Raw genomic sequence first — 72,089 nt, 5'->3', positions numbered from 1 at the left:
CATTTGCATTTGCATTTGCATGAGCATTTGATCACACACACTTAGTGGCCGACTCATTCGAAATAACCCTTTATTTTTACAAAACATGGCGGAAGAACCCATCCAAGAAAATGAAGATGAAATTCAATCTCAACATGATCATGATAGACGAAGAACACTTAGAGATCACATGAACCCTACACGTACTAGTGCACCTTCATGTCTAGTTTTTCCCCCGGATGCATCTCATTTCAATTTTAAGCCTGGTATTATCCAACTTTTACCCAATTTTAATGGCTTAGATTCTGAAAATCCATACATGCATTTACGAGAGTTTGAAGAAGTGTGTAACACATATAATGATCTAAATTGTAGCATGAACACCATTCGACTTAAGCTTTTTTCCTTTTTTTTTTAAAGATAAAGCTAAAACTTGGCTACAAAATCTTAGATCGGGATCCATTCGAACTTGGGATGAATTTGGAGATTTGTTTCTCAATTTTATGAAGGCTTAACACCTAAAGATAGGCAAATGGTTGAATTTATGTGTAATGGAACATTTGAAGATAAAGATCCAAACGAGGCAATTGAGTATCTCGATTCATTAGCTGAAAATGCTCAAAATTGGGACACTATAGGTACAATCGAATCATCAAACAAGATTCAATCTCCCACATCTGGTGGCGAAATCATCCAAATTTTAGTTGGAGGAATGATAATGCTGCACAATTTTCACAACCACATTTAAAAAATCAACAAAATTTTCAAAATTATGCACCTTATGTTCCTCCACCTAAAAGAACTTGGAAGATATATTGAATTCTTTCATTGCAAAGCAAAAGTCTATCAATACTCAAACTGCTCAAACCATGACAGATTTGAAAGCTACTCTTGCTAAATTTGCATCTACACTTAATGTTAATGAAAAAGGTAAATTTCCTTCACAACCACAGCCTAATCTCAAGAATCATCATTCACAAACTGGAACTTCTGGAACTCAACCGATGGATCAGGTAAAATCTGTTATTACCCTTCGAAGTGGTAAGGTTGTGGAAAAATCCATTCCTAAACCTTGTGAAGATGATGATAAATCAACTCCAAGGGTAAGGAAGTGGAACCCATAACTTGCGAAAAGGAGGTTCAACAGACAGTGTCACCACCATTCCCTCATGCATTGAAAAATACAAAAAAATCAAATTTGAATTCTGATATATATGCTATTTTTAAACAAGTAAAAATTAATATTCCTTTTTTAGATGCGATAAAACAGGTACCATCATATGCCAAATTTTCGAAAGACTTGTGCACTGTGAAAAGAAAATTAAATGTGAAAAAGAAAGCATTTTTAGCCGAACAAGTAAGTGCAATCATTCAAAATAATAATACTTTGAAATACAAAGACCCTGGTTGTCCTACTATTTCATGTATTATTGGAGAACGAAAGATTAAGAAAGCCTTGCTTGATCTTGGAGCTAGTGTGAATTTACTTCCATATTCAGTTTATAAAGAACTCGATCTAGGCGAGTTGAAATCTACTTCGGTAACACTTTTACTTGCCGATAGATCTGTTAAAGTGCCAAGAGGTATGGTAGAAGATGTGTTGGTCCAAGTTGATAACTTTGTATATCCTGTCGATTTCATAGTTTTAGATACACAACATATCGAAGCTTGTAATGCAATTCCTGTAATTCTGGGTCGTCCATTTTTAGCAACTTCTAATGCTCTTATAAATTGCAGGAATGGAATAATGAAGTTGTCATTTGGTAACATGACATTGGAGCTTAATGTTTTTAATCTTTGTAAGCAACCACATGACAAAAGAGATGAAAGTGAAGATGAAAATCTTATTGAAACTCTTGTGGAAGAAAACATTCAAGAAGGGAGTACTCGTGATCAATTAGATATTTGTTCAATTGAAACTGTTAAAGAAAATATTGAAATTGATCTTGATGATTTTATCAGGTATCACTCGTTACTAGGATCAGAGAAAGAATTTGATGCAAAATATGAGAACAAAGACGAACCACCCATATTGGAGTTAAAACCCTTGCCAGAAGAATTGAAGTATGCATTTCTTGGAGAAGATGAAACATATCCGGTGGTAATTTCTTCCAAACTAGCAAGTGATCAAGAAGGTAAATTAGTTGATAAACTTAAAAGACATAAAAATGCAATTGGTTGGACACTAAAAGATCTCAAGGGCATTAATCCACTAATTTGCACTCACAAAATTCACTTAGAAGAAAATGCAAAAACATCTCAACAACCACAAAGGAGATTAAATCCACACATGAAAGATGTTGTGAAAACTGAAGTTCTCAAACTACTTGATGTTGGGATTATCTACCCTATTTCTGATAATAAGTGGGTAAGCCCAACACAAGTAGTTCCAAAAAAATCTGGCATCACAATGATAAAAAATGAAAAAGGTGAATTGTTAACAAGTCGAGTCCCATCTAGTTAGCGGATGTGTATTGATTATAGAAAATTAAATTACGCCACTAGAAAAGATCATTTTCCATTACCATTTTTGGATCAAATTTTAGAAAGAGTAGCAGGTCATCCATACTACTGTTTTCTTGATGGATATTCAGGTTATTATCAAATTCCTATTGCACTCGAAGATCAAGATAAAACTACATTCACATGTCTTTTTGGAACATTTGCATTTAGAAGGATGTCATTTGGATTATGCAATGCCTCAGCAACATTTCAAAGATGTATGCTAAGCATTTTTAGCGACATGGTTGAAAATTTTTTGGAGATTTTCATACATGATTTAACTGTTTTTGGGAAAATACATTTGATAATATTCTTGAAAAGTTGGAAAAAGTTTTAAAAAGATGCGAGGAAAAAGGTCTTATTTTAAATTGGAAAAAATGTCATTAAATGATTACATCTGGATTGTTTTGGGACATGTCGTGTCATCTCATGGAATTTAAGTTGATAAAGCCAAAGTTGATGTCATTGCCAATTTAACCCCTCCAAAAACCATTAAAGAAATTCGCTCATTTTTGGGACATGCTGGATTTTATAGGAGGTTTATAGAGGACTTTAGTTCAATCTGTAAACCCATTTGTAACCTCTTAACAAAAGACACTGCATTTGAGTGGACTCAAGAATGTCAAAATGTTTTTGATAAAATCGTTCGACATTTAACATCAGCTCCTATCATGCAACCTCCTGATTGGTCTTTACCATTTGAAATCATGTGTGATGCGAGTGATTATGCAGTCGGTGCAGCACTGGGTCAAAGAAAAAACGGTAAGCCTTACGTGATATATTATGCAAGTAGAACTTTAAACAATGCTTAAATGAATTACTACACAACTGAAAAAGAACTACTTGCTGTAATATTTGCATTAGATAAATTTCGTTCTTATTTGATTGGATCAACGACTATTGTGTTTACTGATCATTCTGCTATTAGATATTTGTTGACCAAACAGGATGCAAAGCCACGGCTGATACGATGGATTTTGTTGCTCCAAGAATTTGACATTGTGATAAAAGATAAAAAAAGAACCGAGAATGTCGTAGCCGATCATTTATCGAGACTAGTAACAGGATCATCTTGTAAAATGACACCAATTAACGATAATTTTCCTGATGAACATCTATTTTCAGTTACTACTATACCTTGGTTTGCTAACATAGTAAATTTTCTTGTGACAGGAAAAATGCCACCGCAATGGAGTTCCCAAGATAAAAGAAAATTTTTGAATGAGGTAAAAAACTTTTATTAGGATGATCTGTATCTGTTCAAGTATTGTCCAGATCAAATTTTTCGACGTTGCATACCCGACAATGAGGTAAGTAGTGTCATTAAATTTTGTCATTCAGAAGCATGCGGAGGACATTTTTCTTCAAAGAAAACGGCTGCAAAAATCTTGCAGTGTGGATTTTATTGGCCCACTTTATTTAAAGACACCCACAAAATCTGCAAGATCTGTGAAAATTGTCAAAAATTGGGTGCGATTTCAAAAAAAAAAAACATGATGCCTTTGAATCCTATCATTGAAATTGAAATCTTTGACTGTTGGGGAATTGATTTTATGGGACATTTTTCCCCGTCGTTTGGATACTTGTATATTTTATTTGCAGTTTATTATGTTTCCAAATGGATAGAGACAATTCCATGTCGAACAAATGATCATAAAATCATCATCAAATTTTTGAAAGAAAATATTTTTAGTAGATTTGGAATTCCTTGAGCCATGATAAGTGATGGGGGAACTCACTTTGTTAATAAACCATTTGTTTCATTAATGAAAAAATATGGTATTACTCACAAAGTAACTGCTCCTTATCATCCTCAAACAAATGGACAAGTTGAATTAGCTAATAGGGAGATAAAGAAAATTTTGGAAAAAAACTGTTAACTCAAATAGAAAAGATTGGTCTCTGCGACTTAATGATGCACTGTGGGCATATCGAACAGCTTTTAAAACATCATTGAATATGTCTCCCTATAGGTTGGTTTATGGAAAACATTGTCATTTGCCTGTGGAATTGGAACATAAAGCTTATTAAGCAATCAAAACTTTTAATTCAAGCGTGGATGATTGCAATAAATTGCGCCAATTGCAACTTAATGAACTTGATGAACTCAGAAATGATGCGTATGAGAATTCAAGGATTTATAAAGCAAAAATCAAATCATTTCATGATAAAACAATTATTAGAAAATCTTTTGAGATTGGTAAAAAAGTTTTGCTTTATAATTCTCGACTTCACATATTCCCTACGATCAAGATGGACAGGCCCATATGTTGTAAAGCATGTGTATCCTTATGGAGCTGTATGAGAATTTAAGGATTTATAAAGCAAAAATCAAATCATTTCATGATAAAACAATTATTAGAAAATCTTTTGAGATTGGTAAAAAAGTTTTGCTTTATAATTCTCGACTTCACATATTCCCAGAAAAATTACGATCAAGATGGACAGGCCCATATGTTGTAAAGCATGTGTATCCTTATAGAGCTGTGGATATTGAAAATCCTAAAATTGGTGATGCTTTTAAAGTAAATGGACAAAGGCTTAAACCATTTTTAAAAAATGAAATCTTTCAAGAAGAGTTTATTTCCCTTTATGATCCTTAAATTTTTATGTTGCATTTAATTTTGTTTGTTTTTATTTCATGTTTCTTTAGTCTTTTTATTTTTCCGGTTAAATGGCGGATAACGGTACTCCGTGACTCTCATAGTCGGTTAAATCAGTTTCACACAATTACTGATAAAAAAATAAAAAAAAATCATTTCTTTTCTTTTCAAAATTGATGAAAATCTCTCAAAAATTTGTAAATATTTTCCCTCTGTTTCAGAAAATGTTCTAAGAAAAATTTATGAAGGTATGTGTGAAAGAATGAGATTTCTAAAGAAAAAAGGAATTCCAGAAGATATTCGTCTTGTAATAGAAGCTAAGGTTCGATTAGGAGGAGAAGTTCCACAATCATTGCTCATTCGGTATTTGATTGGATTAGGAAAAAGCATTTATACAAAAAAACGAAGGGCCAAAAGGTTACGGGTTTGTCATAAGTGTGCAAGATGGACTTGTGACAAACGATGCAGATCTTTGGGATGTGTTTCCAATAACAGAGAAGATAAAATTGGTTTCATTAAGAATGGGCTGAGTAAGGAGTCTTTAGATAACATCTTATTGACTCTTGAGACGCATTCTAGTGGACATGTGCATATTGAACTTCTCCGTTTATGGAAACAATTTCAAGATGAGCGTCATAGTCTTGGGAATCCGACTAAAAAAGACCATGTTTGCCAATTTATAAGAAAATTGGATGGGAAGCATATCATCGACTCGTAGAAGGCGTTGAAGCCGTTTCTGGACGTAAAACCAGAGGAAAATTGTGAGCCACAATCACACTACTGTTTATATGCATGTGTGTCATTAGTATTTTTACTGTTTATTAAGCTTAAAGCTATGACCCATAGTTTTGTCATGATAACATATTACCCCGATAAAATCTCTCATCTTTCTCTCTATTTTCGCAGACCAAAAAGAAAGTAAAAACATGGTTGGATCCTCTGCACAAACATTGAAAATTATTTGTGTATTTTGTGGGTCGAGTCCTGGAAAAAATGAAGTATTTGTAGAGGCAGCGAATAATCTTGGAAAGATATTGGCTGAGAGAAAAATTCACTTGGTATATGGGGGAGGTAATATTGGGTCAATGGGATCTGTTTCAACATCTGCTCATCTTGGAGGTAGTCAGGTTTTGGGTATTATTCCTACAGCTTTAGCTGAAGGAAATATTAGAGGTGTTACGATTGGGGAGGAATTAAAATTTTCATCTATGTATGAAAGAATCACTAAAATGATTGAAAATTCTGATGCTTTTATCGCACTACCAGGTGGTTTTGGTACATTAGAAGAAATTTTTCACAATGTTTCTTGGGCACAACTTAATATCCATAATAAACCTGTGGGCTTGTTGAATATCAATAATTATTATGACAGTTTGTTGAAATTTCTTGATAAAGCTGTGGAACAGAATTTCATTTCAGAAAATTCACGACGGATGCTCATCTGTGCCTCGACTGCCGACCAATTAATTGATGATTTGGAAGATTTTGTTCATAAGCCTGATCCGAAGATAACACATATCAATTGGTCGCAATCAAGCAGTAAGAAAAGAAAGTTGGATCATTCATTCAAAAATCGTGGATTGGTTTGCGTTTGTTTCAGTTTGTTATCTTCAATAAAATTACAGGTGATATCTCTTTCATTATGTACTCTTTATTAATAGTTATTTTGACATTAGGGACAATGTCATATTCTGATTAAGGGGGAGAACAAACTTAAAAATTTAAAAACAATTTTTAAAAAAATTATTTTAAAATAAAAACATGTTTATTGTTTGTATCTTAGTAATTTTTGCAAAAATATCATACATTACATGTTTAAAAGGTTTCGATTAGAAATTATAATAATCTATCTAAGGATGTTTAAATTTTTATTTGAAAAAAAAAAGTCAATTTTAATATTTTGATCACTATAAAAATATGATTTATGAAATCTTTTTGAATGATTAACCATTGTGATAAAATCAGTTATTAAAGTATATGGCTCAAGATATACCTGATAAGAGTGCCTAAAATTTTAAACTCACACATATTTTGTGAGTGAGTGGAGAAGATTGAGAAAACAGCTTGCGAGCCTTTATTGATCATCAGAGAGGCTATCTATTGTTTAGATATTTAGTTCTTATTTTGAAAAAAAAAATTGATATTTCCTGAAAAAAAATAAAGATGTTGAAGATCCATGTAATTTTTAAGTTATAAGCTGCAACCCATTTATATCTCAAAAAAATACAAATTAAAAAAAGAAAAAAAAAGAAAGAAAGAGATAAATACATTGTACAAATTAAATAAATATGTGGTCAAGAAGCATAAACTAAGTCTGATTCCATGATGTAAAAAAAAGATTTGAAAAAAAAAATATATAATAAGAACAACTGGATTTTGAATCAATGGATTTCCAATCTTTTGATTAGTTTGGCTCGTTTGTCTGTCTGCATTCTGTAAACCATTGTCCTGAGCATTTATCTGTATTCCAACTCCATGAGAGAAATTATTCCCATAATTTGAAACACTTATTAACCTGTGAGGATATGGAGTTGAGACTCTTACTAGGAATTTCTGAAGGCCATGTACATTTAACTACCTGAAAATAAGCTTTGAATTTATCAGTTCAGATTATTTCATAAATTATAATTATAATGATCTTGATATAACTTTGACAGTTTTCAAATTTAATTTAAAGACTTGGATAGTTCTGATTACATTTCTATTTAACATAATCAATATGTTTTGTGTTGCTATTAACGCTAAAATTGCTAGGGACTAGCAATAAGTTGGTTGGTGAGTGTGATAAAGATAAAAAATTGTATATTAATTAAAAGTTTTATAATATAAATTTATAGTTTTTGTTTTATTAAATGTTTAAATATTATATGTTTTATAATAAATTGTATAAAATATAAGTTGTTGTATAATTATAAGTTTTTACTATTTTTTATAGGTTCGATAAAACAAGAATAAACTTGGCGTTGCAAATGAGATTAAGATGAGTCTTGAACCTGTAGAAATTTGATGTTAATATCTACAATATTGGTGGCAAGCATGAGATAAAAATCTTCTCACAAGTGGGATCAAATTAAGCAATAATTAAAGTTACCAAAGAAGTGGCAGTTTTACCATGCTCATTTTGGCTTTTCTGTTGGTTGAGTTTAGTGTGTGGTTGTGAGCGTTTGATTATTGATTTGTTGGCACCGAAAAAAAAATCGAAAAAGGGTGCCTCTTCCTCTTCAAGCTTTGATTCTCACAGATTTTGGAATAAGGAGGCCCAATAAATATATGATAATTCTATGACAAGGCACATCATCCCGGAAAGGGGATTCAATTTATCGATTCCACATGGTCGTATTGTGGAGGAACTGGAACGCCGAAAATGGGTTGAATTTGCTCAACCCCCTTTGGATGCCGTTATCTAGGTTGTCCGAGAATTTTATGCCAATCTCCGTGTACGTCATGATGATTCTAAAGTGCTGGTAAAGGGTAAATTGGTGTCGTTTGACTCTCAAACGATCAATTTTATATATCAGATGCCCAGCGTTGAAAATGATGAGTACAGGGAATTTTTTGAAGAGGGGGTTGATTACACAAAAGTTATCCGGACCATATGTCAAGCAGGGGCCGCCTGGAAAATGAGCTCGAGCGGTCCAATTTCTCTAAAAAAATCCGACATGGGCCCTAATGCGAGTGTTTGGACATTTTTGTATTGGCTGATAAAGATAAAAAATTGTATATTAATTAAATGTTTTATAATATAAATATATAGTTTTTGTTTTATTAAATGTTTAAATATTATATGTTTTATAATAAATTGTATAAAATATAAGTTGTTGTGTAATTATAAGTTTTTACTATTTTTTACAGGTTCGATAAAATAAGAATAAACTTGGCGTTGCAAATGGGATTAAGATGATTCTTGGACCTGTAGAAAGTTGATGTTAATATCTACAATATTGGTGGCAAGCATGAGATAAAAATCTTCTCACAAGTAGGATCAAATTAAGCAACAATTAAAATTGCCAAAGAAGTGGTAGTTTTATCATGCTCTAGCATTTTGACCATATCTCTCAAATTACTTGGTCAAATGGTTAAAAAAAATACCACAATTCAAACAACTCAGATATCTACATGTTTTATTTTATGTGGAGAAGAAAATTCAGATGAGAAGATTTTCAAAAGTGGTGTGTATTAAAATATTAATTTCTTGGAACACCAATGAAGACTTATGTGTAAAAAATAATATTTTATTTGTAGTTGTCTCCCCAAATTTGGCTATAAATATGGGTGCATTGTAATGTATTGAGATATCCCTCATTTTATGAACAAACCTTTGAGTTCATAATATTTCTCTCTTTGTTTTTCCTTTATTTCTTCATTTAAATATAATTAGCATGTTAAATTCATATTAAAAGTTTTACACTTTGAGTAATGAGTAGCTAACTTCCCAAAGTTGAGATGAAAAGGTGAAACTCTTGGCATGATAATAAGGTTATTAAAAGGTAAGAATCTATGTTTTATATTATTTAATCATTATTTATTGTTTATGTTATTTTTATTTCTTTAAGTATTATTATACCCTAATTATAAATGGGAGTTTTGATTTATTGTTGTTATATGTTACACTAAATTCTTGGAACCATTTAAATGTTAGTTTGGTGTTACCAACCATTTAAAGTGGATGCCTTGATTTATTATATATGAATATATCATAATATTAATTTCTTGGTTTTATTTAAATGTTTGTTAGGTTTTACCAATCATTTAAAGTGGATGCCTTGATTTATTATATGATTATATCACAATATTAATTTCTTGGAACCATTTAAATGTTAGTTTGGTTTTACTAACCATTTAAAGTGGATGCCTTTATTTATTATATATATAATATCATTATATTAATTTCTTGGTACCATTTAAATGTTTATATGGTTTTACCAACCATTTAAAGTTGGAACCTTGATTTAGTGTTTACAAATATATATATAGCACAATAAATACTTGACAACATTTACAATTTTTGATATATATTATATATTTATAAGATAAGAATATATAACATAATAAAAATATGATTACTTAATATATATTGGAACCATTTTATTAAGTGGATTTCAATAATGTTCATTAATGTTAACTTTATTAAAATAACAAGAGTGGATCTTTTAATCTCAACTACTTAAATTAAAATTTGAACAATTAAAAATTACCAATTAAAGATTCAAACCATTAAAAGAAAAAAAAACAAAAACATAAACAAAAAGACATTGTAGTGGACTTGTAATTACCTTAGCTTCCCTATGGATACGATATTCGGACTCACCGAATTATACCACTTGTTGACAACCTGCTCTTGGGAGTGCAACAATCAAAGTCGAAACAAGTTTTTGGCGCCGTTGCCGGGGAAGTATAATTTAATTTCAAGTCTATTTAATTTTTTTTATAGTTTATTTTTCTTTATTTGAATTTTTATTGCTTTTGTGTGTTTTTATTCTTTTGCATTTGCATTTGCATGAGCATTTGGTCACGTACACTTAGTGGTAGACTCATTCGAAATAACCCTTTATTTTTACAAAACATGGCGGAAGAACTCATCCAAGAAAATGAAGATGAAATTCAATCTCAACATGATCATGATAGACGAAGAACACTTAGAGATCACATGAATCCTACACGTACTAGTGCACCTTCATGTCTATTTTTTCTCCATGATGCATCTCAGTGTTGGGATAGATACAAAGAATTTCTTAATCTTTGTCCACATCATGGTTTTGAAATTTGGAGAGTTGTTTCTCAATTTTATGAGTGCTTAACACCTAAAGATAGGCAAATGGTTGAATTTATGTGTAATGGAACATTTGAAGATAAAGATCCAAATTAGGCAATTGAGTATCTCGATTCATTAGCTGAAAATGCTCAAAATTGGGACACTATAGGTACAATCGAACCATCAAACAAGATTCAATCTCCCACATTTGGTGGAGGTATGTACACCCTCAAAGATGAACATGATCTCCAAGCTAGATTTACCTCTTTGGCAAGAAAAGTTGAGGCACTTGAATTGAAAAAAAATAGTCAATTAAAAGCTATTCAAAAATTACGTGTCACATCTGTGATACAAGTGATCATTCTACAAAAGATTGTCCCACTTTGCCCTCTTTTAAAGAATATCTCCATGAACAAGTCAATGTTTAGAACAATTTCAAAATGCCAAATTTTGAACAATTTTCTCGAAATTACAATCCAGGTTGGCGAAATCATCCAAATTTTAGTTGGAGAAATGATAATGATGCACAATTTCCGCAACCACATTTTCAAACACAACAAAATTTTCAAAATTATGCACCTAATGTTCCTCCACCTAAAAGAAATTTGGAATATTTAGTGAATTCTTTCATTGCAAAGCAAGAGTCTATCAATACTCAAATTGTTCAAACCATGACAGATTTGAAAGATACTCTTGCTAAATTTGCATCTACACTTAATGTTCATGAAAAAGGTAAATTTCCTTCACAACCACAGCCTAATCCCAAGGATCATCATTCACAAACTGGAACTTTTGAAACTCAACCGATGGATCAGGTAAAATCTGTTATTACCCTACGAAGTGGTAAGGTTGTGGAAAAATCCATTCCTGAACCTTGTGAAGATGATGATAAATCAACTCCAAAGGGTAAGGAAGTGGAACCCATAACTTGCAAAAAGGAGGTTCAACAGACAGTGTCACCACCATTCCCTCATGCATTGAAAAATACAAAAAAATCAAATTTGAATTCTGATATATATGCTATTTTTAAACAAGTAAAAATTAATATTCCTTTTTTAGATGCGATAAAACAGGTACCATCATATGCCAAATTTTCGAAAGACTTGTGCACTGTGAAAAGAAAATTAAATGTGAAAAAGAAAGCATTTTTAGCCGAACAAGTAAGTGCAATCATTCAAAATAATAATACTTTGAAATACAAAGACCCTGGTTGTCCTACTATTTCATGTATTATTGGAGAACGAAAGATTAAGAAAGCCTTGCTTGATCTTGTTGCTAGTGTGAATTTACTTCCATATTCAGTTTAATAAGAACTCAATCTAGGCGAGTTGAAATCTACTTCGGTAACACTTTTACTTGCCGATAGATCTGTTAAAGTGCCAAGAGGTATGGTAGAAGACGTGTTGGTCCAAGTTGATAACTTTGTATATCCTGTCGATTTCATAGTTTTAGATACACAACCTATCGAAGCTTGTAATGCAATTCCTGTAATTCTGGGTCGTCCATTTTTAGCAACTTCTAATGCTCTTATAAATTACAAGAATGGAATAATGAAGTTGTCATTTGATAACATGACCTTGGAGCTCAATGTTTTTAATCTTTGTAAGCAACCACATGACAAAAGAGATGAAAGTGAAGATGAAAATCTTATTGAAACTCTTGTGGAAGAAAACATTCAAGAAGGGAGTACTCGTGATCAATTAGATATTTGTTCAATTGAAATTGTTAAAGAAAATATTGAAATTGATCTTGATGATTTTATCAGGTATCACTCGTTACTAGGATCAGAGAAAGAATTTGATTCAAAATATGAGAACAAAGACGAACCACCCATATTGGAGTTAAAACCCTTGCCAGAAGAATTGAAGTATGCATTTCTTGGAGAAGATGAAACATATTCGGTGGTAATTTCTTCCAAACTAGCAAGTGATCAAGAAGGTAAATTAGTTGATATTCTTAAAAGACATAAAAATGCAATTGGTTAGAAACTAAAAGATCTCAAGGGCATTAATCCACTAATTTGCACTCAAAAAATTCACTTAAGAGAAAATGCAAAAACTTCTCAACAACCCTAAAGGAGATTAAATCCACACATGAAAGATGTTGTGAAAACTGAAGTTCTCAAACTACTTGATGTTGGGATTATCTACCCTATTTCTGATAGTAAGTGGGTAAGCCCAACACAAGTAGTTCCAAAAAAATCAGGCATCACAGTGATAAAAAATGAAAAAGGTAAATTGTTAACGAGTCGAGTCCCATCTAGTTGGCGGATGTGTATTGATTATAGAAAATTAAATGACGCCACTAGAAAAGATCATTTTCCATTACCATTTTTGGATCAAATTTTAGAAAGAGTAGCAGGTCATCCATACTACTGTTTTCTTGATGGATATTCAGGTTATTATCAAATTCCCATTGCACTCGAAGATCAAGATAAAACTACATTCACATGTTCTTTTGGAACATTTGCATTTAGAAGGATGTCATTTGGATTATGCAATGCCCCAGCAACATTTCAAAGATGTATGCTAAGCATTTTTAGCGACATGGTTGAAAATTGTTTGGAGATTTTCGTGGATGATTTAACTGTTTTTGGGAATACATTTGATAAATGTCTTGAAAATTTGGAAAAAATTTTAAAAAGATGCGAGGAAAAAGGTCTTATTTTAAATTGGGAAAAATGTCATTACATGATTACTTCTAGGATTGTTTTGGGACATGTCGTGTCATCTCATGGAATTGAAGTTGATAAAGCCAAAGTTGATGTCATTGCCACCCCCTCCAAAAACCATTAAAGAAATTCGCTCATTTTTGGGACATGCTGGATTTTATAGGAGGTTTATAAAGAACTTTAGATCAATCTCTAAACCCATTTGTAACCTCTTAACAAAAGACACTGCATTTGAGTGGACTCAAGACTGTCAAAATGCTTTTGATAAAATCATTCGACATTTAACATCAGCTCCTATCATGCAACCTCCTGATTGGTCTTTACCACTTGAAGTCATGTTCGATGCGAGTGATTATGCAGTAGGTGCAGTACTGGGTCAAAGAAGAAATGGTAAGCCTTACATGATATATTATGCAAGTAGAACTTTAAACAATGCTCAAATGAATTACTCTACAACTGAAAAAGAACTACTTGCTGCAATTTTTGCATTAGATAAATTTCGTTCTTATTTGATTGGATCAACGACTATTATGTTTACTGATCATTCTGCTATTAGATATTTGTTGACCAAACAGGATGCAAAGCCACGGCTGATACGATGGATTTTGTTGCTCCAAGAATTTGACATTGTGATAAAAGATAAAAAAAGAACCTAGAATGTCGTAGCCGATCATTTATCGAGACTAGTAACAGGATCATCTTGTAAAATGACACCAATTAACGATAATTTTCCTGATGAACATCTATTTTCAGTTACTACTACACCTTGATTTACTAACATAGTAAATTTTCTTGTGACAGGAAAAATGCCACCGCAATGGAATTCCCAAGATAAAAGAAAATTTTTGAATGAGGTAAAAAACTTTTATTGGGATGATCCGTATCTGTTCAAGTATTGTCCAGATCAAATTTTTCGACGTTGCATACCCGACAATGAGGTAACTAGTGTCATTAAATTTTATCATTCAGAAGCATGCGGAGGACATTTTTCTTCAAAGAAAACGGCTGCAAAAATCTTGCAGTGTGGATTTTATTGGCCCACTTTATTTAAAGACACCCACGAAATCTGCAAGATCTGTGAAAATTGTCAAAAATTGGGTGCGATTTCAAAAAAAAAAAAAACATGATGCCTTTGAATCCTATCATTGAAATTGAAATCTTTGACTGTTGGAGAATTGATTTTATGGGACATTTTTCCCCGTCGTTTGGATACTTGTATATTTTATTTGCAGTTGATTATGTTTCCAAATGGATAGAAACAATTCCATGTCGAACAAATGATCATAAAATCGTCATCAAATTTTTGAAAGAAAATATTTTTAGTAGATTTGGAATTCCTCGAGCCATGATAAGTGATGGGGAACTCACTTCGTTAATAAACCATTTGCTTCATTAATGAAAAAATATGGTATTACTCACAAAGTAACTACTCCTTATCATCCTCAAACAAATGGACAAGTTGAATTAGCTAATAGGGAGATAAAAAAAATTTTGGAAAAAACTGTTAACTCAAATAGAAAAGATTTGTCTCTGCGACTTAATGATGCACTTTGGGCATATCGAACAGCTTTTAAAACATCATTGAATATGTCTCCCTATAGGTTGGTTTACGGAAAACATTGTCATTTGCCTGTGGAATTGGAACAAAAAGCTTATTGGGCGATCAAAACTTTTAATTCAAGCATGGGTGATTGCAACAAATTGCGCAAATTGAAACTTAATGAACTTGATGAACTCGAAAATGATGCATATGAGAATTCAAGGATTTATAAAGCAAAAATCAAATCATTTCATGATAAAACAATTCTTAGAAAATCTTTTGAGATTGGTAAAAAAGTTTTTCTTTATAATTCTCGACTTTACATATTCCCAGGAAAATTACGATCAAGATGGACAGGCCCATATGTTGTAAAGCATGTGTATCCTTATGGAGCTGTGGATATTGAAAATCCTAAAACTGGTGATGTTTTTAAAGTGAATGGACAAAGGCTTAAACCATTTTTGGAAAATGAAATCTTTCAGGAAGAGTTTACTTCCCTTTCTGATCCTTAAATTTTTATGTTGCATTTAATTTTGTTTGTTTTTATTTCAGGATTCCTTAAATCTTTTTATTTTCCCGGTTAAATGGTGGATAACGGTACTCCGTGACTCTCATAGTCGGTTAAATCAGTTTCCCATAATTGCTGATACAAAAATAATAAAAAAATCATTTCTTTTCTTTTCAAAATGGATGAAAATCTCTCAAAAATTTGTAAATATTTTCCTTTTGTTTCTGAAAATGTTCTAAGAAAAATTTATGCAGGTAGGTGTGAAAGATTGAGATTGTTAATGGAAAAAGGAATTCTAGAAGATATTCGTCTTATAATAGAAGCTAAGGTCCGATTAGGAGGAGAAGTTCCACAATCATTGCTCATTCGGTATTTGTCTGGAATAGGAAAAAGCACTTATACGAAAAAACGAAGGGCCAAAAGGTTAGGGGTTTGTCATAAGTGTGCAAGATGAACTTGTGACAAACGATGCAGATCTTTGGGATGTGTTTCCGATAACAGAGAAGATAAAATTGGTTTCATTAAGAATGGGCTGAGTAAGGAGTCTTTAGATAACATCTTATTGACTCTTGAGACGCATTCTAGTGGACATGTGCAAATTGAACTTCTCCGTTTATGGAAACAATTTCAAGATGAGCGTCATAGTCTTGGGAATCCGACTAAAAAAGACCATGTTTGCCAATTTATAAGAAAATTGGATGGGAAGCATATCCTCGACTCGTAGAAGGCGTTGAAGCCGTTTCTGGACGTAAAACCAGAGGAAAATTGTGAGCCACAATCACACTACTGTTTATATGCATGTGTGTCATTAGTATTTTTACTGTTTATTAAGCTTAAAGCTATGACCCATAGTTTTGTCATGATAACATATTACCCCGATAAAATCTCTCATCTTTCTCTCTATTTTCGCAGACCAAAAAGAAAGTAAAAACATGGTTGGATCCTCTGCACAAACATTGAAAATTATTTGTGTATTTTGTGGGTCGAGTCCTGGAAAAAATGAAGTATTTGTAGAGGCAGCGAATAATCTTGGAAAGATATTGGCTGAGAGAAAAATTCACTTGGTATATGGGGGAGGTAATATTGGGTCAATGGGATCTGTTTCAACATCTGCTCATCTTGGAGGTAGTCAGGTTTTGGGTATTATTCCTACAGCTTTAGCTGAAGGAAATATTAGAGGTGTTACGATTGGGGAGGAATTAAAATTTTCATCTATGTATGAAAGAATCACTAAAATGATTGAAAATTCTGATGCTTTTATCGCACTACCAGGTGGTTTTGGTACATTAGAAGAAATTTTTCACACTGTTTCTTGGGCACAACTTAATATCCATAATAAATCTGCGGGTTTGTTGAATATCAATAATTATTATGACAGTTTGTTGACATTTCTTGATAAAGCTGTGGAACAGAATTTCATTTCAGAAAATTCACGACGGATGCTCATCTGTGCTTCGATTGCCGACCAATTAATTGATGATTTAAAAGCTTTTGTTCATAAGCCTGATCCGATGATAACAAATTTCAATTGGTCGCAATCAAGCAGTAAGAAAAGAAAGTTGGATCATTGATTCAAAAATCGTGGATTGGTTTGCATTTGTTTCAGTTTGTTATCTTCACTAAAATTCAAGGCGATATCTCTTTCATTATGTACTCTTTATTAATAGTTATTTTGACATTAGGGACAATGTCATATTCTGATTAGGGGGAGAACAACCTTAAAAAAAATAATAATTAAAAAAAATTATTTTAAAATAAAAACATGTAAAATTATTTTAAAATAAAAACATATTTATTGTTTGTATCTTAGTAATTTTTGCAAAAATATCATACATTACATGTTTGAAAGGTTTAGATTAGAAATTATAATAATCTATCTAAGGATGTTTAAATTTTTATTTGAAAAAAAAAATCAATTTTAATATTTTGATCACTATAAAAATATGATTTATGAAATCTTTTTGAATGATTAATCATTGTGATAAAATCAGTTATTAAAGTATATGTCCCAAGATATACCTGATAAGAGTGTCTAAAATTTTTAAACTCACACATATTTTGTGAGTGAGTGGAGAGGATTGAGGAAATAGCTTGCGAGCCTTTATTGATAATCGGAGAGGCTATCTATTGTTTAGATCTGTAGTTCTTATTTTGAAAAAAAAATTGATATTTCCCGAAAAAAAAAAAGAAAGATGTTGAAGATTTATGTAATTTCTAAGTTTTATGCTGCGACCCATTTATCTCTCATAAAAATACAAATAAAAAAAGGAAAAAAAGAAAGAAAGAAAGAGATAAATACATTGTACAAATTAAATAAATATGTGGTCAAGAAGCATAAACTTAGTCTGATTCCATGATGTAAAAAAAATCAGGAAAAAAATATATAATAAGAATAACTAAATTTTGAATTTATGGATTTCCTATCTTTTGATTAGTTTGGCTCGTTTGTCTGTCTGCATTCTGTAAACCATTTTCCTGAGCATTTATCTATATTCCAACTTCATGAGAAAAATCATTCCCATAAATTGAAACACTTATTAACCTGTGAGGATATGGAGTTGAGACTCTTAGTAGGAATTTCTGAAGGCCATGTACATTTAACTACCTGAAAATAAGCTTTGAATTGATCAGTTCATATTATTTCATAAATTATAATTATAATGATCTTGATATTACTTTGACAGTTTTCAAATTTAATTTAAACACTTGGATAGTTCTGATTACATTTCTATTTAAATTAATCAATATGTTTTGTGTTGCTATTAACACTTAAATTGCTAGGGACTAACAATAAGCTGGTTGGGGAGTGTGATAAAGATAAAAAATTGTATATTAATTAAATGTTTTATAATATAAATATATAGTTTTTGTTTTATTAAATGTTTAAATATTATATGTTTTATAATAAATTGTATAAATTGTTGTATTATTATAAGTTTTTACTATTTTTTACAGGTTCGATAAAACAAGAATAAACTTGGCGTTGCAAATGGGATTAAGATGATTCTTGGACCTGTAGAAAGTTGATGTTAATATCAACAATATTGGTGGCAAGCATGAGATAAAAATCTTCTCACAAGTGGGATCAAATTAAGCAACAATTAAAGTTACCAAAAAAGTGACAGTTTTACCATGCTCTAGTATTTGACCATATCTCTCAAATTACTTGGTCAAATGGTTAAAAAAAAATACCACAATTCAAACAACTCAGATATCTACATGTTTTATTTTATGTGGAGAAGAAAATTCAGATGGGAAGATTTTCAAAAGTAATGTGTGTTAAAATATTAATTTATTGGAACACCAATGAATACTTATGTGTAAAAAATAATATTTTATTTGTGGTTGTCTCCCCAAATTTGGCTATAAATAGGGGTGCATTGTAATGTATTGAGATATCCCTCATTTTATTAACAAACCTTTGAGTTCATAATATTTCTCTCTTTGTTTTTCCTTTATTTCTTCATTTAAATATAATTAGCATGTTAAATTCATATTCAAAGTTTTACACTTTGAATAATGAGTAGCTAACTTCCCAAAGTTGAGATGAAAAGGTGAAACTCTTGGCATGATAATAAGGTTATTAAAAGGTAAGAATCTATGTTTTATATTATTTAATCATTATTTATTGTTTATGTTATTTTTATTTCTTTAAGTATTATTATACCCTACTTATAAGTGGGAGTTTTGGTTTATTGTCGCTACATGTTACACTAAATTCTTGGAACCATTTAAATGTTAGTTTGGTATTACCAACCATTTATAGTGGATGCCTTGATTTATTATATATTAATATATCATAATATTAATTTCTTGGTACCATTTAAATGTTTATTTGGTTTTACCAACCATTTAAAGTGGTTGCCTTGATTTATTATATGATTATATCATAATATTAATTTCTTGGAACCATTTAAATGTTAGTTCGGTTTTACCAATCATTTAAAGTGGATGCCTTGATTTATTATATATTAATATCATAATATTAATTTCTTGGTACCATTTAAATGTTTGTTCGGTTTTACCAACCATTTAAAGTGGGAACCTTGATTTAGTATTTACAAATATATATATAGCACAATAAATACTTGACAACATTTACAAGTTTTGATATATATATATATTTATAAGATAATAATATATAACATAATAAAAATATGATTATTTAATATATATTGGAATCATTTTATTAAGTGAATTTCAATAATGTTTATTAATGTAAACTTTATTAAAATACCAAGAGTGGATCCTTTAAACTCAATTACTTAAATTAAAATTTGAACAATTAAAAATTACCAATTAAATATTCAAACCATTAAAAGAAAAAAAAACAAAAACAAAAAGAAAAAAAAGACATTGTAGTGGACTTGTAATTACCTTAGCTTCCCTATGGATACGATATTCGGACTCACCGAATTATACTACTTGTTGACAACCTGCTCTTGGGAGTGCAACAATCAAAGTCGCAACATTGGCCCAGATTCTCCCCTTCTCGCACTACCATGATGTGACCAAAGACAAAGTTGCACTTTTCTTTGCTATTTTGATGGAGAAATCTGTTGACTTGGGGAAAATCATTTATGGTTCGATTCTGAGAGCCGGTACAGGGTTAGCCACGGTCGCTCTTCCATGCCCTCACATTGTTACCGAGCTATGCCGACAGGCCGGCATGGCATGGACACCTGACGAGCCAGTTCTTAAGCCGAAGGCCCCCATCGTTGCCTTCGTCGGAGCTGCCTCTTAAGTAATTCATGAAAATCCGGACGTAGAGGAGATCCCACAGGCACAGCTTCCAATACCACCACCACCTGCAGCAGCCAGACAGTGCAGGGGAGACCGATTTCGTAGACTTGAGACTGAGATGCAGGATCAGAGGAGGTTACCAGTTGAGCAACGCCAAGTGCTGGTTCACTGCAGTTTCGCAACGACCATTTTATGGGATATATGATGGACTTCACCTCCGTTCTTGCTCATCGATTTCCACCTATAGGTCCAGAGGATCCGACGTTTCCCCAGCCACCGGTTTGGCCACCACAGTACCTTGGAGCCCCTTACCAGCCCCCACCCCAGAACATGGACGAGGATGACAACAAAGGGGACGGCGAGCACTGACGCTCGTCGTGGGAGGTATGATTGTTCCGTTCTTTCCTGTTTATACATTGAGGACAATGCATACTTTAATTTTGGGGGGGTTATTTAATTTTGATGTTTATATAAATAAAAAAAAATTAATTTAGTCTTTATGTCCATTTTTAGTGGTTAAATTGTTTTTTTTAGAGTTGTGGAATTCAGGTAATAACCAAACAATGATGAGAGTTGACCCGAAACACATGTTATTCCATGATTACGAATCTAAATGCATGCTATCTTTCCTTAACCGTTTACACACTAATTCATGATTGCTATGATTTTTGATACATCCGATGTCAAGAGAGTATTCATGTGATTTGTGATTTGTGATGTATGAATGGACTCCAAAACCTGCATGTTGATTACTTATTGTTGAGTTACGTGTTCACTAACACAAAAATGATCCTGGCAGACTTTGAATTATGTTGGTCCTGTTTTTCCTTGAATAATTTGTCAATTATTAACCCTTTGAGCCTAAATGAGAATGATATGTGGGATTTGTTCTGTTTGAATACCCGAAAACATGATCTATCTGTGTTTGTTGATTGGTAAATTTAAAGTAGTCTAGAACTTGGTTTGGCACTCTTCGAGGCAAGATACGGGTATTGTGTGACTTAGGGATGATTTAGGCAATTTTTGGAACGTTTGAGCCTTTCAAGCCTACCCATAACATTATATTATACCCTAGTATCCCATATTTGAGCTTAATAAAAATCGAATGGAGTGTGCCAAGGCATACAAAAGCCCCCATTCGTATCAATTCTAAATCCCTACGTCAACTACCAACTTTTGAGCATATACACTAGTACCTACAAAAAACTAAGAGAAAACGAATCTGTGTATCACTACAAAAGTTCTTCTCCCTTGTGCGCGTATAAGAATATCATCGAAAAGAAAACAAAAAAATTGTTGTGAAAAGGAAGAAGAAAAAGGTTGAATGAAGAATAAAAGAGTATGACGTATTGATGTGAGAAAGAGGACACAATGGTGAATATGTCGTGGCAAGGCAAGTGGAAGTGAAACAAGAGGAAGAAGGAAAAGCGCGTTGAAAAATAAATTGGTTTGTTTCTCTCACTTTGATTCCCTATCTTCATTTGTAGCCATTAGCCGTAGCCTAACGTTATAAGCTTAAAAGACCTATTAACCAAGTCACATGTACCCAATATACTAGTGGAGAAGAGTTTCCAAAGTTAAGCCTATGGACACTTGAAAAATGTCGTCGATAAACAGGGAGTCTGATTGTGTACACATGCACATCTCATGATATTAGATTTTGTTTGGTTAATTATATCCTTTTAATTGCCATCTTGTTTAGCCAAATGATACCCTATAAGTCCTGTTGATTTGTAAAGGTAAATTTGTACCTCAATGACTTTGTTAATTACATGTGTGTCAAAGAGTCAAGAATTTTATGAAATAAAAAGTTATGAACTTATTTTGGCATATGGAGTGGGTAAACGAGAATAGCAGAACACACACACACGTGAACTGTGAGTAATGTGGCATGTGTTTGATTCAATATGATGGGCACTGTAATCTCTGAGACTAGTGGTTATCCTTTTATTCCACAATTCTTGTTCGTTCAGTTACTTTTTTTAGGATGTGTTAAGTCTAGTCTAGCTAATGTTTTTTTTTACTATTTATTTTGCTCGGGACTAGCAAAAGTTCAAGTTTGGGGGGATTTGATAAGTGCATTTTTTGCATTTAAATTATCCTTATAACTCATATAGATTGTTAGTTTTCTTGGGTAAAATTATGCGATTTTGTTATTTTTGGTGTGCTATTAGGAATCTAGGTAAGGCGACTACATGAGTGTGAAAAGGAACGAAAATGGCGCTTAGGAGAAAAAGTGTGACAAGCCCCCAGCTTTTATGGCAGCAAGAGTCAAAGACGCGCATATGCGTGCAAGAATCAGACGAGACACCAAAGATGCTCGCGCATATGAGCTGGACAAGGCGCGCATATGCGCGCGCGAAGAGATTCCAACTGCCCAGAACAGAGGACTTCGCGCATATGCGCGGAGAAAGGGCGCGCATGTGCGCACATAAGAAAACCGCCCAACACACAGAAGGACCGGCGCATATGCGCGAGTCTTGGTTGCGCATATGCGCACGGTTCGATTTTCAGAATTAAATAGGTTTAATCGTGGGCTTTGACGGGATTCTGCAATTTGGAGAGCCGACCCACTCGAAAAAGAGGAGAGCAAAAGTCAGAGTACGTAAGACGGAACGCGTAGAACGGAGATAGAAGATGCTGAATCCAGACACGGAGATGCGCTTTCATCTTTCCTCAACACGTTTCTAATTCGGTTCTTTACTTTTACGTTTTTAATGATTACAAACAGGTTTTTGTATTGATTTAAATTCGAGTATGAACTAATATTATTTTCTAGAGATTGACGTAGTCTTGGTTGAACCTATGTTATTGACGTTTTGAATTTTCACTGAATTAATTCATCGTGTTTATTTCTGATTTTTTGTCGTTAATGCTTTTGAATTACAGGCCATAATTCGACTTATCAAATAATTAATATCTAACACTCGAGAGAGGGAATTGAAATTAGGACAGTGGAAATCACATCGTTAGACGTTTATAATGTGCAAAAGATGTATAACTCTGACGGATCTATAAGAGAACCTTGTTTGCATTTATTACGTATTACGTGATTTTGAATAGACATATTAAAATCAGTAATATGTAATAGAGTTCTATTTATCACTTGAAAAAGGGAATAAGAAATTGCGAGTTCTTGGTTAGTAAACATGACGCAATTTAATAATATGTGAGTCAATTTTAATTTAGCATAGGGAGACCAGACGAAATCATATCTCTAGATTGATCTACTCATTTAAATTCTATTGCGTGCTGAGAATTACAGGATTCATTATTTTCTTGAATTGATAATAAACCAACTCTTGATTTTGCTAAATAAAGTTGAGATATGTCAACTATGGTACTTAATATACAGTGTTAAATAATTACTCCTCGTGGGATCGATATCTGTACTCATACCTGTACTAAAACTTGACAACATACACTTGCGGTAGTGAAAATACGCAACATCAACCTACTCAGTTTTCAGCGCCTCTAGTCTCCTCACCAACAAACTGCTCACATGCACCAATCACACCTAGTGAGTCAAAAGACTCTTGTTTTACTGATATTACCTGGCCTTCCGAGGGAGTTAGCTCACAGATACCCTCCGTAGGACGGAGGAGACCCTCTGGGGGTAGCTACCCCGATATGCTCAATCAGTCGGGCTCCTCACCCGAGAAGCCCTCCCTCTCTTGTAGCTTTAGCTCTGTTGTGAAATTTTTAATGCTCCATTTCAGGTACCCAGGAGGTGAATCAGAGAGGAAGAAGGCTACCCTCGTGCCCTAGGGGGCCTCATGGTCTCGTACATACAAGGTATTCTATGCCATTAGATAGTAGTCCCTTAATCCATCTTAGAGCTCTATAGCCCTCCTTTTAAGCCTGAACCGTTATAACAAGCACATATACATATCATGCAACAGTGAAAAGTACCGTAAGCAAAATAACTTTCATTATCTTCAAAAACATGAACATAATGTAAACTTATTCATATCAAATCATGTCACAGAGTATCATCATATACGTATTCATTTTTTCTTTATTGAATTCAGATAATTAGTTGTGACTTTGTATCAGCCATAGGCCGATGGATCCATCTACGTATAATCGCGGTACCCGACGACGGGAATATCAACGACAGTTTTACCCATCCACTGAACCTTGGCCTTACATGTTCGTGTTCATGTTCATATTAGTCACAACCAACTCACCTCCTTCAAAAACATGTCATCGTATTCATCACTTGTAAAACTCATGCATATACATACATTTTATTAAAAGCAAGCATGCAACGTATTTATCAGCATTTTCATAAATATTTCATATTCATAATTAACATATACATTTTAAGCATGAATTCTCAGTTATCATGACACTTCCAGGAATGCTAATTCGACCCGCTCAAAGTTATAAAACTCTTTAAACATACTTCTAATCATTTCCTTAAACGTATACCAAACCCCTGCATTAACCTCTATATTTCGTTTCAGGGTTTAGACCGAAGTACTGTTTAACCCGAATTAACCCGAGACTTGATCAAATTTTAACCATAGTTCAATGACTCCTAACCAAACTCCGAATGACTCAAATTAAATAATTTATAACAATAGACATGTTGCATAACTTACTTGAAACCCCAAAAAGAGCAATATCCACAAAAATCTCGAAAATGCACGTACAGTACTAGCGCCTAGGTGCTGGCAGTGTAGTGTTGCGGCACTGGGTACGCACTTGGCGTCAATACCAGTGCCGCATGCTACAAGCGACGAAGTACTAGCGCTGTGATGCCACATGGGCAGCACCGCGGCGCCAACCATGTAGGCAAAATCTCATATCGACTTTCGAAGCAAAACTCTATACCACACCCAACCAGCCCAGACCACGCTCGAACCTACCTCTCCTAGACCACAACCAAACCTTCTTGCACTGCCCTAGCCATGACCTTCAACCCCATGCTCTCAAATACACGTGAACCACCCGTACGCCCCAAAACCGAGCCACAAACAAGAAATTTCGATCGGCCTCGTACCAACCCAATCCACCTCTGAAAATAGAGGTTAACATAATCAAATAGACGTGATTTGAGTCCTCTAACCCTCAATCCTGGCATCCCCTTGCAAGACATGGAAAAAACGATATATACATGAAAGCAAAAATCATATACATGAAGAAAACGTGTAAATACCTAGCCGAATCATTCGCACCAACATGTATCATGCATAATCACTCCAAAATAGGTATCATGGTGTGAAAGACGAGAAATTAATGGAATCGAGCATGCCTTAGTATTAAAACGCTCAAATAAATCTAACCAACGAGGTGAGGGACGAGCACCGGAGAGACGGGACATGCTTCTACTGATTTATTTCTTGCAAAAATGCACAAAGCTGCAATTGTGTATTCTTGAGGTGGGTGGCCGAGAGAGGGGAGGTTGGGGGTAGAGTTTTGAGGAGTGAAAATATTACATAATAGTTAATTAGGATAATGGGTCCAGGTTTAAAAATATTTAAGTGTAGAGATCTAGGCCGAAAAGCCCTATAACAAGCCCATTAGGCCCAATGACACGTACGTAAAATATTTCGTTTAGGTACGTTTTCAAAAATAATCCCCAAACCCTCAAAAAATCCTCTGTTTAGGTAAAAATCCTCTACTGGTTTAAAATATGGTTCAACGTGTAAAAATATCCCAAAAATGCTCGCTTTCTAAAATTACATAATAAATACATCATATATTAAATAATTAAAAATAATTATTTAATAAAACATTTTTCCTCAAACTGTCCCCGGTCTTCATTCCTCATTCAAGCGTCGATTGCTTCTAACAAGTCCTATTTCATGCATTCCAATAATATAATAAAATAAACATGAAATCGTGACTTAAACATGCATTTAATTTAATTCAAATAAATTAATTAAAAAACGTAAAAAAAAATTGATAATTTGCATGGATATAGTTCACATGTTCTTTCAAATTTTCGGGACGTTACCTTTTTACCAAAGTTTTCTTTGGAAATAAGAGAGTACCAAAATCACCTGAGAAGTAAAAAAAGAGGCCATAGTTGTGTAATTGCCATGGTTGAACGAGATTTTGGAATTGGATTAATCATCATTTCTCATGCCATGGTTTTGTTAACACCTAGGATTTCAACCGGTGTGCCATTTCTATTTTGCTTCTTACTTTGTTGAAATTGAACATCCCTATTTCTCGATTAAGTACACTATTGTCCCTAACTGTGAGTGATGGTGATTCGTCTTTAATAGAGAATTTCTCATTATTTTATTTATATGTTGGCAAATTCAAGTGTTATAAATGTATGATGTCAACAAAATTTCATCGTATAGATGCTGTGAACCTCTTGTTGTTGAAATTTGCTGAGTGTCCATGCTTGAGCCATAGTATTTCATTCATTTGCACATGTCATATGATATTTTTTAACACTGAACGAAACCCATCCTAGAGACATGCAGATATTCTTTGTAACTTTTCGAGTTGAGTTTTGATATTTTATACATTTCTTCATAAGATTTAAATGTGATATTTCTCGTTTATTATTATTAATGTGGTGAACAATTATGAAACCGTTGAGCATCCAATCTGGCAGTGTGAAAATTAACAAAACAGACAAGACACGACGAATATGGTCGGTTAAAGAAGAAGAAGCAATGATCGACGCATTGAAAGTTGTTAGAACTGAATAGAAATTAAAAAATGGGTTTCGTAGTGGTTACTTAAATATTCTTGAAAATGAAAAACGTAAATCATTTCCAGAAACATATAAATGGGTAATTCCTCATATCAACTCAAAAGTCCATTATGGAAAAAATAAATCATGGATCATTGGTTACCATGCTTACTCGAAGTGGGATAGTGTGGAATGATACTGACAAAATGATTTATGTAAAAGATGTTGATTGCTATGAATACATAAAAGTAAGTTTTTACATTATAAATATTATTTTTGTGTTATTTTAACATTTTTACATGTCATAATTGAACGTTTCTCTTCTTTTCTTTTTGTTAGCGATTTTATAGGCTGATGCAAATGCAAAGCTCGTGAGACACAAGTCTTGGCCATTTTATCGTGATCGGTGTGAAAATTTTGGAAATGATAGAGCTCCTGTGAGCATGCACGAGGATTTTCTGATCAGGTGAAAGATTTAAATGATAACGAAAAGCAAAATGAAAATTATATTGATATTGGTATTAAAAAATTACTACGTGATTTGTATGATGAAACAACATCGATGTATAGAAGTAGTGTGGTTCCTAACGAGAATGAGAAAAAGACAGGTTCTAATAAGTGTAATCTTTTGATGTCGATCTTGAAATTATTGTTGAGATGATGAGTAAGTTTACAGATAAGGCTGATACTAGATTAGATCAAATTGCACAACGGATTGGTTATGCACATGATGCATCAAATGCAAGAAAAATGATTTTTCATGCTTTGAAGAACATTCCAGGATTCACTTTGGAGGAAAGAGTTGATGTAGCAAAGCTGTTGGTGAACAATACGCATGAATTGGAGCTTTTTTTAGCTTGCATGATAAGGCACAAGTTGTACTTTTGAAAAAACCGTTGTGTTAATTTCATATTTTGAAAAAACTATTCTCACATATTTTTGGTTTTTAGTTCATTTTATTTCAGTTTTTAAATAAACCATTGAACTTTTCTCTAGTTTGCTTGATGAGGTACGATATTGTTCTTAATATTTAATTTTGGTGACATTTAGTTGGACAACAATATGTTTCTATTTTAGATATTTTATGTTGCAATTATGTTTTGTTATATTATTGTTTTCGGAGTTTGTCCAACTTTTTTTATGAATATAAGATGAAATATTGTCAAAATAATTGTGTGTAATATTAAAAATTAGTTATAATATCTTTTTAAAAAATAAGTAAATTTAGTAAAGATATAATAGTAAATTTAGTACAATCACATAACCTTTGATTAATAATATATCAATCTTGTTATCTATAACTTAATCAATCATTTATTTATCTGATCACTTGTACTAAACACATCATTAGAGTTCTTGAATAATAATAAATCCGTGTTTGGGAAAATTCTGACTCAGTCCCAATGAAATCGACTTTCCAATTAAACCTATTTTTTTAGTTTTCTTTTTCTTGATTCAGTGACATTAGATGTTCTTCCATTAGTTTAAACTCCAAAGTTGACGGAATTACTAAATTGAAAAAAAAAATTAAAAGGTTTGGTACTAAAATGACCCGACGAATTCATTTGGGAAAATACTCCAAACCAACGGTACTGAAACCCTGAATTTTTCCTGAGATCCCTATTATTTCCTACGGTTTTGGGACAAAAATATTTTGCCTTCTTTTCTATTACTTATAAAACTTTCAAATATTTTTTAAAAAAAAAACTTTTTCTTCCAATTTTTTTTCTTCTCTCCATTGTGAAGTTCCCCCATGAATTTGGTTCGGAAGTTGGAAGAGAAATAAAAAGAAGAGAAATAACAAACTATTATTCTTCATTCAAGTAATATAACAAACCTAAGTTTAATACCTCGTGGGTTTTGAGGAAAAATCAAGATCCGATCGAGTTTTTTGACAATTTTTTTTGCCACAGAACTAATCCCATTTCAATTTATCAGACTCGGATATTAACCAAACGTGATTGATTATCCAAAATATTCAAGTATCCAAATATGATCAGATCGGGCCGCGAAACAAATAATCCCATCCCTAAGCCCTCCTCCTAGTAATTGTAACAATTTTTGTTTTATTTTAAAATATTACAATTTTAAGCCAAAATTCAAAATATTAATATGAATTGCGTTTTTGTTTTATTTTCGGAGAAACCAAAGGAGAATTAAAGTATTGTTAAAGAACAAATCATGTTGGTTGGAAAATTTATTATAAAGATTTGAAATAAAATATTCTTTGTTATAATATAATATAATACAACTAAAGTAGTTCTGAAAAATAATGAAAAGTTCAAATAGTTAGTCATAGTGTTTTCCATTTATTGAATTTTATAGTAGAATTTGAAAAATTAGTAAAGTAAAATTTTAATGCCTAATGTTATCAATAATTTTTGAAATGTAAAAACAACCAAATAAGAAACCTACAAACAATTTTCGACCAATAATTCCAAGTCAAAAATCAACTTAAATTTTAACCGATGATGTTAACATCAAAGACAACAAAATCTTAGAATTTTCTCATGTGGAGAGAGCATATAAATGGCAGATGAAGGCCACCATATCCACAAATTAAATTATAACCAATGGAATTAACAAATATTTCAATATTAGTACAACTGTGACTTAAGAATGGTTTAGATAAAGGAGCATCAGAAAATGCAGAAGCTCCAAATAAAAGGCACTACTTTTTCATAAAATATGTTGAACTGCTTGTTTATAATTCTCTTCTCCAGTTAACTGACCCTCCAATTAAATGTATGAATTCCTACACCAATTAGCTCCAATTCCTAAACCTAGACTCTAAATTGCACAATTTCTGGTAAAGTTCCCTGTGTATCACCGGCCATTTCTCATTTGAATCCATGGTGGTGGCATTACCTTCGAATTTTTCCACTTTTGCTGCCGGAAGTACTTCCTTCCCATGCTATAAGAATTCCCTCCTTGCATGAAATCAGGTCGCCCATTTGCATAGGAAATGTTCATTTCTTGTGAGTCAATGTCGGGTGTCTTTGAATGTTTTTTATCAGAGTGAGGAGGGGCATACTTAAGGCTATATTGTTCTGTTTTTCCCTCGGATTCACTCAATGGGGCAGATACAGCAGTACATGATGGCGGGTGTAAATTGCTACGAGGGTATGGGGGTAATGGAGGAAACGGATGGAAAGGCACACCTGGAGCTATAGTCCAACCGTCTGAAGTTTCTACGCAAACCCCAAATTGATGCATGACAGAAGAGGGAATTCCATAGGAGGTCGACATGTATGCATTATATCTCTGCTGTGAATCACTTAATACCATGTCATACGGTTGCTTTATGGATGCTTCTCTTTCTTGGCGATTAATGAGAGTTGAAGATGGATCAGATGGAACCATAGGACCATTACAGGGAGAAGAAAATCCAGGAGGGATATCATCATCAGTATTAAGCTTTCCATCACATTCCAAGTTGGTCCTAAGACTTGGATTCGGTCGCCCATCTGCAGGAATGTCCCATCGGCTCTTGCGCTTGCGCGTTTTTGTCCGGTCGGTTACACTGCCAACTGAATCAGATATGGGTTCTGGGCCAGAGAGATCAATTGTACAGGATGCAGCAACAGGCTGCTCCATACGACAATTTTTTGCTTCTGACAGTTTCCCACCTTGATTGCTCCAAAGATCATGCGACGTAGAAAGCCTATCATTGCTTGAAAGCTGAGGATATTCCATCCTTGCATCGTCTCTTTCTGTGCAGCTATTTTTTCTGAGAGATCTCGGAATCCATTTATCCCTGAAACTTCGGGCACTTTGATGGACCTGAGAGCAGTAAAGATCAAACTTCAGCCAGAATCAAAAAATAAGCGCTTACTCTGAGTGCAATTTTCTAAACATCTACGGTTGGATAATATTTAAACACCCATCCAAACATCCAGATAATTAGAAGGGCATTCACTTGCTTGATGGATGCTTGGTAGTTCCTGGATGCAGACAGATGCAGCACACTGTAGTCCATAAATACCGTAGAAACCACAAAACATGAAATTAACAATTAAAAGACAACTAATATGCAAGTAGAGAAATAGCTTAGCTTTCTGATTTAAAAAAAAAAAGGAAATAGCTTAGCTTTTGCCGCCAATCACACATTGTACCATCATCAGCCAAGCATGGCCATAAAATCAAGTTAAGGATTAAGGGGGTGGTGGTCGATGCAACACATAAAGCTCTTTTTCATAGGGCATGGGATTATTTTCTTTATCTCAATCAACAACCAGAAAAGAAAAGAAAACACAAACACACAGAAACAAAGGATTAATTTTAAGGGAAAAAAAAAGGGACTAGATTTTCTGCATTATAATAAAATAAAATAAAAAGTCTCAGCCTTTAAACATCTACAGTAAACATAAATTTAATAATATGTCGACACATAACAATTATATAGGCAGAAGATAAAGGGTAGTAAATATTAATCGAGCAATTTTGTCAAGAATTTTCACAAGCAGAAACGCCGTCAAATCTAGATAACCGACAGAATTATCACAAAATCACAGGTGGGAGAAAAAGATTGAAACTAACAACAAAATATAATCTGTCACGGTTTCCCTTTTGCTAGTTGTCCTTGGGACATGGCAATATTTTCAACCAAGATGCACAAATGCAATAAAAACTAATCACCGTCTTTCTGTCAGTTGTTGGCAGCAACAATACAAGCAAGCACCAGACTTGTGTGGAAAAGATGACATCGACACGAGCAAGTAAATTGACAACAGAATGGAAAAAAATTTCATTCATTATACCTGTTTGTCTGCATGTTCTGTCAGTGTTAATATTGAATCTTTAAAACTGCAAATGCAGAACAAGGAACACGTTAGAGAACTACAACACAACCACATAAGGATTACACGCACACCAATTATTTTAGCGAAAACATCATTTTCTCTTCCCGCTGCAGAGCAAAAAATTCTACCCTTAATTGATTTTCCAAGATGAGAAGAATAAATTTGCAAAACTGTGTTCGTTCTCACTAAAGTTTTAACCATCACCAGCAGAAAACTACGTAATTTACCAAGAACAGCGAACGCTATATAACTAATGTAGGTCTAATTCTAAAATTGATGTATTAAAAGGGCTCCGCCAGTTTATTGAATGGGAGTGCCATTTATATTTATTTGATATTTGAATACAGGAACAAAAAATAGAACACAGGTAGAGACTTCAGTTCATTCTGTTTACATTCCACAAGCATCCTGAGTTTAAACCTCAGCAATTTAGTGTGAACACAATCAACAAAAAGAATAAGCTGTCACGAACTCAAATATAAAAGCCAAAACAAGTCCATGAGTCACAAGTTTTAGAAGTATCTAGAAAGTGGGGAGGATATAAAAATGTGAATGGAGATAGTAGATTAGGCATTCTGTAACTTTTGTTTTCGGAGTGTTGAGACTAGCTTTTGCTAGGGAAGGGAGTGATATCCCGTTTACAGAGGATTACCTCTACGAACATTATTTCCATTACATATCATCATATTTCAGCATATTTCCTTCTTCATTTTGTTCAATTTGTTGTTAAACAATGATAATTGTGGTGGTTACAACTGTTCCGACCTGATGGATCAACAAAGTCGAGGAGTATTGATGGAAACCGCACAGTTCGAAGATAGAGTGGAGGCATTAAAACTATGTAGCGCGGACACTAATAAAATTTGTTTTCTGAAGTATCGGACATGTGTACGACACGGATACGGATACGACACGGGGATACGTGTAATGATCCGAATCCTTATTTTGAATGAAGTACAAATTAAGAGATAATTAAAAAGTTGTTAATTAAGTATTATTAAGGAATTGATAATTCGGGATCAAGCTGTTGGGATCCACCGAATTTAAAAAAAAGGATAATCCGATCTACTTTATATTACATTATCCCGAGAAAGCCAACTAGAAAAATGAGATTCTGACACGTGGCAGATAAGATTGATTCAGTTTTTCTGAACCAGTCCGGATGCAGCCTATAAATGGATGTTGATTTTTTTTGTTTCTACACCGCATTCTTCAAAGAGAGTTCTAACCATATACCTTAGGTTTTCTAGCCAGTTTCTAGAGCACTTTGGTGTCAGGAAGTTTCGAAGCTAGTGTCGACTCGAGGACAGGTCGGTGAACTGAGATCGAGATATCATCAGCGGGTTGACGACTGACGCAGGTATAACCGTAAAGCCTTAAATAGTGATTTAACGATCATTAGTGAGAACCTTGCAGCATGTTTGATCTCGTGTGATAGTGATTTCATTATATTGGTATTGTCTAGGTTCAGAGCTCTCTGTAAGATTGTTTCAGTGAGGTACATGATGTACTAACTGAAATATCCAAGCGAAGTATACACACTTATATGCTGCATATTTATCTGTTGCATGTTTATTAGTCTGTTTAGTATTGGTTCGGTTAAGGGCGCTACAATATGCATGTTGGTTATGGCAAAATCGGTGTCGTTGACTTTTTGCATGTTTGACCAGCCGGATACACCATGGACACGGCTAGTATACGCCATGGACATGGCGGGGACACGTTTTTGGATACGTTTCGAAAAAAAAAAATTTTTTTTTTGCATTTTCTTTTTAATATTTATATATTTTTTTAATAATTGTTGTATCCTAGCCGTATCGTGTCTTATATTTTCAAAATTTTTCTATATCGACATACCAGTATCGTATTCGATACGATATCCGTACCCGTATCATGCAACATAGTATTAAAGGAAAGGTATCAGCTTTACAGCAGATCTTTGTATAAGCCAGCAAGTCAACATGGGAGTTAACAGCAAATCACAAAAGATTAGTTGGGCAACTGATCAATGGAAGAATGGGGAAAGCACAAGACTCGCTTAGTTGCAGGCAACAGTCAAGTCAGTGGCATTGAGGGAGTTAAGTTCTTGGAACTCACGATGAAGATCGAAATGATGAAGGACCGGGTTATAAGGCGAGAAGTCGGGGATGCAAATAACTGGGTATCGGGAAAACAATGAAGAGACAGCAGGCGAAGAAGAAAACCAATTGGATCAAAATTATGGACTTGAGGCAAGGTTCTAAAATTTGCTAGGCGCTAGTCGGACGCTAAAGTGCCTAGGCGGGGACTAGTCGGGTCCATAATAAAAAATAATAAATCTTTATTGATGATAAAAAAAAATAGGAAATATGTTTAATAATTTAGTTATTGGGGATTAGGCTCATACCATCGACCAGCTAGCGGAGGGGAAAAATGAATCACCAAGTGGACCAAAAATGAACAAACTTGGCGTCCTAATTGTCGAGGAGAAGGAAAGTTACATGATCCAAGAGCAAGTGCAAGATGAGACTGCATCGGGCCTGGCCTTTGGAGTAGTCACACGCTCAAACCTCGAGGGGATCGAAGAAGAAAATAAAAAGGATGAGCAATACTATGGATTGGAATAATCTGAGTTTGATACGAGAAAACCAATTTGGATTGGGAGTAAACATATAAGAAGCAAAGCAAATAATGAGTTCGTACTGGAATCCATGGTGTTGAAGACTGGCATCATAGTGAAGATGGAACAAATCATATCGTCACGGCAAACATAAACAAGGGGGGCCAAAGGTTCCTTGAGATGCCGTGTGGTCAAACGAAACTTGGGGAGAAGAAAGATGAGCGACTTATAAGAGGTTTCGTTGAAATTGTTCGTTTGGAATTAGGTTTATATTCTATGGTTAAGATTTCGATATAGTGGCCGAAAAGCCATGCAGGATGGTTGGGTACGCGGCGTTGAGCAGGGATGCTGGATGCAAGAGGGTAGGGGGTTACAAATCGTGAAGACTAAGAAGAGGACAGCTCAAGAACAATGCATGGGTCTGGTGATTGATTGGCCCAAAGAAGAAACTTTGATTTGGGTAAGAAAAAATGGCCCGATTAAAGTAATGAGGGTTGAGGAATTGAGTTTTGATGGTGAAGGAGTAACCCTAAAGAAAGGCATGTGCTATTATATCCATATTAAGATTGGGCTAGACTGGAACGGGCTTGTATCCTACTGCCCTAATAGCTGCAGTATAGGCTGTGCCCAATCCATGTTTGCTTTAAATTTGAGCGAGGCAAGCCCATACACCAGACGGCACAAAAATCCGGAAGGGAGAAACACACTATGGAGTCCTCGTTTAACCAAAGGATGGACGCATAACAGTAGAGCAGCGGTCTCACAAAAAGGAATTGAAAAAAGGGAAGACAAGTGTTCAGGGCTTAAAGAAATTGAAAAGAAGCTGGCTGATCAAAGACAGAGAGGATAGGAAAGAGGAAAGTAGGGCTGAAAGAGCGACAAAGTTCCTGCGCCATGGAAGGGACCAGGGTAAAATCACTCGAACTACCTACAACTTCATGATGCTATCTGTTGACGAAATAATTGTCCTGGTATCTCATGATAATTTGTGTGATTCGAAAGGTCTAATTTTGAGCATACCTGTTTACCCCATGTTTCCTTATAACCCTCCGAAGCTAGTCACTTGGTTTACGGTTAAAAGATTTTGGGTTGCTATTAAAACGTTGGAGGCAGATTGTTATGCTTTCCCTCAATTTTAATTTTGGGAGAAATCGGTGATATTGTTTGTTTGATGGTCACCGGGTTTGCAACTAACTTCTATGAAGTCAAGAATGTTAAAGAAATCGAACCAGCATTAGGGAAGTCGTCTATTATCTTCGCAGCAACCATGGAAGATGGAATTACTTTTATCAGAATCATGGCCCCGCAGTCCTCTTTTACCATATTTAAGTTAGGGACGCAGAAAGATATCAAAAGTTTGGAAAATTGTTATTGCATACTGTTGTGCTTTATTGGGCAGCCGTGCTGATGGGGCACACTGTTCTCTATTCGTGTTCCTAGTGATTGAGGAAGGGCATGATGCATTGGGACTAGAGCTGAACAAGTTATCTTCATCTCTTAGCTTTGAGGACAAGGCTAATTTTGAAGACGATGGTATTGTTAGACCTGTTATAGGTGAGACTAGATCCAAAAAGCCCTAGAGTTATAAAGGCTTAGAAGATTTCATGCATTGTAACTAACTGAGCTAGACAATACAGAGCTTGTCTCAGGTATTTTTCTTATTGTTACTTCATCATATCAGCATACATACTTTTTACTTTATCGTGTTGTTCATTCTCTTATTAAGCTCGGGTATTGATATGATGAAATAACAGTAAAAAAAATCACAGAGACAAACTCTGTGTTTCCTAGCTCAGTTAGTTACAATGCACAATCAAAAATAACTGAATGAATAATAATTCCTCTCTCTCCCACATATTTATTTATTGCCTTCTTTCTAGACTCTTCTAAGGCTTTATAACTCTTGGGCTGTTTGGATCTAGGCCCACCAATAACAGGTCCGTAACACATACTCACATATAAAATTCCAAACTATTCACAACTGTTTTATTGGACGAGTGAGGCATAACAGACACATCATGGTCCTGGGATCTTATATAATTTCTATTCTTCCGTTAAGCCTAACACATTTTCTGAAGCAACAGCGCATACTGTAGCAGGATCAACAACAAGAAGGAACACTACACTATCAAATTGTTCATGACTCAAGCCTCTTGTAATTGAGACAACAAGTGTGCCTATAAACAAGCTATTAGCAATTGCGCTTTACAATAATTCATCGCTAATTTAACAGTAAGTACTCAACAACAAAGGTTGAGCATTAATTTTGTTGTTGAGCATTAATTTGTACTGTAAACATGTTCATCTCTCTCTGTCAAATACATGAACTCAGCGTCAATCATTTATACCCAAATAATACATCAATATCTTACATATTAAAACCACAGTCTGCAAGAGAATTATAAAATTTAAGTACATCAGTAAAATAGGTCAAAAAATATGCTGACCTCTCCACTCCTGGACGAGGTGGGCCTCCAGTTATGTGTTCCAATTTAAGAATCTCCCTTGTTGCCATATACTCAAGTATCTATCCAAACAACAATATCGAAAACCGTAAAACTCTATTTTATAGAAATAACAATTTGCTATAAATTATAGTTGTGAAGACTATCAGCATTTTCTACATGGCCATCAAAATTTGGGAGAAAAATTTTATAAACTATAGTTTCGTTCAACTCATTTGAGTTTGTTGATTTGTTCTGGACCAGTTTTTTACATTTTCACTCGCATAAGTTTCTTCAAAGGTACTCGAAAAATAATGTGTTCAGTTCTGTCAAGTGTTTAGCATGAGTAGACATTGTCAGCTGGCATTAGTAAATTTTCAATACTTCAATCACGCATCGGAATCCAAAATAATTTCATCAATTTGAAAAGCCTTTTCATCAAAACAATTGCTAATGATTCAATTTTCCAGTTCCTATATCAGTTTACTGCGTCAAATGGGAAGATTATTTGTATTTATATAGACATGTGGAATTTCAAGTCAGTTCCCGTATGTAGTCGACACAACCAACACCAACTTGTGTCCCTTCAACTTTGCAATATAGATGTGGATTTTTTAAAGCCTAAAGATGACAGACCTATGAATATATTTATTTACATGACATTTTCAACAACTACACATACAAATCAATTGTTGGCAATCTCATTTTAAAGCCCATTAACTTGAGTAGTTTGCCGTTTAAGTATATGTTCAAATACTGTCTGTTCGTGCGTATGTCCAAGTTTCATGCATGATCTCATGCGTAGAATATTATCACGTGTTTTGTTCCCTTGCGTATTTATGATTAAACAAGATTTGACCTAAAATAATAGATCAGAAGGAGCAAATTCTTTGGGTAATTAATTATGGTCACACTCAAATGATCAACTATTTGAATAAGCCTAAGTAGATATTAAATTGATTGCCTTAGCTCTTTTTCAAAGTTAAGTAACGATTCGTCATGATTCATGAAGTGAAGTAAAAGTTTATTCAGTTCCACCAAATTTACCTTAAGAAGCTTGCGCAAAATCGGAGTTTTGAGGAATTCCCTCCTACACTGCTTCAAAATGTTGTGTAGCATCTGCAAACCTATACATCAACAGTCATTGCTCTAGAAAAATTCAACGCACTAATGAAAAGCATCAAGATATATACTAGGAACAACAAACAGAACAACTACCATTCTTGTTAATTACATCAACCAGAACAGTCCGAGATTTCGTCTTCAGAAGTGCATCCAAGATCATTGAAAGATCTCGATTGCTGAAAATTTAAAATAAGAACATCAACTTCAGGAAATCTCGGTGAATGGTATATTTTTACAAGGTGAAATAACAAAACAGGATAACAAAGTGATGAATTTAGCAAAAGGATGTAAACTACCGAAAATTACCTCTGTATAGCTTCACCATGACCATTATTCCCTGATGCAGCAGTAAGAAAAAGAAGCTTCAAGTAGCCTCTTGATGCATCCTATCAAATTATAGAAGAAATTAAGACAAGAAACAACCGTCAACAGGCACGAATTAAGTGCAGTTGCACAATATCAATATAAATAATATCACCAACCAATAAAAGCATATATGAAGTCAGTAATTACACAAAAATTCTACAAATACTGAAATTGACAAAAATAGAAAACTGGGAATTAGAAAAAGAATACATCAATTGTTCTTTGCAAAATCGAGAGATTCAGAAATAAAAAAAGAATTATAGCACGGGATGAAGAACTTACTTTACGCTTGCTTATTCCTCCTTCAGGATCAAGCAATTCATTCAGTTTCTCCTCAACTGCAAGCATTTGGGTCAGTTATTGCAGAAAACCCCAACCATAACTACCATGAAAAGAAGTATAAAGCAGATGATTGTATACCTGTTTCAAAATGACTATTCAGGAAAAGTTCTGGTAAATTATCAGATTTATGGGGTGTAACATTTGACTTATCCACATTTGGAGTTCCTCTGTCACCCGCAACAATAAATTTAACATTCCCCATTTTAGTTGAAGTTGAGGTATGATGAGTCTTGGTGAGAGGATGTGCCTTTCCTTGGTCTTCTCTTCCTCCTGCAGCAGCATATTTCAACTTGCTCTTAGATTTGACCGCATTAGGCAGTGATTTACTATGTAATCCAGAAGTCGTTATCTGTCCATGAGCAGAACAGGATGAATTTTCAACTCTGTTTTGCGCATAAGAAAGCTCATTCTGGCCTAAAGGCTTCATACTGCCATCTGATTTTAAGGAAATTTTCATGAACTCGACAGAATAAGGCTTCGGGGAAACAATGCCCTCAGCCTCAAACTCAAAAGCAGCAGCCGAGGATCTGTTCAACAACTCTCCAGTTTCTTTGTCCATGTCCAACTGCCTGACAGCATCAGTTAAGCACCCTTGAGAAGAAGCAATGATATCACCACCAGCATTTTGAGTTAAAGCTTTAGAAGAGTTTGCTTCTTCAATGCTTTCCACAGCAGCATATTCCAACTTATTCATTTGATATATCTTTTCTCGGGATTCATTTGCAATTTCGTAGCCTCTCTCATTTAAGGAATTTGACATTATATCATTCCAATCATCATTCAGCTCTTTATCTTCGCAGATCATAAGAGGTTCTGAAAACTCATCATCAGAATCACCTTGAACAATTACTTCAGAATTTGATGGATCACCACCAATATAGCCCCGACAATTATGTGAACCACAGACACATTTTTTCGCAGCAGCACCAAATACACGTACATAGTTGTAATCAAATGTAACCTCTTCACCCTGGATTGCAAAATCGGAAAGAACACAGCATGTTCACTAGGAAACAACTGGCATAAATAAGCATTTCACCAAGGATGAAAACAATAAAATATTTAACCACCTTTATATCAGGCACTTCTATACTACTCAAAACCAACATGATGGTAAAGAAGAAGTAGACGAATCACCTCCCAAAAACCCACAAAAAAACCCAACATACTGTAATAAGTTGTTACAAAAGAAAGATGAAACTTGACTAGACATAGCAAAAAAACACAGTTTTATCACTACAGATATTACCTTCTGAATATCCTTCACAGCAAAGAGTCCAACACAAACTTCTCCATTCACCATCCACTATCAAGAATGCCAAAAGTACGCATAAATTATAAAACTGACGATTCCACAGAAAAAAGGCAGGACAATAAATCTAGGACAATGAAGTTGGTCGAGACTTATTTTGAGACATAATTTCTTAAAAAAATAAACATGAGTAATGAAATATATTTGTGAAAAGAACCGAAAAAGTGAATAAATTAATGAAAACGATGGGCCAAAAAAATTGAACCCAGATACATCTGAAATTAGCTCATAAAATAGCATCATAAACTAGATGTAGCAAAAATGCATAAGAACATCAGAGTGAATATTACAAGCACTCAGTGCACTGAATCAATAACAAGACAGCTTGCTAAACAAAATGCAAACAAGAGATTGTGGAAGGGAAATGGCACATGCCCAAGAAGGTAGAACATCAAATGCCCCACAGGGTGCATGAAAGGTCTGCAAAATTCCACACGTTTAATTCTATTCCCCACATTCTAAAACTTACAACTGCATGAAAGGTTAGCTCCCACAAAGTACCTTCTCAGTACGACAGTTAGGATCACAGCTGTGATTTATGAACCGGCCCAAGTTTCCTTTAGCACAAGCATCAATCACCTGAAAGAGGCATAAATAGACAGTATTAGAAGTATACATAAAACATAAACTAACAAAGGTAACAGCCTAAAAAAAATGAAAACACTAGACACCCTAAAAGGGGGCTGGATGATAATAGTATGGGATCGCAGTGGAAAATTTCCCTTAGTAAGCTAGACTCGATGCTTAGTAGAGAGAGCGCGAAGTTTTCTACCTGCGGCGGGTAATTTCAAATACGAAGAGATTTTGACCAGAGTTTATTTAGTTGTTACATAATAAAATTGGCCAGATACATCTACACCAACTTAACAGAAAAGTCTACTGCAAGACAACTTATTAAAACCTAAAACCAGTAGATGACGTTAAACAAAATAATTCAGTCCATCTTGTACAATTTTCTCTCGCAACCTAGACCAGTAAAAGACAAATGCTGGTTCCTTTTATACCATTTCCAACCATCCTCAACCTCTTTGGCCTGTAAATCTATTGTCCACAGACAACCCAACCAATTTGTGAGCCTCCTTACAGACATTCGATCCAAAACCAAATTTGCAGACAGTTCTAGGTGGACGGATATGTGGGGATCATAATTCTGACCCATACTTACAGCCTAGTCAATCAAAGGCGAGAGAAGAACAATAAAGTTAATAATACGATCATGGTTTATTTGTAATTGAAGACAAAACTGAAAAAACTTCACCAGAAACATAAGCTGCAGCCAAATTACAGTCAGCTCATTTACATTCGCATTCATGCTAAAATGTTTTGATCAAGCTAGTAAATGGTTCCGTACGATTGCTTTAGAAGATTAATAAAATCCAACGCACAAAGAATCACCAAACTTTGTGTTACAAAGCTTAAAATGAAGCCCCCTCATTCACAAATGAAAGAAACATATGAGCAATGTGTCACGGATCAAGCCAAGTCAATTGGTGAAATAAAGTGAGACAAAATCTTCACTGGCTTCTCAAATAGTTAAATATCCACAAACAATTAAGTTATCGATGAATTTTCTGAAGATCCTGAAGTGGCCTGAAGCTAAAATAATGAGCACTATAGCATTGGAACATGTGGAAGAATTTTCAAATTCACATAGAAACAAATGATGACGGTAAACCTCGCTGCCATTCAAAGTCATGAAGTAAAAATGTTTGTGGCCCTTCGAAGCATACTGTCTTTGCCTTGCTTGAAAAGCATGCACATCTAGTACCTGTAAATTAACCAAAAACCGATGCATCAAAACTGCAGTTTCATTCACGTTTCAAACAATAGAATCACAAACAATGAAACATTAGTTTGGAATCAACGCTTCTTCCCACAGCATCTCTTGGTTGGGGATATCAACTGTGGAAACTTAATCCTTATACTCACACACACAAACGTGTATGTGTATACCTACTAGGCTACTAGCTCGCTCTAACAAACAGAATGTCGACTTGGAGTAACATTAATTGACATCAATTGCCCAGATAACAAGTAAACAGAGGTTCTATTCAGTATTAACCTCTCCAACATATTCGATAAGGAACTGTCCTTCAGGAATGTCATCAAGTGCCTGAAGGCCATACCCCTTCTTTCCACACCTGAACCACTTCAGTTTCGCATACTTGCGTCTCTGAAACTGCAAGCAATTGCACATGGAGAATTCACTTTATAAATAACAACAAAAGATCCACACATATGTGAACAAACAGAAGTTAATGTACCTGTTGATTGGAACAAAGTTCACCGCACGGACAAGTTCCTTGAACACACTCAATGTTGAGTATTCTGTTTAAACATTTATTTCCACAACCCATTCTCCCATCCGAAGGTGGTTTGCAATGGCAAACCATTACCTGTTACGCACAAACAGAACAAGCAACAAAAAATAATTTAAGTGGATAACACTTTGAGTTCAATAATTTAAATGGGAACATACGTGTACGAATTAAAGTATACTGCCGACGCCTGGAGCTCAAAAAGTGATAAACACGCAGAGACACATAGACTTGAGATGTGAACAACACATTCACAGAGACCTTGTAATTATAAAAGGAACAAGTGCAGCGAAATTATTATCGCAGCAACTGGCTATCCATGGGTGTCAACATCAGAGGGTGTAGTCATCGAAAGGTTGAGGAAAAACCATAAAACAATCATTTCACATTTACGTATTCTCATCTCCAGTAAAGTTGTCAGAATTTTCAACAAAGCAAGAATAAAGATTCATTGCACGTTACTTGGAGAAAGGACAACGGCGATGAAAACCGTGAGTGTTAGGGAACACTAATAAATAGTCATGAAAACACGATGGAAGTTGAACTTAATTTTCTGGCAGCAAAGGATACCTTCATGGTTTGTTTTGTGGAAAAGGATGTCACATGAATGAAATTTTGTTGTTGGTAAAGAAGATTTTATTGATATTTCAGGCAAAAAAAACATTATAGATTGGAATGTTAGCGAATCTGTTGAGAGTAAAAACATTCATTAGGTGCATACATTATAAGCAGCAGAACAAATTCCAAAAACAAATTACAAAAACCAAGGAAAACAAAAACCGGTGGTTTCTCAACATTGAGTTTTGGTTTTAAAGAAACAGAAAAATGTGATGTGGTTTGCATTTTGAGATTTCTATGATCTAAACCGAAACCAAAATATATGCATATAATACGGGTAAAATCAGATTAATTTTATGCTGTTGTTCCTTCCATATATAAGTGTGTTGTTACTCTGGAGATAAAATATTGGAACTTATATATGTGTGTGTGCACGCTTATAAATGATGGATTATTGGTAATATGATATTGCCATCAGTTAGCAACTACAACTCATGGGAAAGTTCTGTCAAAAAGAAATTTAATTTAAACATATAAATATTTGATATCGGCAACCATAGAAGTGCCACACATATATCATGTATATCAATTTTTATCTCATTATATTTTCAAAAGCATGCTAAATTAATTAATTGTGAAACCTTTTATTATTTCAAATTTAAATGAACAAAAATGTCAAACAAATTAAGAAAAATCTTCAGCTTTAACAAAAAACCATGGGTTTCAGTTTGGCTTAGCTTTTTATTTATTTATATGAAACGATATTATATTAGGATAATAAAAGATAATAGTTACAAAGGGCGGACAAGATATTCGCAGGTACGCCAAAGATATTTGAAGCTCTTATTACATCAAGAGCATATAAAACCTCAATCTCTAACTAGATCTGATGTCGAAAAATTCTTAAATTTTGAATACTAGCTAATCCAAACCGAAGCCCTAAATCTGATCTTTTCCCAACATTCTTCCACTGACTCTTCTATATCATCGATAATCCCGTTGTTTCGCTCCTGACAGATTGATTAAAAGATACAATGGACTGTAACACTCCAAAAAGTAATCTCTCTCTAGCCAAAATAACGACCAAAATCTAAGTAAACAACTCACGTACTGATCTTGAAGCAACCCACACCAAACCCAACTCCTCCAGAGCTTTGGACCAAATACTAGTCGTGAATGGACAATGCATAAGCATATGATCTTGAGTCTACTCCTCCTTCAGACAAAGTACACACCAATTCGGACAGAGTGTACAAGAAGGCCATCTGTTTTGCAACATATTAATACTTGAACCATATGTGTGATCGGTATTTTCCAAATAAATTGAAAAGAAAGGAATACAGGAAGTCCCCCCCCCCCCCAAAAAAAAAAAACCCCCCATTATCCTCACACAATTGACCACCACCTGGGCATACGACCGACGTTCATAAGTCTCATAAGCTGCAATGTCAACAGAATCAACCACTAATTGGATATCTATTATGCCAACTAGGGATGGAACTTGCATCACATTGTTAATTAAGCCCCCTTAAGGTCGTTTCACTTTAATTTTAGCTGCCGACAAATCCTTAAACCATGTAGTGTCATTGCTTATTTCCAACAAGCCACCACATTTGTCCCCAATATTCTTGAAAAAATAAGTCCATGTGTATTAAGTTACATCCCCAATATTCTTGAAAATACGTTTTGACCACGTTCCAAGGTAGTCCAAAAATCCTGACCCAACTATTACACCATTCATACACCAACTCCATTCTATTAATTTCCTGGTGACCCTCTTTCAAGAAAACATCTCCTCATTTTCAGTTTGGCTAAGTTTCAACTTACTATATTCTCTGTTTGATTTATATTTGCAAAAAAACCAAAACCGAAATTGATGTTTTCAATTTTTCCATTCCAAAATGCTCACATATTAAACATGTACATCCCTGATGATCATAAGTGTAAATGGAGATATTTTCGATGCATAATAGCAATTAAAACAGGCTTCAACATTGTTAACAGATGCTTATATAAACCAGTATTTACATAAGGGTCAATAATTCAACATAAATCCAGGCAATCAGAAATTTAAACTTTCAATCTACTAAAGTTCAGAAACAGCAACCACGAGACACCAACAAATATACGCTGGTTCTTGGTAAAAGGGATCATAACTAAGTTGAGATACAGTTGTATGAGTGAGAAGTGTTAGCATTAAGCATTTTTTGTATAGAGTTACCATCTTGGTCTTGTGAGCCGTGAGGAAACTGAAATCGTAGTTAATTACGTACATAAAATGAATTCAATTAAGATAAACATAAAATACATATTAATGAAGACAATAAATTCAATTATCAATTATAAAAGAAAAGCATAGAAGAGAAGTCATAATAATTCAAATTTTAAGCAAAATAGTGAAATTGAACTAAGCTAAGTATTCACCTCGTCCACAGATTGAGTTTTGCGGCTTCGGTGTAGAAACAAGTTTGACTTAATAAGTGACCAAGATGACTGTTGAGAAACTGTAAGACATATAAAACAACATTCATGTCCCAATCAAAGCATGTCAATCAAGAAATACATGTGAAATTCAAGTAAGCCAGTATATAAATGTTGCCACATCATCAGGTGAAAGAATACCATTTGATTGGTTTTGATTAGAGTTGAGGAAAGTATCACAACCATCTTCCTCACAAGAAGCATCGGATATTTCCAGCTCAACGTTGATTTCTGCATTTGATTTCTCTTGAGGAACCAAGCAATCAGCAAAATCTTTATCTGTGTTGTCTTTGCAGGTCCTTTAGCAGGAAAAATGACAATGTATTAGTTACCACCAAATTAAAAGGATTGAATCAACATCGAAAGACATATACTAGTACATCACAGCAAGTCACGTTACACAATGCTTTATTTCATGATGATTAACGCTCAAGTGTGGTGGTCCTCGATGTTTTAAAACTAACTGTATTCAGTACCTTGAGTTACTTCTAAGCATGTGAATTTTATTTTTAGCTTCTGGCAAGTATTGAAGCAGACCAATTTATTCAATGAGATCAACCTTCTATTGACCAACATTATGCTAGCATCTAGCATCCATCAAATTTTTAACATCAATCCTACTCAACAATTGAATAAAAGAACTATATTTCAAAATCCTATAATATTTGAGCTTTAGTATTAGAGCCAGTTTTGAAGACAATTGGCTCGGTTTTCAACCACGGCCAGCTTGGAAACTTTATTTTTAAAATTAATTGTTTCTTTTGTGAGGTGATATTTTTTTTATGTGATGTGAGAAAAATTGAGAAAATTATTATTACAAACGTGTACAAAGATATTTTTAATTTGGTAAAAATTATGAAACAAATTAAATGTCTCAAAAACTTTAAGAATATGCAGTTTAGCAAAACACATTTTCAAAAAAAAATATTGGTCAAAAACAACTCTTGGAGCATCAGATTTGGAAGTATCGAAAAAGAACCAAACACCATTTAAATTAGTATCAGGTTAAACGACTGGTGAGTTAGCTAAATAAATATCTGAAAATTGTTAGGTGGAGAAAAAGATCAAATTCAATCAATGCATAATATAAATGTTCCTGCATGTGAAAGGACAATAGAAAATAAATTCTTGAAATCACTCTTTGAAAACCAACCAACAGTAGCATTCATTATGACTTACCATTCACAGTTAGTTTCTTCAATTTGATCAGCAAGTGTAGCCGGAATTCGACGCCACTTTTCGCAATCATCACAAAGCACCCAAGCATTCCTCATTGGAACATATTGTTCCCTTACCTCACCCACTGAAAAAGGCAAGCTGTCTATTGGCCCACATGAACCTTTGTTAATGGATTCAGTTTCTCCAAAATGAGCTGATACTCGATTTCCTACAAGTTAAAGATTGCATCAAAAATAAATGAGACAGGAGGACTGAAGGCAAGGCTAAATGTCCTAATATGTACTACGTGTATATATATATACACACACACATATATCAGGGAATATTCTTTTTCAGAGATTATTATGGAGAGAGGAGATTTTCTTAAATATACATCAAAATATGCAAACTTAATGCATTCAGATGACTTTTCACCAGAATAAGAATGCAGCTACTATCACTTTTCTCACCAGGTTTAGGCTTATGACCGGACTTGTTTTGAATTCCGTTTTTTTTCGAGACTATATCTTTTTGGCCAAGTAAATCCAAAATTCTGAATGTGCTCTTGCTCCTTCCATTTGCGCTAGAAAACTTGGGCAAACTTTGCCCATCAGTAGAAGGAAGCAATGTGTCGCAGACATGTAAATTAGATGGCTCAATTCTAGATGAAGGATTCTTTTCGGTCAAGCAAGGTTTTGAAAATGAAACAACAGACACCTCGTTACAAGAAGTGGCATAACTCACTTCCTGTTCTAGTACAGCTGCTGCAGGCATGTCAGCATTTAATTTTTCATCCTTAGGGAACTTATCGTTCTTTTTTCCTTTCTTAGATTTGCTTTGCCATACTTTTAAACGTGAAACATCTTCAACAGAAACACAATCATTTGACATAACTGAACTACCTTCCATATTCGATATAACCTTTCGAGAGAGTACACAATCAGGTTCCGAGTTTATGACTTCTGAATCAGGGGAGGTTCCAGGATCCAAACTCATGTTCTCAATAGAAGCTTCCAACCGATGAACCTCCAATTGGTTAACAATTAGTTGTTGATCCTTTGAAGTACTTAAGCTTGACTTTTCAACAGTGTCCCGGACATCAAATTTCGTTCTCGAAACAGAACCATCAGATGACATCATGTCCTCTAATTTTCTTGCTGGCGATACCATATCTCTAGGCACTTCTTTCTCCAACCTGATTTCTGTAGCATTAAATTTTTTAGTAACATTCACCAAGCTGCAGATTTGATTGCCAAATTTAATTTTCAAAGAGAAAGGACCAGGTGGAGGAGTGCCAGGCTTTCCAATTGATTTTTTACCTTTCTGGTTGCTCATAGATTTCCTAATCCCTTGGCCACCTGTTACTCTTCTCGGTTTTCTTTCTTTATTAATATTTAGCTCAAGACCACTGTTTTCATTAAAATCTGGTAAGATATTCCCCGTAAATCCCCAACCAGAAGATCTAGATCGCGTGGCCAACAAACTTCTTCTTCTTCTTGAAATTTGCAATGAGGTAAAATTCAATACTCTCTTTTTGTTCGATTTCCTCTTGTAATTTCTAGGTGGTTTAAGAGTGTCATTGTTCATATCTGATTTAGCGTTGTGTGCGCTCCTCCGAGCAGATGTGTATACAATTAGAGGATGGTCTTGTTTGCAGGTCTCGTCACTTTGGACCACAGCCTCAGCTTCACCATCCCTTTCTGTAGATGGTTCAGCGATATCTGAAGAATCAGAAGGATATAAATTACTATCACATTTCCCCGTGTCAGGTCTCTGCCCAAGCTGGTCAGCATTTCCAATGGAATCAAAAGCATCGGTTTCAATGGTATATTTCGCTGCATCAGCCATTTTCTCAGGACTCTCAGAAAAACTGATGGCATCGAAAGCCGGAAGAAGAAGATCGGCACCTGAAGCATCTGGTTTAACCATGCTCACGGATGATTCATCAGTTCTCATGTAGGAGGATTCATTATGTACCGTAGAAACAGATAATTTTGCAACAACTATATCAAGTTCGATCACAGATGACTTCTCCTTGATGTCACCAATGCTTTTACCAGACAATGTCTCGTTAAACATATTACCCTGTACAACAATATTTAGATACGACAAGAAACCTTGATGTGCATTCCGTTACAGACTCTTTACCATAGATTGACAGCATAAATAATTTTAAACAATTATATGAACAAATGATTGTTGAAAAAAATACATTAACCAAATGATTTAAATATATAAATAATGACGAACTTACGAACCGATTCAGAAATTTTCAAGAAACAAAAAAGATGAATTAATAAATACTAGCTCCTTGGTCACATGCACGGGTGTGTAAAACACATTTTTATATTATGATGATTTCCAATAATAGTCGAAAAACTGAAATTGGCATATGGTTTCAGGGTTAAAAAACGATATCATATCATTCCAAGTTATTGAAACAGAAACCCCAGACTGCATATTTTATTTAGTACAATTTGTATATCAGCACATCATTCTCTATCAATATGAATTTATAATTAGTTGATATTGGACGTTAATGTGGCTGGAAAAAAAAAATCAAAATGGTAAAGTACTCCCTATAAATACAAAATAAATCTAAAACAAACAAAATACATGCCAATAATGAAGAGAGAGTAAATAATCAACCAAAGTGTAACGGAAAACATGTGCATAATATTTACAATCTTTTGGTATTACCTTAAAATTTCTCATTGTCCTTCTATGCATCAAACCACATTAGCATATTGATTAATTTATATGTGAGAAGCTTAGGTTCAAGCTATAACTATTTTGTGTATAATTAATTGGATGAAGTAGACGATTTTTTATAAAATAGAACTTCGACAATTAAAGAAAAAAATATACTAATATAGTTATGACAGAAGTGTAATTATATATTAAGATCAATTAAAATAGTTAAGATGTGTTAAAACATTTCACCAGTGTACAGTGTACACCCAAAAAAAAAAGAAGAAGAATAACATCATGGGAATGGATATGCTCACCGTACTGCAATGCAAAGAAGTCTATCTACATAAAGGAATGGATTTAAAATAATTAGGAGTGAACATAGAAACAAAGCAGCATTACTAACAGTATTTGTTAAAAGGAAATTGGACCAGATCAAAGCATGAATTTAGTAGTAAGATCAACAAAAAAGGATTGTAAATTAATAATGAATAATGAAAAGTAACTATAAAACAGAGATAAAAAACCGATTAGCGGCGGTAAGGGAAACAAATGCACATCATAGGACAAAACTTACAATAAAACTATATCAATTCCACCAAATTTTGCCTTATCAACTTCAATGATAATTGACAACAAATGAACCAAAATTGTCAAAACTATGGAAGAAGAATAAATTTGTTTACACTGTGTAATTAGCAGATCAGACAACAAAGCATTGAATAAAGGCAATGAAATATATAAAGTGGCACAACAGAATGAAAAGAAGTTAAACTGCCCAAATTACATACAAAACTTCCAGAACCCTAAAAGGGTGAAAACCACTTAAAATCACAAAAGACCGGTAGTTCTTACCTTTATGTCTTCTCCTCTTCACTATCATAGAGGCAAAAATTTCAAAATAATACGAGAAAATAAGCTAATTCTCAAAAAAGTGCAAAAGAATTTACTTAAGAAAATTACGGCATACCATATAAAGAAATCAAGATGTCACCCCATGACTTTCTCACAATCTCCATTGTTCTTTATAATATTTTTCCATTCTTTAACCACAATCTAAATGCAAACTGAAAAATAAAAAAAAAATCCTGGTACGATAAATATGCAAAAATATTGGGTCATTAAAATATACATGTCTCCCCACCAATTTATTTTAATTGGAAGGAGTTTGACTCTTTAAATTTGGTCAAAGTGAGTTGACTTAAAGGGCAAAATGGTCTTTACATATATTTGTTAAAATAAAATAAAAAAAATAACATCATATTTTGATCCAATCCAAATTCGAACCATGTGTTTGTCCCTAACACAATATTTTACCACTACACTATATCATGTTTGATTGACTATTTGCGAAAATAATAAATACATATTATATATGGGTCGAGTTTTTTCACATCTGGGTCGAGTGGGTTGAGTTTTTCATATTTGGGTTGATTTTTTCATATTTGTGTTGACCTTTTCACATTTTGGTCAACATTTTCTCATTTGGATCGAGTTTGGGTCGAGTTGTTCATATTTGGGTCCAGTTTTTCATATGGGTCAATGTTTTCATATTTGGGTCGAGTTTTGCACATTTAAGGTAAATTTTGGGGGGGAGTTTTATATCTGAGTTGAGTTTGAGGTGGAGTTTTTATTTTTATTTGGGTCGAGTTTTTTCACATTTAGGTTGAGTGGGTCGAGTTTTTCATTTTTGGGTCGAATTTTTAAAATTTTGGTCGACTTTTTCACATTTTGGTCAACATTTTCACATTTGGGTCGAGTTTTACACATTTTAGGTGAAGTTTGGGTTGGAGTTTTATGTTTGAGTTGAGTTTGTGATTTGAGTTTGAGGTGGAGTTCTTACTTTTATTAATTTAAGTTTTTATTTTTATAAACAGAATAGTTAGGATCACTGTCTTTTTTCGATGAGAACTTAATTGAATCCCAATTACCTCGTTCCCCCAAAAATAATCACTCGCACAACTTGTTTTAGAGCAATATAAAGGTTGAAAATTTGATGATATGCCTAATTGTGGAAGAAAATATGCAAATGGACGGTATGCATCGGCACTGCAACTACTTAATTAATGAGATTCTTAAACTACTTGAACAGTGATCCCTTTTACTTTTCCATCTCAGACATCCCAAAATAAATTAAAATCATTGAAAAAGAGGAAGGGCAGGGCCAGAGGTATGTTTCGAAGACGGGTTAAAACACAAAATTTATCATTGAGAAAGCAAATTAAATATCCACTGCAAAACTCAGAAACTAAATTAAACACCATTGAATCAAAATAATTCACCCCGTCAAACCAAAGACCTGGCCGCTAGTAAAAGTGAGAAATTAATATCACAATGTTCGTTGAAATCAGTACTCGGGAAGAAACAAAAAAAAAAGCGAAAAATAACCTCTACGATTCCAAGGCAATTGAATACGAAGTCTCTGCGAATGATTTCTCCTTCAATTTCGTCCATTTTCTCCTTCGAGACTGAATCGTACGCCAAAATTATTTCAATTGAAGCCGGGGAAGGGACGACGAAAGCAATGGGGGTGAAGATTTCGAGGGAAACGGAGGCGTGGCGAGAGGAGGCAAACTGCTACCCACGAAGAAGAGGAAGAAGAAGAAGAGGAAGAATGGGAGAATGGAGAACTTGTTTTAGCCACGGTAAGAGATCCAGTCAAATAGAAGTAGGGTTAACTGCGAAAGATTTGGGTCAAGAGACCTCCAGATAATTTCATTTAAATTATACCTCTTAAATCATTAAAATATTAATTTAAATAATAAAAAAATTAATATATATACTTAACTTTCTTGGGTCATTAAAATATGAGTAGGTCTCTTGTGAGACGGTCTCACGAATCTTTATCTGTGTGACGAGTCAACCCTACCGATATTCACAATAAAAAATAATACTCTTAGCATAAAAAGTAATATTTTTTCATGGATGACCCAAATAAAGTATCTGTCTTACAAAATACGACCGTGAGAACATCTCACACAAATTTTTTCCTTAAAATATATATGATCATCCACCGTTTTATTTAAACTGAAAAAATACACAGTGGAAACACACCTTATTAAATAAATGAATTGAGAAGAAATCATAAGTTTGCAACTAATTAATGATTTACATGTTATTTTAGTCAACAGTAAAATTCAATATAATATAATTTGTATAACATGTATTATAACGTAAAAAGATTATTTGTTTAAAAATTGTTGTGTATTTCAAATCTAATTGAATTTATAATTGTTGCAAAATATTAGTAATCAATCTTATAATTTTTTTATAAATTTGATATTGAGAAAAAGAACTGACATCATTAAAAAGTTATTAAAATAAATATGAAATATTAGTAATCAATCTTATATTTTTTTATAAATTAGATATTGAGAAAAAATATAACATAAAATTGATGTCATTAAAAAGTTATTAAAATAAATATGAAATAAAGAAAATATATATAATACATAGCGTTGATCAACATTTTTTACCACTTCTGATTTATACGAAATAAAAATATTATAAAAATAATGCATTTTTCAAATAATTGTGTCAATCATTTTTCCTTTATATTTTTCATTTTTCCCTCTTTCACGATTTTTTCCTTTGTCATCCTCCTTTTCTTCTTTGTGGAAGAAACAATATTCTCATCATCTTCGATAGCAATTCTTATGATGTCGCCATCAATTATTTGCATTTTCATATATTTATTCTTTAATGATTTTTTTTTTGGACGACTTCTCTTTTTTTTTTTTGTATTTTTTTATACTGAAAGTATTTCCTTGCGAGAGTATCAATAATTTCATCATCTTGAATCTCCATTATTGTATTGTTGTCGTCTTCAATTACTTGTATGCCAATATTGTTAATGATCGATACCTTTGTTGGATCTCCTATTTTTTTAATTTATTGTTATTCGAAATCTATTGATATATTTTTGCTTGCAATACTTTCGTCGTTCAAATTTGTGATTGTATTTTGAATGCCTTCAATTACAAAATGCTAGCCTTCCGTCTTTTATTTCAATCGACTTGTCCATTTTGAGAAGAAATGTATATTCTTCTCTATTTAGTGTTTCTAAAAGCTTGTAGTATATTGAAGTGTTGTCGTCCATAAATAACGAATATTTTATTAATAATTAGTAATAATATGAAACGTCTACTACTCGTTTTTCTTAAAAATATACTAGATATTTGTTGGAACTTTTTAAGTTCGCAATCTTGATTTTGATGATAACAAAACTTGTTAATTGTGTTACTAATAATCTACCTTAGTGTGCAGCATCTAGGATCACTCACGAGTTTTTTACATCGCAAACTGAAGACCCAACTGATCGCACAAAATGAATCAGTCTAACTGTTGCGTCAATTGAGCAATCCAGCTGATTGTCCAGTTGATAGGGGGTTCAGCAGGAGAACCTCAGAAGCCTGGCCAGCCGAAGGAGTGTTCCACTGATGAAGAAACCCAGCTGATCAGTCCAACTGAACAAGAGTGAAATCAGTTCCACTGACGAGTCAACTGATTTCACCAGCCCAACTGAAGATCAGTTCAACTTACCAGTTCGAAGCATCAGTCGGAATCTTTCAGTTATGGATGAAGACAGACTCTTTCAGTGGAATCCAGCTGTACGTGAAGGTACAAAGCCATTGTCCAGTCAAAGGACAATAATGGACGTTACATCAGAGCATTAAAAACAAAACGTTTCAGAAGGACAGTCGAAAAGTCGAGACACAAAATCCAAGAACAAATTCAAGATGCAACGGATACAACAAATGAGTCTCAATGTACGATCAGTTTTCCCGCATATATAAAAAAAAGATCAGTGAAGACTCAACAAGAACAAGAACAACAAGAAGAAGAGTGAGCAAAAAGAAGTTTATAAGCATATACGAGAGAAAAGAAAGGGCACACTCATTGCACATTAGCTTTCAGAAGCAATCAGTCCAGAGGGAACTCTTCACAGTTATATCAGCTTAGATTAGAAGCTTATTTCTCTCAGTGTGTGAGAACATCCTTGTTCAGTTCTCACACACAAACACTCTTAATCACTCAAATACAGTCTTGCACAAAGACGTTAAACTTGTGTATGTAGTCTTTCTCACATAGACATTAAAGGAGTGTTGACTGGAAGGTGCTGCCTTCAGTCTAGTCTAGGAGTTCAGTTTAGGCAGTAGTGTAAGTTCTAGCTGAGTGGGTTTGTACAAAGAGTTGTATAAATCAAAGTCTTCTAGTGGATCCTACCCAAGGCGGTAGAAGGGGTGATGTAGGAGCAGTTGAAGTCTCCGAACATCCATAAACATATCTTGTGTATTTAACTGTTAAACTATTGTTTTCAAAGTGTTTGGATCAGTTAGAGTATCCGTCAGTTCAGTTGTCACCATAACTGAACTGATGAATGCAAAAAATAATCTATCATTTTTCGGTTATTCAGTTTACATAAGATAAAATATTTTCTAATATAACAGTCTTCTTCACGAAGGATTACTTCGAGTTTCTTCCGCTTGGTTTTAAATCAAACTTAATTTAATTCATCGGTGTTATTATTCTTTGAACACGAGCTATTGCAGTTCATTGGAGAATATTTTGTTTGAAGCATCCAAAAGATGCTCAGCAGACGTTCTTTCAATTGGTATCAGAGCAGGTTGTTCTAAGAAGAACATTTGAAGAAAACTGTGTTTTAAAATTTTACTTTAAAATAGTTTTAAAAGCTATTTATAAGTATTTCATACTCTTTTCAAAACTATGTGAAAATATTTATATGTCGCTCTTTAGTAAAGCGTTGAGAGGATTGGCTCTGCAACTAATATTGTAGCCACTTCTTTAGAATCTTTGATTAGGGGTTTTAATCAGCCTGCAGGGGACTAAAAATCATCTCCAAAGATTCACAGCTAAATTGCTCGTTGAACAAGTTTTCAGTTGTAAGTCTACCAGGTCAGCTGTTCTTCAGACGAAACTCATCCATTATGGGACGTTGGTTGATTAAATCACCAGCTGTATTCCAGTTGAGCCTAGTCAGAGTCTGCTCGACCAGTTAGTCTGCGAAGAAGTCGAGTTCAAGCAGTTTAACTCGTTTCTCTAGCAAAATGAACTCACAACCGATGCAGCATTTCAAGCAGTCAAGCAACCAGTTGATGGTATATCAAGTTCTGTTGCATAAACCAACTAATATATGATGTTGTTTAATATATGCTACTGTTGTAGTAACTTTTTCTTGTTTAACTGATGTATGTACTCAGATGCAAATACAAGGAAATTTATTTAAATAAACATCATGATTTGTTTTTAAACTTAGACGTACATCATGATTTTGACTCGTATTGACTCGAAACTTAACCAAACTTTACCAAAATTGAACCAAAGCTTAATAATACCTAAATAAACCATATTCAACCCAAACGGACCCTCGATCAAGCTTATATAAGCTACTGAACCTTGTCCTTAATTTTCGAGAAACCCTAGTTGGATCAAGCCAAGCAAGTTTCGACCCTAGCACTCAAGCAACTCGACCAGCCCCTCGTTGACCACCGTAGGACCCTACTGGACCCCTATGGCCCCTACTGGACCGAGCCTAAAGTACCTAGCAGGCCCAGCTCTCAAACCTGATCCCATGCATGCTTGCGGCTCTCCCTTATTCCACGCGACCCTCATGTACTTCGGACCACCCCTTGTGCAGCCTCCCTTGGACCATCCTCTAGCCCTCATAGGACTCCTAACCTCGCCCTAACAGCAGCTACAGTCGTGGCTCTCAAGGAAAGCCCTAGCCAAAGAGTCCTAGTCCACCATGAGTCCTATTTTCGAGCAACCCCTTCCTCCTTCATGTCCAGCCCTTGCATCAGCTTGTCTAGGCCCTTAAACCCTCTTAAACTCGCCCCTTTTTATTGACCTAGGATGGCAACCCCTTTATGCAACATATACATGAGTTTTAAATCATACAAACACAAGTTTTGATCATGGCACATCAAAAAAACGAAAATAAAAGATGTGCCTCATGTTTTTCATGCAAGAATGGTTAAATACACATAACATGGTGTGAAAGATGTTTGAAAGAAAGTTAAGGCGTGTCTTTGTGTATATTACGCTAGAAAATATTTGGTGATGCAAAGAACGACGACGTAGAAACCTGTTGGAACTTTTCAAGTTCGCAATCTTGATTTTGATGTTAACAAAACTTGTTATTGTGTTTCTAACATATTTACTCAAATGTGAAGTTACAAACACAAGAAGCAAGCTGAAACTGAATTTTGCACAAACTGAATTTCTGGCGAGCTTTGGTATTTTGATGATATCTCTCAACTGGATTATCCAAATGACAATCGGCCAACCAGACTGATTAGAAAACTCAATTTGGAGAAAATCATATTTCACGTCAGTTGGGCAAAATCGGATGTTATCATGGTCTAACTGATCGCTCAATTACCGAACTGATCACACAAAGACAGCGATCAGTTGAGTTTGAGCAGCTGCGGTATTTTGTTCATATCTCTCAGCTCGGTTATCGAAATGAAGCGATTCAGTATGCGTTGGAAAGATAAGACGATGATCTACAAATCATCTTCAGAAGTCAAAGTCTGAATCAAAGCTTAAGATGCTGATAAATGACGATGAAGTTACTGATTCTGCACAAACTGAAATCAGCTAGGCTGATTTCAGCACAACAGCTGAAACTGAACCAACTGCTGACAACTGACCAACCAACTGAACTGAACCAGCTGCTGACTAACTGAAACGGAACCAGAACAGCTGAAGACCAGTTGAACCAGACCAGCTGAACTGAACCAGCTGAAACTGAACCAGACCAGCTGAAGACCAGTTGAACCAGTCCAACTGAACCAGTTGAACTGATTGACCAGTTGAGTTGACCAGTTAACCAGAGTTGACCAATCGAGAAAATGTCCAGCAAGACGAATTTGACCGTTGCAATTCCAGAAACAGTACAAAAACTTTCCAACGGTCATATTCTTGTGTCTAACGTGTATATCAGTGTTGGAGCCTATAAATACAACATATTGAAGATCAAACAACAGCTTTTGAAGTGGATTCAAAGCATGGGCAGTTAGCATGAAGATATCAGCTAATTGAGAGCACAAGCCCTTGTGTAAGGATACATTGAGATATACACTGTAAATGATAAATTCCCCACACACAATTACTCACACATATACAAGAGAGTTGAACTTCAAAGATTAGTTGAGTGAGTCTTGCACAAAGACAATAAACTTGTGTATGTAGTCTTTGCATATGAGACATTAAATAATATGCTGATTGTGAGGTGCTGCCTACAATCTTTAGTGCTAGGAGTTCTAGTTGGGTGCTGCCCTTCCGGAATGGGTTTGTACAAGTAGTTGTATAAATCAAAGTCTTCTAGTGGATCATTCCCAAAGGGAAGAAGGGATGACGTAGGAGTGTTTGAAATCTCCGAACATCCATAAACAAATTCGTGTCTATTTGTTTATATCATTTGCTTATCATTTTCACTGTTTTTAAAGATGCATTGTTGAAGCATTTTATGTTTTCTTCAAATATCAAAATATTGTATACCAAGTGTTTGATAAAATGCTTCAACTGAATATTTTTACTCATTCAACTTGCATATATTTTAAATGGTTTACAAAATATTTAATCGGTTTCTACGAAGGATTATTTCGAGTATCTTCCGCTTGGTTTTTAACCAAACTCGATTTAATTCATCGGTGTTCAATATTTCAAGAACCGAGCTATTGTAGCTCAAAGATTACCCCTCTAATCGATCCCAACAAAACCCTAGGTTGAATTTCCTTAAAAAACCGTGGCTTTTCTTCTGCAAATTCTCGGGTGTGTGCGTGTGTTTGATGAAGAAGGAGTCCTTGTGTGTTGTGAGGGGTGGGGCGTGTGTTTTAGGATTATGGTGTAGGATTTAGGGCTTTTATTTGTTTATAGAATCATGTGTGTAAGCTTAAGCCCATTAACATGGCATATTGGGCCCACTAAGCTCATTAAGTAATATTTAAAATGAAACGTCCACTACTCGTTTTTCCTTAAAATATACTAGAATTTTTTTTTGCCTAAATACCTCTATACATGCATATATCTTTTTAAATTAACTTTGCACCATTTTAAAAATAGAACATTCAACTATTATTTGAAAATTCAAAAGATCTCAATTCAAAACGTAAAATCGTAAATCGTCAACAACCCAAACTAACAATATTTCAAAAATAACCTTCTCTAACATCATCTCAAAAACCTCTCAAAACATCATAAAATTCATAAAAACCTTTAACTTAAATTTTAAACGTAAATGCGGAAAACTAGCATTGGTTCTCATGTTATGTGCACCTTCAGTCCAGTAAGATCAACCATCAAGCCCCTCAACAATATCATTATCATGCCCACCTGCATCGATCACACCTAGTGAGTCTAATGACTCAGCAAACCATAATCTTGGTAGCAAGTAATACATATACATTCACATGCAACAGCGAACATATTTTTACTTAAAATAACATTCCATGAACATGCTTAAACATAAACATTTTTCCTTTCATCATATACATTTCCTTTTTCATCATAAACATATACGTATAAATTTTTTCTTTTCGTTGAATTCAGATCGTTAATTGTGACTTTCGTATCAGCCGAAGGTCGATGGATCCATCTACGTGTAACCACAGTACTGAGCGGTGGGGACATCAGCGACACTCTCACCCGTCAACTAAGCGTTTACTTTACATATCATCATAATCATCGTATCATCGTATTAGTCACAATTACTTCTCATCCTTCAACTTATCGTATTTTAATCACTTATAAAAAATTTAAGCATATAATAACCATTTTTCTTTTAAACTACGCATGCAACATATCTTTTAGCATTATCGTTTTATCATAAAATTCCATAAAAAAAATTAAAAGATGCATATTATCATTATTTACAGCATTCAGGGCACTGCCATGACGTTTACTATTTTTTCGTTGTAAAATGACCATTTCACCCCTAGACGTAAAATTTCTCGATTTTGACTTTCTCTTATTTTCGTTGATACTAGACCATCCCAAATAATTATTTAAGTTTAAATTAAATTTCATATATTTTTATTTATCTTAAATTCATGGCTTTCGATTTAATTTCATAATTATTAATTCATAGAGCGTTTTAATCACGAATTAATTCTAACTTTACTATTAAATTCTCAAATGTTAAACACAGACTTTTTATTGCATAATTTACCCTTGTGAGCCATGAGCTACCCCCGTGGACCCACGGTTCAAGCATTAGCCTTTTAAACCTCATAACTGAACCTTCACGTTAACCCTCGAGCCATCTCTTGTTTTCTTCGAGCCAAGCCCGAGCCACCCTGAGCCATCCCCTGACCAGCCCACCTAGATACCCTATTGGACCCACTGGAGCAACCCTAACCCGCTGTAGCCCCAGGCGCGATGCATAGAAGCTGCGCGATCCTAGCAACACACCCTAGGACTCTTCGAAACTCGGCTAGAACTCCTACCCTCGATCACCACCCGAGCCCTTACCCTCGTGACCCTCACTGGACCACCCTCAGACCTATCCCAGCCCAGCCCTGACCACCCTGGCCGAGCCAAGAATCCTCACGAGCAGCAACTATTCTTGTTGGCTTGGGAAGAGTCCCATCGTGCATGGGCTCTTTCCCTACTTCCATGCTTGAGTCCTAGCATTGTTAGGACTCTTCCTCACACTTTTTCACGTCCAGCCCGAGGCCTTGTCGAGCCCTAGTTCGAGCCGCACACTGCGAAGCCTCTTAACCGAACCCTTGAACACCAAATCATGCGATTATGTTAGAGCCTTACATCGGTTCATGCGAAGCCTCTAAACCGTGTTCTAGGGACGCTTAATGTAACGTCCGGAAATTTGAAGGTCCACGTAAACCACATGCATGCAAGTTATTAAAATTTTTTGCTTTTTATTAAATTGTTTTAATTCATTAAATGCATGTTTAATTCATGAATTTGTGTTTTAATTCATGGTATATTTAAATTTTCATGCATTAGGATTTTAAGTTTCATTTCGCGTTCGAACGAGGAACGGAGACCGGGGAAAATTAAGAAAAATATTTTTATTGAATAATTAATTTTAATTAATTAATATTAGGTGTTTTAAGTGTATTTTTCAAGAAATGGGCTTTGTTGGGTATTTTTATCCGTCGGAGCATATTTTTAATTGGTACGCAAATTTTATCGAATCAGGGGACTTTTTGAGGGTTTGAGTAATATTTTCAAAAACTTACCAACACGAAATATTTTTCGGGAGTGTGTTTGGACTTAATGGGCATAATTTTAAGCTTATTAGGCTTAAAACTCTTTTTAAAATCTTTAATTTCAAATTAGGGCCCATTACCTTGCAAATTAACTATTTAATATTACATAATCACCTACTAAACCTATTTACCTTGCACCACCCGACACCTCCCCAACCACCATCAATTCATTTGGTTTTCAGCAACTCTCGGCCAAGCACATTTCTTTCAAGAAAATTCCTCCGGCGCCTCCCCGACGCTCGTTTCTTCGACGTTCTTGCGTAAAATACATCAAGGCACGCCATGTACTTTTATTTTTTCGTCATACTTGCTAGATACTTGCTGATATATGTGTTAGTTGCATAAGAAATTCTCGATCCAACATATAACATGGTAATGTTCGTTTTTTGTTCAAATCCTTGCATCTTTTTCAACCAACTCACGTTTGTTTTGAATTGCTGCAAGGGGACTGCGGGCTACTGTCACGAGGGGTCTGAATCACGTGAATAATTAAGGTAAATAGGCTGGAGTCGAAGTTTTGTTGGTTTTAGGAGAGGGCCGATCGATATCTTGAGTCTTCGATTGGAATTTCTGTGTCACAAAACCCGTCACCCTCTGTTATTTCAAATTCTGCGACTTATACATTGGTTTTATGGAAATGTGTTCAACATATGATTTATATCAATCTGTGTTATCTTCGATTAGATAGAAAATTCGTAATTTTCTGATAAGAAACAAGGGAGATAAGATTTTCATCGTAAAGCCGCGCAAGCTGTGAAATTTATGTGTCACAAAACCCGTCACCCTATGTTATTTAAAATTCTTTGACTTATACATTGGTTTTCTTGAAATGTGTTCAACATATAATTTATAGCACTCTTGTTAGCTTTGGTTTGATAGCAAATTCGTATTTTTCTGATAAGAAACGAGGGAGATATGATTTTTATCGTAAAGCCGCGCAAGCTGTAAAAATTTCTGGAAATGTGTTCAACATATGATTTGTGGCACTCTGCGTTATCTTTGATTTGATAGCAAATTCGTAATTTTTTGGTAAGAAATTAGAGTGATATGAATTTTTTCGTAAAATTGCTCAAGCTGTGAAAATTGTGTGCATACACTGGATATTTCCAGCAACCTTTGGGCTTGTTCCATGGGTCATAATGGTCTAAAATTGGTTGTTTATAGGCTGGTCATCTAGGTTTAAGTCACGATTTAAGTTGGAAAAATTTTGGTTAATTTTCGGTTTGATTCGAACTAAAATCGAGACTCCGGTCCAAGTTTTAAAACAAATTGATTAGGTTTTGTAACTGGCTCGAGTTTACGTCTGCGGCCCGAGCACATTTACTTATGTTTTAAATTTTTATGAATCATGTATATGATTTTGATGCAATTATGAAAAATACGGTGCATGCTTGGTTTTAAGGAAAAATTTATGTATGTGCATGTTTTTATTAAGTGATGTTAATGATGATGTTTTGAAGGATGAGAGTTGGTTGTGACTGACGATGTATATGTATACGATGACATGAGATATGATGAGCTGAGGCCAAGGCTCAGTGGGCGGGTAATGCTATCGCTGATGTCCCCGCCGTCCAGTACCGTGGTTAAACGTAGATGGATCCAGCGAATAGAGCTGATACGATAGAGCTGATACGAAAGTCACAACTAATGAACTGAATTCAATTAAAAAGAAAATGTATACGTATATGATGACATGATGAGTTATGCTTTGACACGTTTGAGCTTATACGACACGTTTATGTTAATGCTTTTAAGTTCACAAATTATATGTTGATTATGGTATTTTTCACTGTTGTGTGCCATGTATATGTACTTGTTATTCCTGGTACAGGTGTTTTGAGTCTTTAGACTCACTAGGCATGTCTGATGCAGGTGAGCTTGATAATGAGGGGACTAGAGGTGCCGAACTCTGAGTAGGCAGACCTGGTGCGATGACACGACCCGAGGACCGCATTATGATTTATGAGATTTGAGAGGATATGAACATTTTTATACGTTGATTATTTTAGGATGTTATTCGTTTATTTTTACGTATGATTTTGGATGATTTTGTTATTTTAAACTACAATATTTTTACTATCAAATATTTAAGATCATTTTTAGAATTTATAATTTTGCGCATGCATGCAAAACATTTGAGCATTTTTCGAACGTGGGAGCTTTTACGCAAAATATTCAAACGCTTATTTTCAGTATGTGAGTTTTATAAAAAAAAAATTAAAATGAGCAGACGTTTCAGTTGGTATCAGAGTAAGGGTCCTGTATAGGGTTGTGCCACCGCCAGCTTCTGCAACTCAGTTTTCAAGCCTCTGTCTGTAAGTTTAAAGGTTTTAAATGTTTTGAAATTTTTATGATATCACCTACATGTTTACATGATATACGTTTTATAGTACATGTTTATCTGTCATTATGTATTGAGATTGGATGCTTTAAAAATTTTATGCATGTTACGATATGAAATGAGAAATTATATGATTTTCATACATGCTAGCTTTTTGGTAGAATTAGACATGATTAAAAATTTGAATATTGGGCGTTAAGAGAGGTTGAAAATGATATGACTATATTAATTTTTGGATTAGTAGTACTGATGTTCTACTTATGGGTCATAACTTAATCTTGAAAATTATGGATGCTTTTGGGGCATGTAGGTTTTCCAAGAAAATGTTAATGGTTCGCGGTTACTAGTTGGGTTCATTTTTGAGGATTTTATATAAGCAATAATGATTCGTAGACTACGACAATCTTTAGAAGTAAAAAATGTATACTTGTGATTTTAAGTAGTGATGTAAATTAAAGATTTAGTTACGGGAATTGAGTTTAAGATTAATAGACTTAAAATTATTTAACTTCATGATACGGGGAACCTATAAAATGAAATTAGGAACGCCAATAACTTACAGGTAATTGTGGAATTTTTTGTAATTAAGGACCAAGTGGATAATTTCGAGGAAATTAGGAATTTATTTTGCAATTATTAAGGAATTTGGAGACTAGTTCAACAATAAGTGAGAATTGAATAGTTTAAGTGATAGGAAATATTCGATGATTTAAGCTTGAAGAGATAATTAGAACCTTGAAATATCTGAATTATAATGTTATAAGGAATGGTAATCAAGGACATTGTAGGATGAATCAATATTGGGCATGAAAATTTAAGTGTTAGTGAAATAATGTTGTGGCAAATTAAGAATTTAAAGTGATGACAATTTAAGGTAAAGTTGATCAGTTAGTTAAGTTGTAAGAGTAGACATCGAGTTAACGAATTTTTGGGAACTTAAGTTGATGTGTCATAAGTTTTAGTCTTGATTTTAACAGTTAGGACTATACCTTTGCTGGAATTTAATTTTTCTAGAAAGTTGGGTAGATTTGATGGTTAGGTTAATCGATAGACGCATGTAAGGGTTGAGGTAGACACATTGCTTTGAGAAATTTTTGAAAGTCATTAAAAAATTTGGGACTAAGCGGATACGTGTGTTGGAATTAGTGAAGGATCGTTTGCAGAGCACCTTGAAGTGCTTCAAACAAAATATTCTCAAAGAGCTGCAGTAGCTCGTGTTCTAAGAATTTATACATCGATGAATTAGATCGAGTTTGGTATAGAACCAAGCGGAAAACACTCGAAATAATCCTTCGTTAAGAAACACTGATTTATTTTATATCTTGTGTAACTGAATGACTGGAAATAGCTAGGGATCAGTTCTGGCTTATATCAGTTCAGTTATGGACAGAACTGAACTGATATCAGCTGAACTGATCAAATAAGTTAAGAACAAAAACAAGCAGTTCAACAGAAATAATACAAGATATGTTTATGGATGTTCGGAGACTTCAACTGCTCCTAGTCAACCCTTCTACCACCTCAGGTAGGATTTACTAGAAGACTTTGATCGATACAAATACTTGTACAAACCCACCCAGCTAGGACTTACACTACTGCCTAAACTGAACTCCTAGACTAGACTGAAGGCAGCACCTTCCAGTCAAGACTTCTTTAGTGTCTATGTGAGAAAGACTACATACACAATTTTAACGTCTTTGTGCAAGACTGTAATTGAGTGGTGGTGGTGTGTGTGTGTGTGTGAGAACTGATATCTGAAAACTACCCGAAAGTGTTCTCACACACTGAGGGAAATATGCTTCTAATCTAAAGCTGATAACACATTTAAGTGTTCCCTCAACTGGCTGAATGCTTCTCTCTTTAAGCTGATATGACTTTGAAGCGTGCCCTTTTCTTTTCTCTTTTTGTGTTGTATGTTTCTTCACTGATCTTCACCCTCTATTTATAGGCGCGAAGTTTGATCGTACAGTGAGACTCAATTATTGTATCTGTTACATTTTGAATCTGTTCCTCGAAATTTGTTTTATTCTTTCTGGAACACTTTTGTCTTTAAGCTCTGATGCAACTTCCATTATTGTCTTTTGACTGGACAAAAGTTATTGTACCTTTGCGCACAGCTGGATTCCACTTAGTTCAGCTTGTCTTGATCTGCAACTGATTGCTCCTAACTGATGTTCTGAACTGGTCAGTTGAACTGGTCTTCAGTTGGGTTAGTGAAATCAGTTGACTCGTTAGTTGAACTGATTTCACTCTTGTTCAGTTGAATTGATCTCAGTTAGGTTCTTCATCAGTTGAACACTCCTTGGGCTGCCCGGCTTATGAGGTTCTCATGCTGAATCCACCTATTAACAGATCATTCAGTTGAACTCATTTACGACTCATCAAGTGAACTAGTTCAGTTTGATTGATCAGTTGATTCTTTCAGTTGGCGTCTTCGACAACTTCAGTTTTTGCTCGTAACTGATGATTTTAGTTTTAGCTATCTGCGCACTAATGTAGATTATTAAAAACAAACAAACAAGTTTTGTAAACATCAAAATTAAGATTGCATACATGAAATGTTTCAACAATTAGGTTATCTAAGACTATTTGGATTGTGTAAGCTGGAATCTCAAGTTTATGTGATAGGTGTCCATATAAAAATTTTGGGTGAAATAAAAACAAAAAGAAATTAGTTGTGTTCAACATAGGTTACCAATGGACGAATATTGAGATTTTCATCGGGTAAGAAATCTAAAATCTTGATATGAGGGTTCTAGAACTCTATGGGTTATAAGCGAAGTTGATTTATTAGAGTTAGTCTAAGACTACCATGGGATAACTTATTAAATTTTATATGCTAGAATTAATTAAGCATTAAGAATACGTAAGAATACGATATCCGTTCCAATGAGGAAATTCCAAGGGTCTTAGGCCTCAACCATATCGTAATTGAGAAAGAAATAGTTTAAGCATGTAAGTGATGCTAGAATAATTTTATTATTTAGGCAAAAGATCGGTATTGTATATTTTTGGTTCTATGGATTAACACTACTCGAATTTAAGATTTGCAACAATTTTATATTCGGGATGTACTTGTAAATAGTAAGTTACGTAAGTTTAGAGCCGTAAGATAAAGATTCGATTCAGAGATCTTAGGCTAAATTATTATGGGGTTGAGATAAGGATTAACTTTTAAGTGTATTACCATGGATAGAAGTCGATCAGTGATTTGGTGCTAAGGGTTCTTAAGTCGACCGCATAAATGATAATGTAATAGGTTGATGAACATTATGGGCATAGTATAAGAAAAGTAAGGTGCGATAAGTTTGGACATCCATCTCTAGTATGAGGAATTGCGAGATAAGTAAAATCCGAGGACTTAGTAAAATAGAACTAAGTCACCATAAGTTGTTTTAAGTTGCGATTCGAAAATGAGGATTTCAGTAGGCAAAATAATTATGATTGAGGAGACATAAGGACAGCTTACCACTTATTTTATCAGAGTAGTGCAGCGGAAGCGTGTATTATTGAGATACTAGAATTAAGAGTCTAAACTTTTTGATTATCAAGGATAAGCGAATTTCGGGGACGAAATTCAATTTAATGGGGATAGATTGTAACGTCCGGAAATTTTAAGGTCCACTTAAACCACATTCATGCAAGTTGTTTAATTTTTTTGTATTTTATTAAATTGTTTTAATTCGTTAAATGCATGTTTATTTCATGAATTTGTGTTTTAATTCATGGTATATTTAAAGTTAAATGCATTAGGATTTTAAGTTGCATTTCGCGTTCGAACGAGGAACGAAGACCGGGAAAAATTAAGAAAAATATTTTTATTGAATGATTAATTTTAATCAATTAATATAAGGTGTTTTAAGTGTATTTTTCAAGAAATGAGCTTTGTTGGGTATTTTTATCCGCCGAAGCATATTTTTAATCGGTACGCAAATTTTATTGAATCGGGGGACTTTTTGAGGGTTCATGTAATATTTTCAAAAACTTACCAACACGAAATATTTTCCGGGAGTGTGTTTGGATTTAATGGGCATACTTTTAAGCTTATTGGGCTTAAAACTCTTTTTAAAATCTTTAATGTCAAATTAGGGCCCATTACCTAGCAAATTATCTATTTTGGATTACTTAATCACCCACTAAACCTATTTACCTTGCACCAGCCAACACCTCCCCCTCCACCATCATTTTTCATTCGGTTTTCAACAGCTCCATTTCTGCAACTCTCAGCCAAGCACATTTCTATCAAGAAAATTCCTCCGGAGCTTCCCTGACGCTTGTTTCTTCGACGTTCTTGCTTAAAATACATCAAGGCACGCCATGTACCTTTATTTCTGCGTCATACATGCTAGATACTTGCTGATATATGTGTTATTTGCATAAGAAATTCTCGATACAACATATAACATGGTAATGTTCGGTTTTTGTTCAAATCCTTGAATCTTTTTCAACCAACTCATGTTTGTTTTGAATTGTTGCAAGGGGGCTGCGGGCTACTGTCACGAGGTGTCTGCATCACATGAATAATTAAGGTAAATAGGCTGGAGTCGAAGTTTTGTGGGTTTTAGGAGAGGGCCAATCGATATCTTGAGTCTTCGGTGGGAGTTTCTGTGTCACAAAACCCGTCATCTTCTGTTATTTCAAATTCTGCGACTTATATATTGGTTTTCTGGAAATGTGTTCAACATATGATTTATAACACTCTGTGTTATCTTTGATTCGATAAAAAATTCGTAATTTTTTGATAAGAAACAAGGGGAGATATGATTTTCATCATAAAGCCGCGCAAGCTGTGAAAAGTCTGTGTCACAAAACCCGTCACTCTCTGTTATTTCAAATTCTGCAACTTATATATTGGTTTTCTGGAAATGTATTCAACATCTGATTTATAACACTCCGTGTTATCTTCGATTTGATAGTAAATTCGTAATTTTTTGATAAGAAACGATGGAGATATGATTTTTATCGTAAAGCCGCGCAAGCTGTCAAAATTTCTATCACAAAACCCGTCACCCTCGGTTATTTTGCATTATGCGACTTGTAGGTTAGTTTTCTGCAAATGTGTTCAACATATGATTTGTAGCACTCTGTGTTATCTTTGATTCGATAGCAAATGGGTAATTTTCTGATACGAATGAGAGAGATATGATTTTTTTCGTAAAATCGCTCAAGCTGTGAAAATTGTGTGCATATGCTGGATATTTCCAGCAACCTTCGGGCTTGTTCCGTGGGTCATAAGTGGTCTGGAATGGGTTGATTATAGGCTGTTCATCTAGGTTTAAGTCATGATTTAAGTTGGGAAAATTTTGGTTTTCGGTTTGATTTGGACTAAAACCGGGACTCCGGTCTAAGTTTTAAAACCAATCGATTAAGTTTTGTAACGGGCTCGAGTTTACGTCTAAGGAATGCTTAAAAATATGTTTTGGGATATTTTAAGGGTTTGGTAAGCTTCGGGTCAAATTTTAGAGGTCCAGAGGTAAAACGATCATTTTGGGTTCCTAGGGGCAAAACGGTCATTTTGCATGCTTGGTTTTAAGGAAAAAAATTTACGTATGTGCATGTTTTTATTAACTGATGTTAATGATGATGTTTTGAAAGATGGGAGTTGGTTGTGACTGATGATGTATATGTATACGATGACATGAGATATGATGAGCTGAGGCCAAGGCTCAGTGGACGTGTAATGATGTCGCTAATGTCCCCGTCGCCCGGTACCGTGGTTATACGTAGATGGATCCATCGAATAGAGCTGATACGATAAAGCTGATACAAAAGTCATAACTAAGAACTGAATTCAATTAAAAAGAATATGTACACGTATATGATGACATGATTGTTTATGCTATAACATGTTTGAGCTTATACGACACGTTTATGTTCATGCTTTTAAGTTCACAAGTATATGTTGATTATGGTACTTTTCACTGCTGTGTGCTATGTATATGTACTTGTTATCCTGGTACACGTGTGTTGAGTCTTTAGACTCACTAGGCGTGTGTGATGCAGGTGAGCTTGATGATGAGGGGACTGGAGGTGCCGAACTCTGAGTAGGCAGACCTAGTGCGGTGACACGACCCGAGGACCGCATGCTTTCCGCATTATGATTTATGAGATTTGAGAGAATATGAACATTTTTATACGTTGATATGATTTTGGATGAGTTTAGTTATTTTAAACTACACTATTTTTACTATCAAATATTTAAAATCATTTTTAAAATGTTATATTTTTCAGTAAGGCGCATGCATGCAAAACATTTGAGCATTTTTCGAACATGAGAGCTTTTACGCAAAATATTCAAACGATTATTTTCAGAATGTGAGTTTTATATATAAAAAAATTATTTTCGCACTTTAAAATGAGTAGACGTTTCACTTAAACACCTTTAAACTCTTCCCTTTTTGTGTCCCTATGATGACAGCCCCTTCATACAATAACATATCAAGTTTTGGAATATGAAAACATAATTTAATAACACCACAAGCATAAAAACGAAAATAATCATAAGGAAATCATGTTTTTCATGCAAACTATAATCAAACACGTAGTAGGGTGTCATAGATGTGAAAAGAAGATTTATGGTGTGTCTTTGTGTGACGTACCGTACTTTTACTACTTAAAATTTGTGGAAAAATTAAAAATTTTCTTGAAAGAGTAATCAAACTTCAATTTCGATAACGTAAACCGTACGTCCCAAAAGTAGTTGCAACAAAAGATCTAAAAATAAAGTTTAACAAAAGTATTTGTTTGAAATCTCATAACCAGTAGCGTGAAATCAAAGTATTAGACATTTCATAAAAACTTAAAAACTTGGGCGGTCCTCGGGTCTAGCCTCCTGCTCAGTCCAAGCCAGCTCCTTGGTCCCTACCCCTAGTCTCCTCGAAATTATCCTCACCTACATCGATCAAGTCTAGTGAGTCTAAAGACTCAACACGTATAAACTGGAAGTAACAAGTAATACGTAATAAAATCACAAGCAACTTTAAAATAGGAAGTACATACCGAAACTTAAACTTGCATATCAAAAGCTTGAACATACGTACATACATACATAGACGTGCTATTGTCATAAAACTTTTCTTAAACATGCTTGCATACTTGAACATACATAACTTCATGATTTTGCATAGAGGCATGTTTCAAAGCAAGTGACCCATAACATAAATCACCTGATCAGACTAAACCACAGTACTGGGCTGACAGGGACGAATCCACTGCCACATACATGAGATCCCCGTTCATGCTTTAACGGGTGGATTGGTCCCCGTTCATGCTTTAATGCTTTCCAATCCTGATCTAAACCCATTCATTATTTAACGGGGTGGATTGGTCCCTGGTCATGCTTTACCGCTTTCCAATCCCATACATAAATTGGTCACAAGACATTTAGCATACCTCAAAAACTTGAAATATTTTCTTTGCACGTCGAACATACTTACTTGGCGTTGAGGGATTCGTTGGATCTCGTTCGGGACATTGCTGCACATGCTAACATGCTACCATGAACTTTAAATTTCACAACTTAATCATGCCTATCGAATGCATTACCCAATGAATTACTAACTTATGACCTTCTACAAATGCTCGGGACTTCCCCGTAATAAACAACATACTAACCCCCGACTCAACCCCGAAACAAATCTTGTCAAGAAGTATGAATTTCCTCACCCAATAGAAGGTACGGACCTTGCTTAAAACATAGTTCAACGTTCCCAAATCAAACTTCATGATATCTAAATTAACTTTTAGTATACTAGGACATAAAGACTTAATAGTATTTAAAGGAAGCAAGAGCACCTAGATTTAAGGCCAAAAATCTGCCCGAAGCAGCGCCTAAGCGCCGCAGTGCAGCGCTGCAGCGCCAGACTGGCGCCTAGGCGCTGTCCTGCAGCGCTGCGGCGCTGCCTGATGTGTACCAGCAGCGCTGCGGCGCTTCAGAGTGCTTGCTGGCACGAACCTGCAGCGCTGCGGTGTCAGTAGTGCGACGCTGTGGCGCTAGTCCTGCGGCACACCCCGAAAATTCTGCACATGAGCTCCCTATGACTTCTAATGCATACACAACTTAACCAACCCGAGAAAACACCTCAAAATTCACATGATCAACCCAATGGACACTCCTAAACACAGCAAGGAACCTCCGACGATTCCCAACAAAGCCTGCAACAAGAAATTCTCAAGAACACGTCAATAACATAATTTTTCAGAAAACGCAGTTTGAGCAGTCCTACCAAAAACACCATAACTCACTCAATTTTTATCCAAATAATTCGAACTTTTTTATCAAATCGAAGGTATCAAAACGGTCTACGTTTTATATGTTGAAATTTTTCCCAAAATCTCGACCGAAAAATCGCAGTAATTCAAAATACAGTGAAAAACGAAATTTCAGATCTAAAACGTTAAAAAAATCGATTCGACAAGTTTATGCTCAAACTTCCACATAACATACTCATGTTTTCATGCATAAACAACATCACAAACATAATATAACGTGATTGATGCAGAAACAACACATTATACATGCATTTTTGATAATTAAAAGTACCGAAACGACGATACCGACGCGGAAAAAGATGCGAGGTTGATCCGGGACGAACGTGGAACGATTTTCTTTGAAGAAAACTCACGAAAACTTGCTGGACAAATTTAGAGAAGAGGGCGGCTGATTTTTCTCTCAAGAACCCTAGGTTTTTGTCTCTCAAAAATCTGAAAATGAAAATGAAAATGTGTGTGTTTGCCGTGTGTCGTGAATTTGTGTGTGTGTGCATGTGTTTAGGTAATTTAGGGGATTAAAATTGGCTTAATTACTAATTAAAAATGCCGATTCAAAGTTAGTCCCCACTAATTTAACAAAACCCCTAGTTAACAAAATAAATACCAAAATTGCTAACTTTTAAAAGTTTTTAAAAAAATTTTAAAATCACCTAATAATTAAATCAGGCTTTAAAATGCTAAAACTAATTAAATTATTTAAAATGCTCAATCCTTAACTTAAAATAAAATACCACGTTTTAAAATTACCAAAAATCATCCCCGGTCTCTTTTCCTCGATCCCGCCTCGGATAATCGCCTGAAACATGAAACTCGAAACACATTTTAACGTGCATCACATAAACCTAAATAATTTAAAATAATGCATTTAAATAATTTATGCACCACTAAGACTCATTTTAAAATTAAATAAATGATTTAACAATTAAATAAATGCATGAGATTTAAGTGTACTGATTTTTGGGCTTTACAGTTCTTCCCCCACTTATATAAATTTCGTCCTCGAAATTAAATCTTACCAAACAACTCTGGATAGCGACTCCTCATGTCTGCTTCAGTCTCCCAAGTGG

The 72,089-nt window shown here is 34.4% G+C and overlaps 1 protein-coding gene and 1 long non-coding RNA gene across 6 annotated transcripts; both read right to left on the bottom strand.

Moving 5' to 3' along the window:
- Positions 1–29,475: 29,475 nt before the first annotated feature.
- On the bottom strand, positions 29,476–51,809 carry LOC142549216 (histone-lysine N-methyltransferase ASHH2-like). Of its 5 annotated transcripts, XM_075658049.1 has the most exons (19): positions 51,544–51,809; positions 50,126–50,222; positions 46,935–48,185; positions 46,486–46,693; positions 45,448–45,605; positions 45,250–45,329; positions 42,214–42,345; positions 42,012–42,128; positions 41,625–41,717; positions 40,451–40,528; positions 39,887–39,943; positions 38,716–39,607; positions 38,578–38,633; positions 38,236–38,315; positions 38,023–38,105; positions 37,852–37,931; positions 36,808–36,887; positions 31,720–31,765; positions 29,476–30,742 (listed from the first exon to the last, which is right to left on the bottom strand). In XM_075658049.1, exons 2-19 carry the CDS (start codon positions 50,172–50,174, stop codon positions 29,786–29,788), a joined length of 4,497 nt encoding a protein of 1,498 aa, XP_075514164.1. In that variant the 5' UTR covers positions 50,175–50,222; positions 51,544–51,809; the 3' UTR covers positions 29,476–29,785. The 5 variants fall into 5 exon arrangements, with proteins under 5 accessions (XP_075514164.1, XP_075514161.1, XP_075514162.1 ...); XM_075658046.1 differs by lacking the exon at positions 50,126–50,222 and having other exon boundaries at positions 46,935–48,549; XM_075658047.1 differs by lacking the exon at positions 51,544–51,809 and having other exon boundaries at positions 46,935–48,549.
- LOC142549217 (uncharacterized) lies at positions 31,856–36,799 on the bottom strand. The gene is made up of 2 exons (XR_012821133.1): positions 34,444–36,799; positions 31,856–34,310 (listed from the first exon to the last, which is right to left on the bottom strand). It is a non-coding gene; the product is annotated as an uncharacterized LOC142549217 (long non-coding RNA).
- Positions 51,810–72,089: the final 20,280 nt, after the last annotated feature.

The sequence above is a fragment of the Primulina tabacum genome, chromosome 6 (assembly GCF_025594145.1).
Source record: "Primulina tabacum isolate GXHZ01 chromosome 6, ASM2559414v2, whole genome shotgun sequence".
NCBI lineage: Eukaryota > Viridiplantae > Streptophyta > Magnoliopsida > Lamiales > Gesneriaceae > Primulina > Primulina tabacum.
This window is presented reverse-complemented; position numbering and strand designations above follow the sequence as displayed.

Bases quoted from the DNA above. Each gene is read 5' to 3' on its own strand.
- LOC142549216 (XM_075658046.1), bottom strand. From the start codon at position 51,609: ATGGACGAAATTGAAGGAGAAATCATTCGCAGAGACTTCGTATTCAAT. The intron at 42,129-42,213 runs GTACATTAACTT...AATTGCTTGCAG, and splicing joins AACTTTGTTCCAATCAACAG to TTTCAGAGACGCAAGTATGC. The intron at 38,316-38,577 runs GTAAGTTCTTCA...ATAATTTGATAG, and splicing joins GAGGAATAAGCAAGCGTAAA to GATGCATCAAGAGGCTACTT.